At 34.6% G+C, this 60,948-nt stretch overlaps 1 long non-coding RNA gene across 1 annotated transcript; it reads left to right on the forward strand.

Moving 5' to 3' along the window:
• Nucleotides 1-25,128: 25,128 nt before the first annotated feature.
• LOC123528724 (uncharacterized) lies at nt 25,129-58,138 on the forward strand. Its single transcript, XR_006682020.2, has 3 exons — nt 25,129-25,445; nt 39,983-40,032; nt 57,898-58,138. It is a non-coding gene; the product is annotated as an uncharacterized LOC123528724 (long non-coding RNA).
• The last annotated feature ends 2,810 nt before the right edge of the window (nt 58,139-60,948 follow it).

Below are 60,948 nucleotides of genomic sequence, written 5' to 3' on the forward strand. Positions count from 1 at the left end.
CCTTTGTAATGGGTTGTAATCCTCAAACTGTTTTTTAAATGTATTCAGAGCAAAATGAATTTGTATGAACAGTGGAATGCATGGGTCATTTATGAAGTGTAAGAACTTCTTAGTGCAGTTTTCAGTTCTGATAAAGTACATTTCTGACCTGGCTTTTTGTGCCAGAATTAGCATGTTTAAAAGTAATGCTTGCACCTATTCATTGTACCATTCTGATTCATTGTGTTATTAACAAAAACTTTTTTTGTAATAATGGTTTATAGTTTGGCCTGTAAATTGTTTGTATTGTACACATAATTGTATATGGCTCAGTGTTTGTATAAATATATCATATCTTTGCACATTGTTAAAAACAACATTTGTCAGACTTTATTCTACAATCTGGCAGAAAAAGAGATTCTGTGATTGTAAAATGTCATTTTTATGCCCCCGAAGGGAGGCATATAGTTTTTGAACCGTCTGTCAGTCTGTCAGTCTGTCCGTCCGCAATTTTCGTGTCCAGTCCATATCTTTGTCATCCATAGATGGATTTTCAAATAACTTGGCATGAATGTGTACCACAGTAAGACGACGTGTCGCGTGCAAGACCCAGGTCCGTAGCTCAAAGGTCAAGGTCACACTTAGACGTTAAAGGTAATTTTTCATGATACTGCATTCGTGTCCAGTCCATATCTTTGTCATGGATGGATGGATTTTCAAATAACTTGGCATGAATGTGTACCACAGTAAGACGAAGTGTCGCGCACAAGACCCAGGTCCGTAGCTCAAAGGTCAAGGTCACACTTAGACGTTTAAGGTCATTTTTCATGATAGTTCATTCGTGTCCGGTCCATATCTTTGTCATCCATGGATGGATTTTCAAATAACTTGGCATGAATGTGTACCACAGTAAGACGATGTGTCGCGCACAAAACCCAGGTCCGTAGCTCAAAGGTCAAGGTCACACTTAGACGTTAAAGGTAATATTTCATGATAGTGCATTGATGGGCATGTCCGGTCCATATCTTTGTCATTCATGCATGGATTTTAAAACTATTGGGCATGAATGTGTACCACAGTAAGACGACGTGTCGCGTTCAAGACCCAGGTTCGTAGGTCAAAGGTCCTAAACTCTAACATCGGCCATAACTATTCATTCAGAGTGCCATCGGGGGCATGTGTCATCCTATGGAGACAGCTCTTGTTTTCTTTTAACACTGAGTCATCAACATATGAGAAATAAAATTGAAACAAAATAATTTCAGGTCTCTGAAAGATGCAGCATTCCTGTGACTTCAGTGAGATAATGTGACTACCTAGTACAGTTGAAGACAAAAGGGTTGAATTATTAAGAAAATACAAGTATTAAATCAGCAGGGATCTGGAATAAGGTCAGAAATTTAACCTTTACTTTTGCTTTTATTTTAATAAAATCAACCTTTAGAAAAAACTTAAGTTCATCATAACCAGCTGGGAGGCCGGTATAATGGTTAAAAAGTGGAATCATGTCAGTTTTTTTAAAAAGAAAAACAAACATAGAACAAAAAGATTATTTAACTTCAGCTTTCAAACCAGACATACTTGGACTGGTACACATCCTGTCAGCTCATCTATTTTTTAATGAATGGTTATTAACCCTTATCATACTGGACATGACTGTTCTGCCTTTGCTACCTCTCTAGATCATGATCAGCCTCCACATCCATGCAGTCTGATCATGATCTGCACTGTTCGCTATTCAGTCAGTACCTTTTTGGTAAATACCCCAATTAACAGTTAATGGTACTGTCCAAATTGAAAGATGGACAAGTTCATTATAGAAATTTAGCATGGTAAAGGTTAATCCAAATATATTGCTGTATTCTGTTTCAGCTTCAACTTCAAAGCTGGTACTTGTTATATCTGGCAATAGACCTCTTGTTGAGGTTAAGTGATGATAGCTGTACAAACTGTGCAAATACATTTCTTGGTGTGTTCAGATAGTAACAGAAATTAACATACATTTAGACTTAAATAGACTCCACAACTTAAAACACTTAAAACCAAATCTAAAGGAGATAAAGTTAAATTTCAACAACCTTCCTCAACTTTTATATTCATTTTTACTGAGCCTTTTATCGAATTTTATATTCATTTTTTCTGAGCATTAAAAGGAGTAAAGTTTATTAAAGAACGAAATATCATTGAAATTCAGCATTAGTTGATATTGCATCTCAGTGCTAATTGATTGTCGAAGGGAAAAAATATATCAAAGAAAAAATAGAGAAATTCAGCATCAGTTTTGTCTCAATGCTAATTGATTTTAATATTGAAGATCTAAAATTTATTTGATCTGTAATGTCTTACCTGTTAGTTATTTTAGTAGTTTAGTATCATTTCCATTTAACAGCATATGGAAAACTTGCTTTGTCATTCACTTTAAATGCATGAAATTGTGATAAATATTGTTACATTAAATAGTCTGCAGTAATTTTGTTTCAGTTTTCACAAATCACATGATAAATGTTCAGATATTGTCTTTGAGCTTACAGAAAACTTGCTTTGTCATGATTTAAAATGCACACATTTTATGGCCATTGTTCTAGTAACAATAAATCTGCAACAGTAATTTTGTTTCTTTTATTGCAAATTGCAATATCAAACTTTCTTAAACTTCCCATATGTTAACATTGACTTCATGAAAGCATAGACAATGACGAAATTGAAATCTTCTCAATTTATAATAGAAGAAAGGGGAAAAAACTGAGGTTTTCAGCAAAAGTATTTGAAACATGTATATACAGGAAGAAAACCAAGAAGCTATGCTCTGGATTTAATTATTAATGTCATGAACTGCTTTGAACAGTAGAAATCATTTGATTCTATATATATTTATAAATAGTTGGCATTATGTTAATTATTTCCAGAGTGTCTGCAGTTACAGCAGACCAAGAAAGGAAATAAAGATGTTTTGATATATCCCTGTTTGATAAATAATTATTGGGTTGCCTAGGAAACAGTTTTCTTAGGGAACCACAATATTATTAGACTTTTTATAAATAACCATAAAATGACCACTTCCAAGCTCATTTTGTCTAATAATGCCTTTTCAAATATAAGACTATTTCTACAGGAATGATGAGAACATGTTTGTTTCTGCCAAGACTGTCTGATAATTAAATCTGAATTCCCTTCATTGTACTTTCTACTGAAATTAATGCACAAAAAACCTGCCTGTGTTATATTATGCTGGAGATGCCACTTTCGGAGAGATGATTACATTCTTTATTTGAAATACATTGGGGGAAAATTGAGCCATTTATGTGTTTTGTTGGATTTTTTTGAAAATATTGCCACATTTAGAAAACACTGGATGAGAAAAAAATGTTTTTTGTTCAGTTGCAACTGATAAACATCAGAGTATGGTGTAAAGCCATGACAAACTCATAACCCAGAGGCAACTGACTCAGATCCTGTCAGTGACAAGAATTTCACAATATGCGGACTTCAAAATTGCATAAATTGTTATTGTAAGTTCAAGAGACAGTCAACTTTCTCTATGAACTATCAAAAATATGTAATTCAACCTAATGTCAGACAGGCAAGTTGAAAGTCAAAGATGGTAGATCAAACAAATTTTATTTCTGCAGATCATAGGTTTAAACCTTGGAAGTCTTAATTTATTATATTGATGACTGGCAGTTGCAAGCCAGTAAACAGTTATTAGGGTTTTTGTTAAAAATTAAAACATAAAAATAGGTAGGTATTAAGATTTTTGTTGTTTAAGAAGAAATTTTGAGAAAGTCCTTTTTTAGCATCTGCTTTATATAGTATCTCAAAAGGAGTAAAAGTTCCATTATATATATAGGATCTCACTCGTTTAGCTCAATAGGGAAAGTGCAGATCTACATATCATATGGTCACGAGTGTGATACCCAGGCAAGATGTAGGTTTTCTGTGATGATTTGATAAAAGACATTGTGTCCGAAATTGTCCTCCACCTCTGATTCATGTGCAGATTGCAGAGAACAGGTTTGTACTGAACACTGGTCAGCTAGGTTAGATGTCCACAGTTACAAAAAAGAAAACAAGTTGAAAAACTGCACTTAATTACCCAACATAGACCAACAAACCATTATTTGTATAAGGCAAAATATGTTACAGTTTGTATTTAATTGTATTTACAGACTACAAAATTTACTGAAAATGTAAACACAATTTAAAGTGTGTCAAAAAGAAATTTATTGCCGTTCTATTTTCTTTAATTTTATGCTATAGCTGCTTTCCTGCTTTTAAGTCTAAGCATACTGTGAAGTGTACCCTGTTAAAAATTACATTTGAGCCGTGTCATGAGAAAACCAACATAGTGGGTTTGCGACCAGCATGGATCCAGACCAGCCTGCGCATCCGCACAGTCTGGTCAGGATCCATGCTGTTCACTTTCAAAACCTATAGCAATTAGAGAAACCGTTAGCGAACAGCATGGATCCTGACCAGACTGCGCGGATGCGCAGGCTGGTCTGGATCCATGCTGGTCGCAAAGCCACTATGTTGGTTTTCCCATGGTGCGGCTCATTTAATTACCTTTAATCTGAAGCACTAGACCATTAAGTGGTTTTCACATTGGTAATTAATGAAATTTTATTGTCATCCAGCAGGGACATTCAGGAAAGTGTATGTTGTGACCATTGCTTTAGTGCAAATGAAAGTCTGTGCTAATGGTTGGTCAACGGTTTATGACTGTGGTCAACAACACGCTGTCATTGTCACTGGCTTTAGTGATACAAATCAGCCATAAAAATTAATGATCCATATCTCAAAGATCAGTCGACTGTAGCAATATTTTTCAAATGGTGTTTGTTCTCAGATCCAGTTTTGCATGAAATAGTAGCTAAATAAGGCAAATTTGGTTGTTTTATTTTAACTGATTGGATTTGTTTCCAGTCAATTGATTCTTTGTTCAGAACTGTTCAGTAATTGAATGTTAAACTTGATTTTCAGTGAGTCATACCAGAATATCGTTTTAAATCAGGTGATTTGAGGGGATGTATTGATTAGATTTTTTAGTAATGACCCTTTCGTCGGCGACCATGTCTGTGTCACTAAAGTTCAGGTTAAAGTTTTAAATGTAAGCGGGTTTTTCAGGAACTACTACACCAAAAGCTTTCAGACTTGGCATTTATCTTCAGCATCTTGAGATGACCTCCCAGGACACTTAAAAAAGCCAAATCAAGAAAAAACATGCCTGAGTCTGGAATAGAACCTGGGCCACCTTGGCAATAAAAACTTTCCCGCATTTTTGACTAATACATCACAAAGGAATACATACTCAACAATCGTTAAATATAAAGGTTAAATATAAAGATTTATAATTAAAGCAGTTTACCTCTGGTACCCAGTTACAAACGCTTTTCAATTTTGAATGGAAAAATAAGTAAAAACAACTAATTCTCACATGTTTCCATAAAATATAATCTGTCAGTAACTAAGTTTCAACACAGGAGCCTGAAAATCTATCAGTAAGACTCCGGAAGTCTGTCTTTAATTTTTTTTTAAAAAGACAGACTTCTGGAGTCTTATTGATAGAATTTCAGACTCCTCTGGTTTCAGTGCCTTCTTAAGAAATACTGCAACTAAATTTTTTTTTTATTGTCCCAGATTTGGAGATGAGTGTCTTTAAACTTGCTTGCAGATGATAGCATTTTTAACCAAATTTAAAGGTCATAAACTGACCAGGGTAATGTCTTGTATTAAATTGACCATTTCATTTCGCTAATGTGTCAAACTTTAATTGCCTGTGACTGTACCATCATTTGACCTGTGTTTGTCGCCTAAGATATTCAGGTGTTAGTGTCTTTGAATTTAAATTAACTCAGTGTGTGTTTCATTGCAGAAATATTATCTGACAGGGATTGTATTGTCTATAATCAAGGTAAAGTTTCAGTTTTTCCTATATTATTTTGTGGAGTGAAATATATATACATTTCTTTGGTTAAAGTGAATTATAGCTACTGCTCTCAGGTGCTTTTCAAATTTTGTTATGTATACATATTTTGTGATTGTTTCAATAAAATATCAGTGGTTACAATTTGAAAATCTAGGATGAAAATGAAAAATGTTTTACTTTCCATTAATTGTAACAAAATGCACCATAATGTAGAATCAGACATAAAAAAAAACCATGCAGTTTCCTTTTAAAGTTTCTCTATGCACACAGAAATAAGATTTAACTGCTTTGATCAATTTTTGTCATTAAAACTTTATCGTTTAATGGTTAACCGATGTTTTATTATCTTTCTTAAGGTTGATTTGAGTACATGATCAAGTTTGCATGCATAAAACAGTATAGTCTAGTCATATATCAGACGTTTTTGTGTGTTTTTCCATAATTATCTGCCAGTGTGCGTTTCCGGCAGCAGATCTGTGTTCAAAGCAGCAGCATTTTAATTTTCCAGAATGCCAATAAGTTGATTCGTTAATCACACTCGTAAAAATTTGTCAGTACTCTCCTTGCATTTCAGTATTAATGAAGTTTCATTAAAAATCTGACAGGTAAACAATTTTGACGTTTGTTTAATACTTTTGTGATTGTCTAAATATGGAAATATAATAATAATAACCCCTAAAGACTACAGACGTTACTGTTCTAACCAGGTATAGATCGATGTGTGTCTTTGTTAGAAAAATCCACTTTTAATGAGGGTCCGTATCCAGTTACAGACATGTTCAATACCGACTAATTGTCTGACTTGTATTTTTTCCGAATCGTCTGTCGGAAAACCATTATATGATGTCATCTTGTCAAGATATCTAAACACAGCTGATGATGATTTAACTTTGTTGTAACCATGGAAATAAAGACAACATTTTCAGTGTTACTGAAAATGGAAAAAATGGTTGTTGGCTTTTAGAGATGTTGTTTATTGAAATGGTGACGTTCAGCCATCTAACCATCGCAGGGTCGTCTAACAATTTAAATGACTCATTGTTGTACGATTACCTCCATTATTGATTATTATAAAGAGCTGGTATAAGTTTACCATGGATTCTGTAAGAAATAAAGCAATAGAAATAGGAAACACTTACACAGAAGTTTAAGAAACGTTATTAAAGTAATGGAACAGGGTAATAAAGCTGCAGGAAATGCCAACAGGATAATATCAGGTTAAGTTGGAAAAGTAATTTAGAAACTGAAAATCATTTAGAATGCATAAATATAATTATAGCAATCCTTGCTCTGCTCTTCTGGTTCTCATAGAAAACGAGCAAAAATCTAGAATTTGACTAGACTGTAGAATCAGTCAGAGTGACAGTCAGTCACTGTTTTCATTGGGTTAAAGTGTTTGTCTGTCTTGGTATTAGGATATTGCAGTTTAACTCAATTGGGTTAAGTCACCCGGCTGTTTAGAGTTAGGGTTGGATATTGTGTAATTAGGTTACGTTAAAGGTGGATGAATTTTAAAATCTCTAAAGTTACTCAGAACTTTTCAGGCTACTATGTATTCTTTCCATTTACTGTAAAACACATTTTATTGGCAAGGACTTTTATTTTTAGCTAATATATTTGCAAGTTTTCTTATTGCACAAATTCGCACTATCCATCAAAAGTTATAGAACAAACCGGCTATAGGTTATTGAGAAAAGTAAAAGAATAGGACAAATAAAAGGTTTTTTTTATGTTTTCTGATGGACAAAATCTTATTCTAATTATTTATTTAGAGAGAATTCTGCAACATAAACATTTTTCAGCACGGTATATTGCCATGGGTTTTGCTGGGACCAATTTTCTGTAATTTAGTTCAGTCGTAACTTTGCATTACTCATTATTTCACTGTATAAGGTTATTTGATTGCCATGATATATGTGCACTATGTCGTTGCTGTCATCTAGAACTCATAAATTGTCTACGATTGTTTCATTAATGAAATTTTACGGGAAAGATTGTGCATGCAAATTAAGAAAGCCTTTGTCTTCCATACCTTATAACGAGAGATGTTCATGGAGGCACACAAATCTAGTGGAATAATATCCAATAAAGCCAACATAACGATACTGACGGAGCTAGGGGTGCAGCAATAATTTTGAGAGATGAGGTATATACGCTGCCTCTAAAATCTAATACAGCTGCTTACAGCCATCTCACAATAATACAAATTTTGACAAAAAAACAATAACATTGGTTTGAAGACATTTGAAATAACTAACACAACCAAATATGGATGCATATATCCTTAATATACTTTGAAAGTTGGAACCTGATTCTGTTCATTTCATAAGGTACTGTTATATGTACCCAGAATCAGAGAAAATTCTTTTGCTGGGATCTTAGAAAAATTATAGATCATCAACAAAAGAATGTTCCAACAAACCAGATCATTCTGAGTTTATATATTTATATGTAAACAACACTTAATTTTAGGATTGTGATATGATAGTACTATAATAAACTAAATTTCATAGTCTTGACATGAAGCTATTGTAACTATAGTTATGCAAGGTATTGTCTGTTACTGTACATATACACACTTCATTTTATGTGTATGTATTGTATGGTAATAATTTCAGAATACATTTTACAGTTTCTTGGAGTACATTTTACAGGAATATTGAGTGAAACGCTGGACATATTACAGAATGGCATTATCTGTGTCTGGCTGTCCATCAGCATTTTCTGTTTTTGGACTCTTAAGTGAAAAAGTATAATAGTTATTATAAGCTTTCAAACTTTATGTGATGAAGGCCATGCCAAATTGAGAACTAGTTTGTCAGAATTTACTTAACCTTTAGGCTGCTCAGGAGGCAAGTGATTCTGCCTTTGCTGCCAGTGCAGATCAAGATGTGCAGGCTAATCATGGTCTGCACTGTTCGCTATTCAGTCAGTAAATTTTCAGTGAACACCCTATCGAATAATAAATGGTATTGCCCAAATTGAATGATGTACCAGTCCATTTTAGAAATTTAGTAGGCTAAAGGTTAAGTAGAGAGCATTTAATAGAAAGAGTTTTTATTTTAGAGAGTACAGATGAAAATTAAAGAGTCTGCATGGATTTCCTATCTTTTACTGTTTCTTTACATCTGTGTTTGTTGAGACTGACGGAAAGATATATTAAGGAATAAATATCAGATTTCATACTGAAGTCTTTTATAGACATTGATTTCATATAATTTGTCACAAAGGCTTATTTCCTTTGTCAATATTAGCACTGGTAGTTATATTAGTTTCCAGCTAAAATCAATTAAACGTCTGATGGCAAAATGTATGAGAATTGCAAGTAACATTTCAAGAAGTTGCAAGTAATATTTCAAGAAAGACAAGTACTTACTTTAAGAGATGGCAAGTAATATTCCAAGAAATAATAAGTACTTACTTCAAGAGATGGCAAGTAATATTCCAAGAAATGGCAAGAAAAGCAGGTTAATCTAGCTCAGTAGGATGACCACCAACCTACGGATCATGGGGTCTTTGTTAATTTCTTGGACAAGACCTATGTTGAAATTCCATATTGATTTGAAAAAAGACATTGTGTCTGAAGTTTTTTTGTGCTCCATCCCTAGTAGGCAGTTAATTGCAGTGAACAGTTAGTAATGATAGAGAATTAAGGAATAGTTAAATTAACTGCCCACTGTTACATAACTGAAACACTGTCAAAAAATGGCACTAAACCCAAAAGCAACAACCAAAGAAAAAAACGAAAAAAAAAAGAAGAAAAAAAAAACAAAGCAGGAGATGGCAAAATAATATTTTTAGGTTTGGCAGATAAAGTATCCAGGTATGTTAAACATTCTGTGAGAACAGAATTTTTTTTTAAATATAATTATAGTTTCAAACATTTCAAGAGTGAGTAATATTTCTACGATTGCAAGTAATATTTCAAAAATTTTAACGTAATGTGTCAACAACTTGCAAATAGTACAGACCAAGATAAGAGTGTCTTTTCTGGTTGCTATAAAATTATGATGACATCCAGGTAGGATTTTAACTCTCCATAATATTTCAGAAAATACAGGGGTCAGTAAGTCAATAAGTGTTGACCGTCATTCAGCTATTGAAGTCTATGCCATGTATGCCATTGCTGTAAAAGTTTGTTTCGGTGCATCAACTTTTTTCCTAGTGATTATACAACAATACTGCTCTGTATACTGCCTAATTACTTCCCTCCCCTTAATAAATCCCTCCATTTAAGTCGTATGTGAGAACAAGCACTATGGTAATGCTATGATTGTTAAGATACATTCATTAGAAGTTGGATTTGCAGTTTATAATTAATAAAAAATCTAAAATATGCACACCTGTTGGAAATTTAACACTTTAGGGTGCGTTGATAAGGGAATAAACAATATTTCAAATGTTTTCTTTTACCGCTAATGACAAAGAAATACAATACCAGACAGATGGAAGATGACTTTGCTCACCATGAGGTTTGAACTTGCAGTTCCTCTGATTTGGCCGTCCATTGACCTCTGGTGCTAGGTCAGTACTTACACTGGTTAGGTTACAGGTAATGCCGTTGGTTCAAACCTCATTTTGGGTGTAGAATTATTTCATATTAGGAAGCCATCAGGCTGGCTTATTGAAGTTTGGTGTTGCTACCCAGGTGCCTTCTGATGCCTGAAATAATCACCTTATGACCTATAATTGTGTCAGTGGGATGGTAAACCCAACAAACAAAGGTTACAGGTATAGATATTGTTGTAAAAGTCGCTGATTGACAAGACTCCTGCATAATGGCATATCTTCCTATAGGCACTTCAGGCAAATGCCTGCAAATTTTTAAGCAAAGGTATCAGAATGAGGTATAACTTTAGAGGATAGCCCATTGTGTAAACCAGAACTTCTCCAGGGGAGCCCTGTAGATTGATGTGCCAGTCTTTATTCCTGCATGGCAAAAGGTCAGGGACAAGTTTCATTTCACAACAATTATAGAAGTAGCTATCATTTAAGGCATTATTCTTGGTCATTAATTTAAGATAAGGTTAAAATCTGCAGTTACTCATTTAGACAATCTTGAACAATGTCTTTCATGGTGTTCCAAGCCCTTTGTTAACGAATATTGAAAGACGGACAGACAGGTACGAATTACTCCAATTGCTAATAATAACCTTAAATGATGGTGATCGTCCAATAAATCATTGACCGTTGACAGATTAAGAGGTTGCGGATACAATTATAGTGAGGTAGCCGTAATGGACACCATTCAAAAAGAGGCTACCCGACTCTCATGTTTTTTTAAGGCCCTGATTTAATGATTATAATTACGGTTTGAGTCGGTCTTGAAGCAGGAAGACATTGTCATTTGTTGTTGTTATGATTTATAGGCCTTAACCTGCATGGAGATAATTGCTCCAAAGTACCGACTAAATGTCCTCTGAACATGCAATGTTGCCATAGTATCAGTTAAAATTGTGCCTCATGTTTCTAATTGTATACTGTATTTTTACTCTCTGATTACTTTAATATGTGCTGAGAAATTTGCATTGTTTTGCATGTTTGGGTGCAATAAAGCAAAAGAGATAAGCATTTCACATCTGTTTTCTAGGATAAATGCAACACCAATTAAGAAAAAAGGAATCGTAAAAAAACCGAATGATGCTCCCCGATGCATGTGCTTGTCCCAATAATTAAAGCAAGGGATATATCATTAAGTGTAACTTTTGCCTCTATCATTTTGTGAAGTTTCAATGAAATGCCATTAATACTTTTCAAGCAATGCTCTGGACAAGCCTTATTTTGTACAATAAAGGGAGATGATTCAAAAACTAGGTAAGGTATATATATAAAAAGAGATAATTCAAAAACTAGGTAAGTTAGTTATTGTTCTTTGACACTGCACATCCCGTCAATGGCCTCTATCACTTTATATAGTTTCAATGAAATGCCATTAATACTTTTTTCCCCATCAATTGCCTCTATCATTTTGTGAAGTTTCAATGAAATGCCATTCATACTTTTCTAGCAATGCTCCGGACAAGCCTTATTTTGTATAATAAAGGGAGATAATTCAAAAACTCGGTAAAGTAGAGTTATAATTCTTTGACACTGCACTTTCCGTCAATGGCCTCTATCATTTTGTGAAGTTTCAATGAATTGTTTACTTTTCAAGTTATGCTCCGCACAAGCCTTATTTTGTATAATAAAGGGAAATAATTAAAAAACTAGGTAAGGTAGACTTATGGTTCTTTGACACTGCACTTCCTGTCAATGGCCTCTATCATTTTATATAGTTTAAATGAAGTGCCATTAATACTTTTCGAGTAATGCTCCAGACAAGCCTTATTTTGTATAATAAAGGGAGATAATTCAAAAATTAAGTAAAGTAGAGTTATCGTTCTTTGACAGTGCACTTCCCATCAATGGCCCCTATCATTTTGTGAAGTTTCAATGAAATGCCATTCATACTATTCAAGTAATGCTCTGGACAAGCCTTATTTTGTATAATAAAGGGAGATAATTAAAAAACTAGGTTAAGTAGAGTTATGGTTCTTTGACACTGCACTTCCTGTCAATGGCCATTATCAGTTTGTGAAGTTTCAATGAAATGCCATTAATTAATACTTTTCAAGTAATGCTCCGGACAAGCCTTATTTTGTATAATGAAGGGAGATAATTCAGAAACTAGGTAACATAGAGTTATTATTCTTTGACACTGCACTTTGTCTTAATGGCCTCTTTGATTATATAAAGTTTCAATGAAATGCTGGTAATACTTTTCAAGTTATACCCTAGACAAAAGTGTGACTGACAGATGGACAGACAGCCGGACAGAAGGACGGATATGTCTAATGATAATATGCTCGCCCTTCGGGGAGCATAAAAATAAGTGAACAGTGGTCTGCATGTGAAATAACGCCTCTGTATCTAAAATTTCTCTCTTAAAATTTGGATCTGTTCTTCTGGTCAGATTGCCCTTATCTGGACTGGTAGGGATCAGCTGTTTCTGAATGGTTGTGTTTTTATATAAATCACTTTTTAATGTGTTAAATGTATCATGAAATAGTTACTATACAAGTCTGGTGTAATCTAGTACATTTCAGAGTATATTGTATGAGTACATTGTTCAATTATGCAGTTATGCCTGGTTACACTGAAATATGACTTATCTCCTTTAAGCCCATACTTTCATTCTGTTCTGTTTTGTTCTAGCTCTGTTACATTATCAAGCTTTATTTTGATTTAATATACAAAATGTAATTTTTACATAAAGTATTTTACTGTAAATCATAATATTATGTATCTATCATCAAAAATTTTTGCTTAATGACACAGTGTACATTTTTTCCGAATACATCAGACAGACTGTATTTGCACTATAGACTGTTAGGTATTATAAATAATTTATGTCTACCAGTTTATATGCCCTTGTCACGTCGTCCATATATTTTAGGAACTTACTATAGACAGTTATATATTTTTCTGTGCCCCGCCACTTAATTTGCCCCATTTGTTTTTTGCCTTACGAAGCACTCTCCAACATTAATTCACGGCCTGTCCTACATTGATATGTAAATTAGGGTCTTCTTGAATCGAAGATAACGTCTCGTTTCCTCCACTATCTGATCAAGTCCGGGTCTAATTCTTTATCGGGAATTACTTGTTGTCACTCAAAAATGAATTATCATTTCAAAAGCAGTATCATTATTGAATTAGTTTCGTCAAAATCTGTACTTGATTATATCGTGGCCAACTTAGGCTTCATGACTTTTGCATTCTATGCATGTCATTTTGTTCAAGAGAAAATGTCCCGTTGCCATGGTAAGATATCAGAATCTTTTGTTATTTTCTTATTATATATTGGAATGTCTGGTCTTACGACCTCTTCCATTGTCTTGTTGGGATTCCCAAAATGTGACAAATATATGGAATGTATTTTGTCAGAAAAGTCTCTTTAGTTAGCTTTATATGTTAAAATACTCAAAATTTTCTTTGGGAATTCCCAGCAAGTTGGAGAATCAGGCATCATCAATGAAATCTGGAATACACAAAGCCACTGACACCTAGTTTATAACGTTAACCAAATGTCTTAAATATGCTCGTATACACAAAGGCACCAGAACATAGAACATTTTCAAAGCATTTTTTAATATGCTTATATAAGTTGAATATCGTTACCTCGATATCGGTTAGCTCGATACTCCGGTTAGCACGATGTGTTTTAGTTGGTCCCGATTTTCCCTATTTATTTTAATGTAATTATTTATCATTACCTCAATATGATTAGCTCGATATTTTGTTTAGCTCGATGAGATTTTTCAGTCCCGTCGACTTACCTGTACTGTTTTTACACCTGGTTTTCTTGATATCACAGCTTGTCAAAAAATATCCATGTTATTTGTAAGGTGTGAAAATAAACCTGTTGTGATGCATTAATCATATTCATGTTAGTTTGTTTGTTTGTTTTGTTTGTTATTTAATCTTTAATCCAATTTAAATGTCAGGAAGTTTGCATTTAATTCCCAATAATTAGTGTTATAAAAAACCGTGCAAGCAGGAAAGCTGTTTTCATATACAATAACTAATTTAGATGAAATATTTTCTATTTGACAGAGTAAAAATCTGCCATTTAGGATTGAGTAACAATATGCATAATTAACTGGCAAATTTTCGTTATTGAAGCACAGTCAAAATGACTTCTCAACTAGGAACGTTACCGCTGCATTCAGACTTGTTTAGAGAAGGAATAAAAATGCTAATGTTTAAATGTATATTCTAGCATAAAACTGCAGTTATTGTCACTTTTCGGGGGTGTTTGAACAGGAGAAAAAACGTGTGTTAACAAGGAGATTCTTGCGCTCGCGTGCTGTTATAACACCTTTTTATATATGTGCGTTCCGTGGCAAAGCGTAAACGCCATTCGGCCCCAAAACGGATATTTCAAAACGAAATGACGTCAGCGTAAAAAAACAACTAAGACATTCCTGCGCATTTGGTGGAAATTTAATGACGTTGAGTGACGTTGTATTAATTTATCAGTTTTTTTATGCGTTTTATGCTAGAATAGCGTTAGCACGTGTTCTTTTTGTGTTATAACATCTTCAGAATCCCTCGGGAATCTTTGGTACCCTCGCCCTAACGGGCTCGGGCACCAACCAATCCCTCGGGATTCTGCAGATGTTATAACACGAAAAAACATGCGTTATCCCTACATTCTGAAAAATTAAAAAGTTGTATGTATGTATTTAATTAAGATATTTTATTTGTAAATAAAATTAAAATCGTATTTACGTTTTATATTATCTTTCCCCTTTCAAACCCTTAAAAAAAAAAGCATTGGATATAATGACAATATAGACATCCAACACAAGTACAAAGAAGTCCTAGATAGTCGATATCGTTACGTCGAACTTCGGATACGTCGATGCAATTTTTACAGTCCATTGAATATCGAGGTAACGGTATTCGAATGTATATACATAAGCACTGTAATGTAGTTATTAGTGTCAATGCAATTTCATTATTAAGCTGTTAATAACAAAAGCACTGGAACATAGTTCAAAGGGTCAATGCAATTCTACATATACAAAGGCACATGAACATAGTTAATTAAGAGTATCAATGTGTGTTCATCAATATGCTTATACATACACAAAGGCACTTGAAGATAGTTCAGTGTCAGTACAATTTTATAAATACTATATGCTTAAAATACACAAAGCTGCTAGAAATTTTTTTAATAAAGTACAGTCCAGCTTCTTCCGTTCGAACTTGAAAATCCGCTCGAACTCGTTGTCAGGTCCTGGCAATATCCCTGTTTATTGTTTTTTGTTTGATGGCTCAAACTACCAATTACTCGAACAAATTTTGCTGTTCGAGCGAACGAAATTCGACTGTAAATCAAATGTTATTGATATGCTTATAATACACAAAAGCATTGGAACATAGTTCATAAAGTCAGTGGAATATAAGAACTATGTATGCTTAATATAGTAAGCAAAAAGGCACTTAGATAAAATCAGACGAAAAAGTCAGAAATATGTTTTGTACTTCCAAAACCACTGGAACACAGTTCATACTGCCAACAGAATTTCATAAATATGCTTGAAATTTAGTTCATACAGTAAACAGAATGTCATAAACACACTAAGTCTTGTAATACACAAAAACAATGAATTTAGTCCTTAAAGGCAAAGGAATGCATAGTCAGTGGAATTGCATAAATATGCTGTTTAATTGATGACACTTACAAAAACAAATTCACAGAAACTCACAGTTTAGAAAGACAATGGCAGATTTTGTGCTGACAAAATAGAATTACAGATCACAAATTCTATCGAAAATAAGCGCTTTTGAATGTTTATTTTATAGATGAAAAGAGCGCTATAAAAATCTGGTAAATAGTAATAATAATAATAAATCTTACTGTATATTATATACTATTATTACCATTGAACTGGCACGCTTGAACTGTTGGTAATCCTTGACAGGTACATAGAAATTCTGTGAAATTTTGAAATTGCACAAGTAATCTATTTTTAACAAGTTCACAGGGGATCTGGAAATGTTCCAGTTCCTTTGTGTACTATAAGCATATGTATGACTTTCCATTGCCATTATGTGTCATTATGTATCCCAACTGTATTATATGATATTCCATCAACTATTTGAAAAGAATGCTGGTACCTTTGTATATTACAAGGATATTTATGATATTCCATTAAATTAATGAAATTAGTACCAGTACAAAGAGTATTTATGATTTTGCAGTAACTTCCATGAAGTAAAATTATCTAGTAGAAATTCAGAAGTAATTTTAAAATGGAGATTCAGTTATTATGATCATTCATTGATGTTCTAAATTGAAAAATTGTTTTTTTTCTTCTTAAATATTTTTTATTTCAATTTGCTTCTATGTTTTCTGAAGCAATATAATTATCAAAGGTTCTTGATGAAACCTTTCAAGATATAAATTCCCATCCCTCTGAAGCTGTTAGTATCTTCTGTTTGGAATGCACTTCAGAAATGAGCAGTTCAAGAATGACAACACAAGTCACTCCAAAATGATTGGCAATTCATGTCTCATTTCTAGGTAATAACACAGATTAATGCTCTACCCTGTAGGTCCATGTACAGTGCATGAGGAAACTAGGAAAAATATTAGCATAACTGAAATAACATGGAGGTGTTTGTTTTATTAGAACACCATGAAACAATTAATGGAGATAATAGAGTAGATAATTGGCTCATACAAAGGCACTGGTCAGAAATGCAATCATAGACTTATCAATTAGCCTCCAATTGACCACTTGATTACAGTAAAATAAATCACTTCCCTGGCCATTAACTTTGCACCAGGGCTGCCATAGAAAGATTAGATATAGAGCTTTTTCTGCAGTATAATTGTTTTTGTCTGTCATTCTTTATAGACAAAACCAGGGTATCAGGCTATAAAGCAGGGAATAGTGTGGATGCCAGTCTCAAAAACATCAGCATCTATGATTGGTAGTTTCTGTGTAAGGGTCACAACACAACACAACAACAAACAAATTGAGACTTGAAACAGTACCTGCTCAATCAATTGAGAGGCTTGAGTCTACATTTGAATGATTTCATCTTGTGAGTAGATTTTGGAGTAGAAATCTGATCAGTTAGAATACTGTGTGTTATGCATATGTTTATAATAGACAGTAAACTGGAGAGGGTGACAGAGAGAAGACAGAAAACTAGGAAGTATCTTAATTGCCACCTTAGTTCTTTTAGTGCAGCATGTTTTCTTACCAACTTCCAGGTAACTTCCTTGGTAAATATTTACCTAAAAAGAACAGTTGTCAAAGTTATTAGAGGTCAGAATATTCATCTTGATGATATCTAGGTCAGCGTCGCATTACGGTTAGACGTATGAAAAAGAAAATGAATAGAGAGATCTAACAGTGTATACTATCGAGTTGAAAATTCGTGGTACTTTTTGGAATTGGTGTTGTTCGGATTTATTCCAGTACACTATGCACATAGTAATTAATCAGTAAAGACGTCAGTAGACACTTGTTGTTTACGGTTGACAAAAGCGTCTCGCTTACTGCTTTGAATATTGAATAAAAATGTAAATGAGCGTTTGATAATAAGAAATTAGTGTTAAATACATTTTCTACGAAGAAAAAAGAAATAAAATACAATATTTTCATTTTGAAACGACTTTCGTCACGCTGCCATTACTGAACTTTATTATATATACTTATGTTTGTCCAAATGACGTCATAACTCCACAGTGGTGTAGTGGTTAGCGAGTTCGCGTTGAAATCCGGAGGTCGTGAGTTCCAATCTCAACTGGACCAGATTTTTTTAATTCCTTTTTTATTTCAGTTTTTTTTGTTTGTTTTTTTTTTTGTATTATGAGTTTTGAAAATATTGTATAACTAGTCATTCTTGTGAAATTTAACAAGTGTTTTGATGTCAGGTTCCAGTGTAGTGCCTGTGCAATAGTCAGTAGACATAACTTTAAAAAAAAAGCTTTAGGATCAAATTATACAGACATTGAACTGTGAAAAGCAAAAAATGCTCTTCTCCCCGTTCACATATTTTTCAATTTGAGATTCTGCTTTTTCATCAATATATCTATTTTTTTTATAGATTATGATACATTTGGTGCAAGACAAAAATGTAGAACTATCATAACTAACAGAATTTACACTAACTTTTTGAACAAGGAAAACCTATTTGTTACTGGTGTAAAACCATAGGTTACAGAAAGGTTAAAATCTTGTAGAAAAGCACTTAACATGTAATCATTAGATATATCTATTTAGTTCAATGGTCTAATCAGTCAGCATTACTGTCACATACTGTGTGGTATTGGTCAATACTTGGAAGAGCAATCAGGAAAAAGTTATTTCTAAGTGACTAGCATAATCCTGTTTACCATGCTGTCAAATACTCCTGCAGCTTATGACCATCCGTTTTGAGATTTACTACAACAGTATAACGTTTGACTGATTTAAGTAAAACACTGAATGTGAGAGAAGTGCAAATTATTGTTCTAATGAAAATTACAGTTTATTAATTATACAGAAAGCACTCTGAGAAATAGATTTATATTCCAATGAAAATTACAACTCACTACTCTGGAAAACAAAGTATATGTGAAACAAGCACACCAAGTGTTGTTCTTATATATATTCTAATAAAGATTGCAATGGGAAAGAAAGTACACCTGAAACAAGCAAACCAAGTGTGTTCCAATGAAAATTACAATTCGTTATGTTAGAAAACAAATTGCTCAGGGAAACCCCAAATAAATGCTATTCATGTTCAGATGAAAGTTACAATTCATGTTAGAAAACAAGTTACTCAGGAAGACCCACAACAAGTGTTGTTCATTTTCAAATGAAAATTACAATTCATTATATTAGAAAACAAATTGCTCAGGGACACCCACAACAAGTGCTGTTCATTTTCAAATGAAAGTTACAGTTCATTATGTTAGAAAACAAGTTGCTCAGGGACACCCACAACAAGTGTTGTTCATTTTAAAATGAAAATTACAATTCATTATATTAGAAAACAAGTTGCTCAGGGACACCCACAACAAGTGTTGTTCATTTTAAAATGAAAATTACAATTCATTATATTAGAAAACAAATTGCTCAGGGACACCCACAACAAATGCTGTTCGTGTTGAGATGAAAGTTACTATTCATTATGTTAGAAAACAAGTTACTCAGGGACACCCACAACAAGTGCTGTTCATTTTCAAATGAAAGTTACAGTTCATTATGTTAGAAAACAAGTTGCACAGGGACACCCACAACAAGTGTTGTTCATTTTCAAATGAAAATTACAATTCATTGTGTTAGAAAACAAATTGCTCAGGGACACCCACAACAAATGATGTTCATGTTCAGATGAAAGTTACTATTCATTATGTTAGAAAACAAGTTTCTCAGGAAGACCCACAACAAGTGTTGTTCATTTTCAAATGAAAATTACAATTCATTATATTAGAAAACAAGTTGCTCAGGGACACCCACAACAAGTGCTGTTCATTTTCAAATGAAAGTTACAGTTCATTATGTTAGAAAACAAGTTGCTCAGGGACACCCACAACAAGTGTTGTTCATTTTCAAATGAAAATTACAATTCTTTATGTTAGAAAACAAATTGCCCAGAAACACCCACAACAAGTGCTGTTCATGTTCAGATGAAAGTTACTATTCATTATGTTAGAAAACAAGTTACTCAGGAAGACCCACAAAAGTGTTGTTCATTTTCAAATGAAAATTATAATTCATTATATTAGAAAACAAATTGCTCAGGGACACCCACAACAAGTGCTGTTCATTTTCAAATGAAAGTTACAATTCATTATGTTAGAAAACAAGTTGCTCAGGGACACCCACAACAAGTGCTGTTCATTTTCAAATGAAAATTACAATTCATTATGTTAGAAAACAAGTTGCTCAGGGACACCCACAACAAGTGCTGTTCATTTTCAAATGAAAATTACAATTCATTACGTTAGAAAACAAATTGCTCAGTGACACCCACAACAAGTGCTGTTCATGTTCAGATGAAAGTTACAATTCATTACGTTAGAAAACAAGTTGCTCAGGGACACCCACAACAAGTGCTGTTCATGTTCAAATGAAAATTACAATTCAGTACGTTAGAAAACAAATTGCTCAGTGACACCCACAACAAGTGCTGTTCATGTTCAAATGAAAGTTACAATTCATTACATTAGAAAACAAATTGCTCCGGGACACCCACAACAAGTGCTGTTCATGTTCAAATGAAAGTTACAATTCATTACGTTAGAAAACAAATTGCTCCGGGACACCCACAACAAGTGCTGTTCATGTTCAAATGAAAGTTACAATTCATTACGTTAGAAAACAAATTGCTCCGGGACACCCACAACAAGTGCTGTTCATGTTCAAATGAAAGTTACAATTCATTACGTTAGAAAACAAGTTGCTCAGGGACACCCACAACAAGTGCTGTTCATGTTCAAATGAAAGTTACAATTCATTACGTTAGAAAACAAGTTGCTCAGTGACACCCACAACAAGTGCTGTTCATTTTCAAATGAAAGTTACAATTCAGTACGTTAGAAAACAAATTGCTCAGTGACACCCACAACAAGTGTTGTTTATGTTCAAATGAAAGTTACAATTCATTACGTTAGAAAACAAGTTGCTCAGGGACACCCACAACAAGTGTTGTTCATGTTCAAATGAAAATTACAATTCATTATATTAGAAAACAAGTGGCTCAGGGACACCCACAACAAGTGCTGTTCATGTTCAATTGAAAATTACAATTCATTATGTAAGAAAACAAGTTGCTCAGGGACACCCACAACAAGTGCTGTTCATGTTGAAATGAAAGTTATAATTCATAATGGTAGAAAACAAATTGCTCAGGGACACCCGCACACAAGTGTTATTCATTATCCAAATGAAAATTACTATTCAATATATTAGAAAACAAATTGCTCAGGGACACCCACAACAAGTGCTGTTCATATTCAAATGAAAATTACAATTCATTATATTAGAAAACAAATCGCTCATGAACACCCACAACAAGTGTTGTTCATGTTCAAATGAAAGTTACAATTCATTATGTTAGAAAACAAGTTGCTCACCCTTACAGAAGCAAGCCTCTGTGGCGTACATGCTGCGTATTTGCTGTGTATATGCCGCGAACACAGTAGTACGCCAGAGGAGTACATTTTACATACACCGCATGCCGCGTACATGCCGCGTACTATTTCGACGAGTACACAGCATGTACGCAGGAGGTCACTAGTACACTTCAAGTAAGCAGCACAGACTCTGAAAATTTAAGGAGTACACTGCATGTACGCAGGAGGGACTTGTACAAGAAAATAGTACACTGCATGTACACCGCAGAAACTTTGAAATTTGTGCAGTACACTTCATATACGCGGGAAAGACTTGTACAATTTCTTTTGGCATTTATACTTAGTTTTTTTTTATAAGTTAAAGTCTGAAGTAAACTTCATATACGCGTGAGGGACTTGTTCATTTTCTTTTGGTGTTTATACTTCGAATTTTTTTAGGTAAAAGTCTGAAGTACACTTCATGCAGGAAGGATTTGTACATTTTTTTTTTTTTGGAAGTAAGAACTTGATTTCCGAGTAACTTTTATCTTAATAGCATAGAACAGTTCAGATTACCGGTATTCTGAACAATGAAAATTTGCCAAACTATTCGCAATGTTCATTTGTGAAGCTTACATCTTAGTGATTTCTGAGCTGCACCTTGCATGCAGTGTAAAAATATATTCTTTTCATTTTGAATTAGTCCTGGAGCTTTCTAACTTGGATAATTGAAAAGCCTTATTTGAACTTCGTTACATTACATTTTGTAATACATGAAATAATTACCAAGATAATGCCTCAACAGCGCCCGAATGAGAAGAATTAATAGCTCTCACTGTTATTTGAATACTCTTAAGCAAAACACCATTCTATCATGTTTTATAAAGGCTTTAATGCTCATTATGTTAACTCATTATGGCCTCACCAAATTAAAAAGTTGTTCATCAGATTTGCTGCTTGTATATTTTCAGAACGTTTTTGGCTAATTGCGCTCGCCCCATTGGAAAAAATCAATCCAAAATTTTTTGGTGCGCTACTTTTTACGGACGTAAAAGTGTGTAAATGCTTATATAATTCCAGTCCTAGATTGTTCTCAGATGGATTTTAATCAAAATAAATACATACTACGCACACATCGTCTATAATAAATCATAACACTTATATTTAGTTGCAATAAAGTTGTTTCCCCTTGATGCAGTTACGCCATTTTCTTCAAATGTTTACCAAATTACATGCTACAAAAATTGATTTATTTCATTGAAAAGTGGATGAAGAAAAGCATACTAATTTATTTGATAACATCAATCTACATTATTTTGGTAAGGGTAAACACTTATTGATGCATGTCACTTATCTTTTTTCTGTTTTTTTTTCTGTCCAAATGATCAGCATTTGCATACGAAAGTTGGTGGGATAAGGAATTTACATTATCACAGCAGTTTCGCCACAGGAGTACACAGCATGTATGCAGCAGGAGTACACAGCATGTACGCCGCAGGACTTTGGCCAGGAGTACACAGCATGTACGCCGCAGGAGTACACAGCATGTACGCCACAGGGGTAGTACACCGCAGGCTCATTTGCATGTGAAAAGTGTATGTGCCGCGTACATGCTGCGTACTATTTCCCGCATACTAATTTCCTCCAGCATACATCCTGTGTACTATGTAGTCCACAGCATGTACGCAGCAAGTAGTACGCGGCAGAGCTCATTTGCATGTCAAAAGTGTACTACAAACATACTATCGGTGTATGTGCGGTGTATATCCTGCGTACTATTTAAAGCCCTTGATTTCAGTACACATCATGTACGCATCATATACGCAGTATGTACGCAGCAAGAGTACGCAGCAGGCCTTTTTCTTCTGTAAGGGTGCAGGGACACCCACAGCAAGTGTTGTTCATGTTCAAATGGAAATTACAATTCATTATGTTAGAAAAGAAATTGCTCAGGGACACCCACAGCAAGTGCTGTTCATGTTCAAATGAAAAGCACAATTCAATACGTTAGAAAAAAATTACAATTAATCATGTTAGAAAACAAATTGCTCAGGGACAACCACAACAAGTGCTGTTCATGTTCAAATGAAAGTTACAATTCATTACGTAAGAAAATGAAAACAAGTTGGTCAGGGACACCTACAACAAGTGTTGTTCATTTTCAAATGAAAGTTACAATTCATTATGTTAGAAAACAAATTGCTCAGGGACACCCACAACAAGTGTTGTTCATTTTCAAATGAAAGTTACAGTTCATTATGTTAGAAAACAAGTTGCTCAGGGACACCCACAACAAGTGTTGTTCATTTTCAAATGAAAGTTACAATTCATTATGTTAGAAAACAAGTTGCTCAGGGACACCCACAACAAGTGTTGTTCATTTTCAGATGAAAGTTACAATTCATTATGTTAGAAAACAAGTTGCTCAGGGACACCCACAACAAGTGTTGTTCATTTTCAAATGAAAGTTACAATTCATTATGTTAGAAAACAAGTTGCTCAGGGACACCCACAACAGGTGTTGTTCAGTTTCAAATGAAAGTTACAATTCATTATGTTAGAAAACAAGTTGCCACGGGACACCCACAACAAGTGTTGTTCATTTTCAAATGAAAGTTACAATTCATTATGTAGGAAAACAAGTTGCTCAGGGACACCCACAACAAGTGGTGTTCATTTTCAAATGAAAGTTACAATTCATTATGTTAGAAAACAAGTTGCTCAGGGACACCCACAACAAGTGTTGTTCATTTTCAAATGAAAGTTACAGTTCATTATGTAAGAAAACAAGTTGCTCAGGGACACCCACAACAAGTGTTGTTCATATTCAAATGAAAATTACAATTCATTATGTTAGAAAACAAATTGCTCCGGGACACCCACAACAAGTGCTATTCATATTCAAATGAAAATTGCAATTCATTATGTTAGAAAACAAATTGCTCATGGACACCCACAACAAGTGTTGTTCATATTCAAATGAAAATTACAATTCATTATGTTAGAAAACATTTAAAGACACCTGAAAGCAAAAGCTAAAATAATTTCATGTTATTCATACTTCTAAGAAAGTACTATTGCACCAATTGTTGTGAAACAAGCTTATTCATATTCAAAGTAATCTTTCTGTTGAAGCAAGCACACCAAGTTTTGTTCATGTTCCAATGAAAAAGTGAAATTAATATTGCAATGCAGAAAACAATATACTTTTTAAGTGAAACAAGGCCAGCAAATGTTGTTCATGTTCCAATGAAAAGACTGCAAAGCGTATACAGGTATTGTACTAAATTGATAAATCTTCATGAATGAAATTAAATGACAGAAATTGTAAGATTATAACATTTCTTAATTAGAAAAATATCATGTTACAAGGTTGGCATTCCAGATACCATATTGATGATATTTATGGACACACTCTCCTTTGGCATTAAAGGTTTTGTTAGAACCTGCAAAAAGAAAGTAATTGCATGAGATTCAGTTTTATATATATGAGAAATCATACAATAAACCGTACTTTAGAAATCTCAAGATTACATTTTCTGTCATGTACATGTGAGTTATGAGTAATGGGAAACATTATAACCCAGAATTATGGGAAAATGCCTACCAGAAAGGAAAAACTCAGTTAAAACCATTGCTGTATTATGATCAAAAGATCTAAATAAATGAAATGTCTTGTAAAATACGTTTGATATTCTATATTATACTGATTCTGATATGACTACTGTGACAGAATTATGATTGTACTGTTTGATCTGACTGTCTGTACTTCTTTCTTCTTTACATGTAAGACAAAATGGTGCCCACTTACTTCAATAGGGAGAGCGCAGATCTATGGATGGGGGGTCATGAGTCCAATCCTCAGGCGAGCAGAATGTTCTCCTTGATGATTTGATAAAAGTCATAGTGTCTGAAATCATTTGATTCATGTGGGTAAGTTACCTTTGACAGGCCAACATGGTTTGTTTGTTTTGTTTGTTTTGGGTTTAACACCGTTTTTCAACAGTATGAGGTGCAGGGGTATATTATGTGTTTGACAAACTTGTTTAATTTTGATTTTCTGTAAGAACCAAACTTATGATAGTAACAAGTTGTTGTTTCTGGCTTTAGTAAAAATTAATGCAGAAGCATCCAGTCTTGCACTGTAACATTTCATCTTGCTAAAAGCAATTTGATACATTACAACCTATCTGCCTGATTATATCAAAAAATAAAAACAATGTAAAACTCAATATGTGTATTGCTAATTGCTCTGCATGTATATCAATGGAGAATGTAGATTGGATCGACAATGCAGATATATTCGGTAACAATTAGACAATGTTTCTGACATTATTAAATATCAGCCTCATGGTCCCATGGTGTTAAACATCTACATCATTGTACATTGAATTCTCAGAAAGTTGATCATGGTCGGGACATGACCTTTACTTATGCAAATACCATGTCTAGTTTCCATGTTTAGAAGTCTTTACTAATTAGCAACAGCTTATGTTATGAATAATTCTATGTTTACACTTCTCTTTGAAGGTATGTGTGATAGTGTAGCTTTTCTATAACATATTGTATAATACAATGATAAGAGCATTGACATTTTATAGAACAAACTTTATTTCCATGTTAGGTAAATACCATTGTTCATGTTGTTTATAACTTTTATTATTAAAACACTTTTTATTGTTGTGTAGGGTTTTGTTTTAAGGGGGCTTTTTCTGTGGTGCTTGCCAGCTAGTCCCAGTGCAAGATAGTCCTAAAAACTTCCCAACAAAGTATTTAAGATGACATAGTATGATAATTAAATAGTTCTTGTGTTTTTATATAGGAATGATGCATGTTGTTTTCATGATATAATATTGCAGAATCCTGAGGGATTTGATGGTGCCCGAGCCCATTAGGGCGGGATATCCCATGGGATTTTGCAGATATAATATGACATGAAATCTATTAACTGTATTCTAGCATATAACATGCAGAAACTAAAAAAGAATTAATGAAATGCATAGGAATGTCAGTGGTGTTTGATCATGTTGGTGCTATTTGCTTTTGAATTATCCATGATTGGGCCATAATGTGCATAAGCCTTTGCTATGGAAAGCAGGTATAAAGGCCAAGGTCACACTTAGATTTTTCTGAAATTGTCTTTAACTTTCTTCTGCAAGGATGGTTGTTCAAATTTGTCTACTTCACCATGTTAAGATGATGTGTCACATCCAAGACTCAGTGCCTGTGCTCAAAGGTCAAGGTTGTAGTTGGAGGTCAAATATTTTAAGTAACTTATTTTTTCTAGTCTAAATCCTCAAATGAACTGACTAAAGCATTCACCATAATAAGATAATGTGTCACGTGCAAGACTTGGACCCTTGCTCAAAAGTCATGGTGACTTTTTAAAGTAGTTTTTGTTATGTGTAAACTTTTGTTAAACATAAATAGATATTCTAATGAACGCAAATTCAACAGTCACTAAAAGAAGGCAACTCCAAGACCCCTAGCTCAAAGGTAAAGGTTAGTTTTGCATTTAAGGTAAAATGTTTTATTGTCGAGCCTTAGATAACAAAACCATTCATATTTCTAGTTCCAATACTCAAAAAAAAACTAATAATGAGTATGTTTTAAATAAAATATAGTTTATTCCAGCATACGTTGTGCTGTTAACAGCAACAATTCTGATAAAGCAATATTAATTATATCCATTTTGAGTTTAATTGCTCTTCAAAATACAAACGTGACTCATAAAAGAAACAAGAAACCCTATTATTGATGTAAATTGAACATTATTCATAAATTTTATGAACCATTAGTGGAAAAGATGAGGTTGTATTACATATAATATGAATTTTGCTGAGAAATTTCACTGAGTTGAATTCAAATTCATTTTGCAGTTTAAAATGATAGGCATATTTAAGGTTTCATTTTGCATTCTCTGTTACACATTCTGTTGTAAGGCATGCAGAAGTTATGGGTTTGATTACAGAAGATAATTGTAAACTCTTGTTTTCATTATTGTTTGTTCCCTTATACCGTAATATTGCTAATAAGTGTCAAGCCTTGAATAAATGTTTAATGCGGGTCAGTTGTAAAATTAACTTGTGGAGAAAAAATAAAAAATCTGAGTTCAGTAGAGATATATTCTGTTGTAAACAAAACAGCAATTTATTAAAGAGATATTCTCTATTACTTGTGAAAAACAAGATAGCTACATTTATATGTGAAAAACAAGATCGCTACATTCAAATTGTGGAAAAACAAGATAGCTTCATTTAAAAGATATATAATAGAAAACATTAGATAGCTACATTATTATTTCATGTAGAAATGTTGTCAGCTTATACTCTTGCCCACAATTCACGAAGAATTCAATAGTTACCCATCACAAATCCTATGAAAAGGAAATTTTAAAATAAATTAGGTAGAGATTTCTTATTTAATGATGATAGTCAAGGGAGGTTCCTGTCTAGAATTTTTATTTCCAGTAGAGCCCAGGGCAGGTGTCACATTAAAAAAACTGTATAAACACTCACTAGAAAAAGCCATACCCTATCTCAAAAGTCAAGGTCAGGTTGGTCAAGGTTACTGCAGTTAGTATATAATTGCTCCTTGTAAAGTCTCAAATTTCGGACTTTTAATACTGTCCCAGTTCCATATTCATCATGTATGCTAATAGGCACATGTACTTCTATAAATGGTATGGTATGTGATTATGGGTATGGACTTTTTTTCGTTTAGAACAGTACAGTATGTGTATTGGATGAAAAGTCATCTTAGAATAGTTTGGTATGTGATACTACTGTGTCATAATGCAAAATTTTCTCATTTGGAACAGTATGGTATATGTTTTAAATGAAAAAATCATTGAAAATAATCAGAAAATTGCTGATATACAAGATTGTTTATAATTTTTCCTGAAATGGATTGAAAGCACAGTCATAAATAAGGCAGATAGTATCAGCAATTTGTAGTCTGATGCCAAAGTTTGCTTAAATCTGCGGTAGTCTGATAGTCTGGCATAAATCTATAGATATTATGTTTAAATACTGGAACACAGAAATTTAGACGTCAGTTTGTTTTTAATTTAGATTATGATTACACTTTGTTCATTTGTGTGGTATTGTCAGTCACCTACAAGGTCAGCAACTTACAAGTGGTCTTGAGTTTTGTCACTCGCCTACATGATGTCCTGAGTGACTTCATTGACTGAAAAGTGGTACTGAGTGTTGTTAGTGACCTACAAGTGGGTCCAAGTGTCACCAGTCACCTACAAGTGGTCCAAAGAATTGTTACTCGCCTATAAGTGATTCTGAGCATTGTCAATGACTTACAAGATGTCCATAATGTAATTCTGACTGTCATCAGTCATCTACAAGTGGTCCTGAAAGTTTTCAGTCATCCAAAAGTGGTTCCGAGTGTTGTCAGTGATCTGCAAGTGGTTGTGAGTGTCGTTAGTGTTCCTGAGTATCGTAAGTCACCTACAAGTGGTCCTGAGTGTTGCCAGTAACTTAAGATTGTCTCAAATATCTTTGAAAGTAATTGACATCTTTTGCTAACAGAGGTTGAATGTTGTTCAATGTATGTGGTTGAACTATAGGCTTTCTGGTGCACTGTTAGCATCTTTATAGGATCACAGTCCAATTTACAACTAAGGTGTCCAGCTGCATGTGAAGGTGAAGCTCCTGTATGAATATAATGCCCCAGTATTTCCTAGTCATTCAGAAGATGTCCCAGTATTTCCTAGTCATTCAGAAGATGACACGGTATTTCCTAGTCATTCAGAAGATGTCACAGTATTTCCTAGTCATTCAGAAGATGTCACAGTATTTCCTAGTCATTCAGAAGATGTCACAGTATTTCCTAGTCATTCAGAAGATGTCACAATATTTCCTTGTCATTCAAAAGATTTTACATGTATTTCCTTTAGACAATGTCACAATATTTCCTAGGCATTCAAAGAATGTCACAATATATTCAAAAAATATCACAATATGTCTTAGTCCTTCAGACAATGTCAAAATATTGCCTTAAGACAATGACCCAATATTATTCCTTTAGTCTCTGAAACAATGTCGCAATATTTCCTCAAGTCACTCAAACAATGTTACAATATTTCCTAGAGCCATTTAAAGGAACTCACTTTATCATTCATTCCTAGCAGAGTCAGTTTCACATTCAAGGGAAGCAAAATGACAATTCATTTCCTAATTATTTATCAAACAAAGTATGATGGATATATTATAGCAGAAATTACACAAGCAGGGTACATGCATTAATATAATAGATTTTAAAGGAAGTAAACTTGAAAACAGTACATAGTTAGGCAAGCCCTATAGTTAGGCAAGCCCTAGTGTTATACTTCTCTGTCTAATATGTGTGTATGAGCAATTTTCATTATAGCTAGAACTTGAAAACATCATTTTTAAAAATATTGTTCAGGCTTTGGCCACCAGTGCATACATGAAGCTGTTGTCAGTGGAGGATATTAATTGAAATGTACAATATTGTCTCATATCTCTTCTTTTCAAGCTGTTACTATTGTTTCTGAAATTTATGGAATATTTAAAGGCAAACCACCTGCTTCATACAATCATAAATATTGCTGATGTAATCATCTCCATTTACAAGCAGCTGGAGCCAGAACAAAGCTTCTGAAACACAGAAATGGTCAAAAATATATTGCTAATATCTAAACCATGCAAGATAGCTATCTATGGTTCATATTGTGGCATATCCGAATTTCCCTCTCCTACCCTTCCCCCCCACACACACACACACACACACACAACTCTGCGCACCCAATACAGATTGAATTGTGTTTCATTTATTAATTCCCTTTATTATGTCATAAGAGGGTATTTAGTCTTATTACCAGATACTGAAATTTATGCATGAAATAATGTTTTATACTTCCAACAGAAAATGTGCTAAGTTTCTTTTAAAAGGAAGATGACTAAACTCTGTCAAAGTTTGTCCCCATCTTAATATGTCAAATTGTATTCTTAAGACATTGTACTTTGATGCAGTGGTAGAAACTGTCATTTCCTTGAATTTAGAAAATTGTTTTCCAAATGCAAGAGATATTGGGGGAGTGGGGGAAGGATGATTGTGGGCAGCTGGTTGCTAGGTGATTTTAACAGAATAAATTTAATGGTCTTTGCAGAAATACTGTTTTTAACCAAGTATTTAAGCCTTTTCTATTAAACTGTTGTCTTTGGCAATCCTAAAGTTTCAAATATCTGGTCCTAAAATCAGAAATTAGTTACCAACAAAGTGTCTAAGGATGTTTAAAATTGTGATTTAAAACTCTTCAAATTAAGTTTCTTAGGTTCATGATTCACACAATGGACTTTTAAGGGCTGATTGCTTTTCCAGTTCCAGATGTGCCATGCAAATTGTTTCAGGGAACGATCTGCATTTTAAGTGTACAACCTGAAACCTCAAGTTTTGCTGAGTCATTTTATTTTAATTAACTTGAATAATTATTGATCTCTGAGAAATAGGCTGAAGTTAAGAAAGAATTTATCAGCGGCTTTTATATATAATTACCCTTTTCTTTACACATAATAACTTGTTTCTTAATAAAAATGGATGGAAAATATATTGTTTTCCTTCATCAGTTAATGTTTTTGATAATTAATGAGTGAATATACTTAAAATGGATGAAAAGTAAACAAATTGAGAGATTTACTAAATTGTAATACTTAATTGACTGCCATTCAAAAATCATTCTTTACTTCAAAATTAAATTAGATGTTCAACACTAACAATATTGTCTGTCATTCAACTGTCTTTCATAGTTGAGACACAAATGATAACTTTTGCTTGTCCTAAATTGTCTAGTTTATGGGTCAAAGGTGCATTAATCCCCTTGGCTCTAGCAATATTAGCGAATTCTCGTGAGATGCAAGAATATTACTTAAAACGTCTCTTTTTGTCTGCGCTTGCATAATCACGTCATCAGAAATACTGATCATGCATTTATTATCTTGTTATAATGATTCATCTTTTGTAAATGAGTTCCCGATGAATTAATCTTCGCAACTTGATGCGAATTTTCCCTATTCCTATGATTTGAATTATTCAAATTTCATAAGAAATGCTTGTATGCAAAAAAATTTGTCAGACTGTCTTGCTTTTCTATTATACGGGTTTTGAAAGAGTAAGTAATTTCCATACATATTTTCCATATTTATATAGATATTTCTTCCTTGAAGGTTTTATGTGCACCGTCGTATGAATACATCTGGGGATGTCTCTAAATTACATTCTGGTACTTATAACATGTGTAAATATTGAGTTCTGCTCAACCCATGGCTAGAGGGCATGAATGGTAGCTTGCACTTCCACCACCGTTCATGAACAGGCTCAATCAAACCGAGCCTGCAACATTTTCATTTATGTCGTGTTGGGCGACCTGTGGTTTTCCAATTCTTATTTTATTTTAAGTTAAAAACATTGTGGTTTAGAATACTTTATGCTTCTGTGGAAAGGTTTTATGTCAAGAGGTAAGATATTTAATACTTACGGTAAAAGCAGAAGTTTTTCGTGAGGGATTTGTTTATTTACTATATTCACTAACTGTCTGTTTTTACAAATATCAAATTCTTGCAATATGATATTATTTATTTAAGTAAACAGATCTGTTTCACAAGATGGCTATACATCGTAGTCAAATACTCTTTTTTTTGCAAATCATTTCTAATTTTAGAAATAGCAAACTTTTAAGCTCATGGAAAAAATGATTTTACAGTATTCATAAAGCTTTAACCTGAGAAAAAATTCACATATATTCAGGTTCTCTATAACTTTTAATATTTTAGTATGTATTTCTAAAAAATTACAATGATGGTGGGGGTATCCCTATGACCTTGGTGAGCCACTGAACCCAAAGTCAATAATTATCTTCCTTGGGTTGTACATAGTCGTTGTGTAAAGTTTGAAAGCTGTAACTAGATCTATTGTACTTTCTAAATGAAATAATTACGAGAAGTTAGGTCCAGTCCCTAAGACCTTTGAGCCAATGACCTCAAAATCAGTAGGGATCTATCATTAGTAGAACTTAGTCATTTTTTAAAGTTTGAAAGCCATATGACTTACAATCCAATCACCATTTTCAGTCTCCCAGCTACTGTGACCTTTGACCTCAAAATCAAATTTTGTGATTTAGAATCTGGAAACCATTCTCAGATTCTGGATCTCTGGAACCTTGACCGTAGGCCTATTGGCCAAGAAAATAATTTAGATCCTCCTCAAGTGGTGCTTAGTCATCCTGCAAAGTTTGAAATCTTTATTATACTTTGTGACCAAGAGTAAGGAAATGACAATGTTGCCAGATTTACAGACAATGCCATTCCATGATATGTCACAAGTATAAAATATTTATTGATGCGCAATCTATGTCGGAAATGGCAAAACATCCTTGTTGTCATAGTTACATCAAAATCCAGATAAATCTGAAACTGGCTTATTTTGTCTAGTGCATGGAGTCAGAGTTAAGTTTAGATATATCTAAGTCAGCCATGTTTAAGACTATAAGAATTTATTTAAGGCTGGTCTAAGACTGTCTAATACTATTTTCTGGGTGCTATCTCTGTCTTGTGATCAGAAGGGTTATATCTATGTGTGATGATGAGACAATTGGACTCTTGATTTAAGCGACATCTTGGAATAGATCTTCCTCAGTTTCCTAGCATATCTCTGTATGATTTGAGATATTTCTGAACTTTCTGATAACTTTTGTTCTGATTAAATGAGCCCAGATAAAATGCCACTCTAAATCTTGTTTGAACCTGGCTGTAAAATATAAGAATTATTTTTGGTATATCATAAAGCTTGGAGGAAAAAATATACACCGAATGTTTTATTTAGTTTCTGAATTTATTGATCTGAATCTATTCTACTTTATTTGAAAATGATTCTAGCATAATCTACTCATAGTTGATTGAAATCAGCTTGTTTTTTCAGATGCTAAATGTAGTTTTTCCTAACTCTCCATATAGTTTGTCTAAAGTTCCTGGTAGTTTTCCAAAGTGTGGTTATAGTTTGTCTAAAGTTCCTGGTAGTTTTCCAAAGTGTGGTTATAGTTTGTCTAAAGTTCCAGGTAGTTTTCAAAAGTCTGCTCATAGTTTATCTAAAGGTCTGGGTAGTTTTCCAAAGTCTGCTTATAGTTTGTCTTAAGTTCCAGGTAGTTTTCCAAAGTCTCCTTATAGTTTGTCTAAGGTTCCAGGTAGTTTTCCAAAGTCTGCTCATAGTTTGTCTGAAGGTCTGGGTAGTTTTCCAAAGTCTGCTTATAGTTTGTCTAAAGGTCTGGATAGTTTTCTAAAGTCTGCTTATAGTTTGTCTAAAGTTTCAGGTAGTTTTCCAAAGTCTGCTCATAGTTTGTCTAAAGGTCTGGGTAGTTTTCCAAAGTCTGCTTATAGTTTGTCTAAAGTTTCAGGTAGTTTTCCAAAGTCTGCTCATAGTTTGTCTGAAGGTCTGGGTAGTTTTCCAAAGTCTGCTCATAGTTTGTCTAAAGGTCTGGATAGTTTTCTAAAGTCTGCTTATAGTTTGTCTAAAGTTTCAGGTAGTTTTCCAAAGTCTGCTTATAGTTTGTCTAAGGTTCCAGGTAGTTTTCCAAAGTCTGCTCATAGTTTGTCTGAAGGTCTGGGTAGTTTTCCAAAGTCTGCTTATAGTTTGTCTAAAGTTTCAGGTAGTTTTCCAAAGTCTGCTTATAGTTTGTCTAAAATTCCAGGCTGTTCATAGTTTGTCTAAAGTTCCAGACTGCTTATTGTTTGTCTAAAGTTCCAGGTAGTTTTCCAAAGTCTCCTTATAGTTTGTCTAAAGTTCAAGGTAGTTTTCCAAAGTCTGCTCATAGTTTGTCTGAAGGTCTGGGTAGTTTTCCAAAGTCTGCTTATACTTTGTCTAAAGTTTCAGGTAGTTTTCCAAAGTCCACTCATAGTTTATCTAAAGGTCTGGGTAGTTTTCCAAAGTCTGCTTTTACTTTGTCTAAAGTTTCAGGTAGTTTTCCAGAGTCTGCTTATAGTTTGTCTAAAGTTCCAGGTAGTTTACCAAAGTCTGCTTATAGTTTGTCTAAAGTTTCAGGTAGTTTTCCAGAGTCTGCTTATAGTTTGTCTAAAATTCCAGGCTGCTCATAGTTTGTCTAAAGTTCCAGGCTGCTTATAGTTTGTCTAAAGTTTCAGGTAGTTTTCCAAAGTCTGCTTACAGTTTGTCTAAAGTTTCAGGCTGCTCATAAGTGTGTCTAAAGTTCCAGGCTGGTTATAGTTTGTCTAAAGTTCCAGGTAGTTTTCCAAAGTCTGCTTATAGTTTGTCTAAAGGTCTGGGTTGTTTTCCAAAGTCTGCTTATAGTTTGTCTAAAGGTCTGTGTTGTTTTCCAAAGTCTGCTTATAGTTTGTCTGAAGTTCCAGGTAGTTTTCCAAAGTCTGCTTATAGTTTGTCTAAAGTTCCAGGTAGTTTTCCAAAGTCTGCTTATAGTTTGTCTAAAGGTCTGGGTTGTTTTCCAAAGTCTGCTTATAGTTTGTCTGAAGTTCCAGGTAGTTTTCCAAAGTCTGCTTATAGTTTGTCTAAAGGTCTGGGTAGTTTTCCAAAGTCTGCTCATAGTTTGTTTGAAGGTCTGGGTAGTTTTCCAAAGTCTGCTTATAGTTGTCTAAAGTTTCAGGTAGTTTTCCAAAGTCTGCTCATAGTTTATCTAAAGGTCTGGGTAGTTTTCCAAAGTCTGCTCATAGTTTATCTAAAGGTCTGGGTAGTTTTCCAAAGTCTGCTTATAGTTTGTCTAAAGTTTCAGGTAGTTTTCCAAAGTCTGCTCATAGTTTATCTAAAGGTCTGGGTAGTTTTACAAAGTCTGCTTATAGTTTGTCTAAAGTTTCAGGTAGTTTTCCAAAGTCCGCTCATAGTTTATCTAAAGGTCTGGGTAGTTTTCCAAAGTCTGCTTTTAGTTTGTCTGAAGTTTCAGGTAGTTTTCCGGAGTCTGCTTATAGTTTGTCTAAAGTTCCAGGTAGTTTACCAAAGTCTGCTTATAGTTTGTCTAAAGTTTCAGGTAGTTTTCCAGAGTCTGCTTATAGTTTGTCTAAAGTTCCAGGTAGTTTACCAAAGTCTGCTCATAGTTTGTCTAAAGGTCTGGGTAGTTTTCCAAAGTCTGCTTATAGTTTGTCTAAAGTTTCAGGTAGTTTTCCAAAGTCTGCTCATAGTTTGTCTAAAGGTCTGGGTAGTTTTCCAAAGTCTGCTTATAGTTTGTCTAAAGGTCTGGGTTGTTTTCCAAAGTCTGCTCATAGTTTGTCTAAAGGTCTGGGTAGTTTTCCAAAGTCTGCTTATAGTTTGTCTAAAGGTCTGGGTAGTTTTCCAAAGTCTGCTCATAGTTTGTCTAAAGGTCTGGGTAGTTTTCCAAAGTCTGCTTATACTTTGTCTAAAGTTTCAGGTAGTTTTCCAAAGTCTGCTTATATAGCTTGTTTAAAGTTCCAGGTTGCTCATAGTTTGTCTGAAGTTCCGGGTAGTTTTCCAAAGTCTGCTTATAGTTTGTCTAATGTTCCTGATACTGTGAAATCATTTTTGTTCATGGGGTGGGCTAATATTTGTAGATTTCATGGTTGCCTTGACACATGAATTAAAATCCCAATGAACAGTTAACCCTTCATTCAATTTTGCATACCCCACACAGGTAGAAATTGTGTTGTTTTCTGCTACGCAGTTGGTATCTAAATTTCATTAAAGAAACTGTATTGCTTTTATCCAAAATGTTGGTTAAAATCAGATATTTAAGGCACTGTCCTCAAGATCATACAACAACAAAAAATGGAAATTTGTTAGATATATGAGAAAAATTATTGCCGTGAAACTTAGTTAATGACATATTATAATTTATGGAAACACATAAGAGTGTGAGATGCTTTTACTATTTTTCTCCATTCAAAATTGAAATACATTTGTAACGGGGTACTGGAGGTAAACTGCCTAATTTTAAGGCTTCAGATTTAACGTTACCATTAGTACATATTCCTCCATGAAGTACGTATTCCACCATGGTGTATTGGTCAAAACTGCAGGAAAATGTTTATTGCCGCAGCCACTTAATTAAGATTCCCCACTCCAGCATGTTTTTTTCCCCATTTATTTTGCATTTTTAAGGTAGTTTAGATACAAAAATTCATGTTCTAATGTTCACAGTATGACCAAACTTCAATTTTATAGAAAGATCATTTTTAGCCAAAATCTGGAGGTCTATGACACATTTATTATGCCCCCCTTCAAAGAAGGAGGGGTATATTGTTTTGCAGATGTCAGTCGGTCGGTCGGAATGTAGACCAATCCGTTTCCGGATGATAACTCAAGAACGCTTGGGCCTAGGATCACGAAAGTTGATAGGGAGGTTGGTCATCACCTGTAGATGACCCTTGAGGTCAGTATGTTAAAGGTCAAGGTCACAGTGACCCTGAATAGTAAAACGGTTTCCAGATGATAACTCAAGAACACTTGGGCCTAGGATCATGAAAGTTGATAGGAAGTTGGTAATGACCAGCAGATGACCCCTATTGATTTTGAGGTCAGTATGTTAAAGGTCAAGATCACAGTGACCCTGAATAGTAAAATGGTTTCCGGATGATAACTCAAGAACGCTTAGGCCTAGGGTCACGAAAGTTGATAAGGAGGTTGGTCATGACCAGCAGATGACCCCTATTGATTTTGAGGTCAGTAGGTCAAAGGTCAAGGTCACAGTGACCAGGAACAGTAAAATGGTTTCCAGGCAATAACTCAAGAACGCTTGGGTCTAGTGTCAGGAAAATTGATTATTAGGTTGGCCATGGCCAGCAGATGTTCCCTATTGATTTTGAGGTCATTAGGTCAGAGGTCAAGGTCACATTGGCCAGGAAGAGTGAAACGGTTTCTGATCTTCTTGTCCAAAACCATAGGGCCTAGGGCTTTGATATTTGGTATGTAGCAAAATCTAGTGGTCCTTGACTAAGATTGTTCAGATAATTTCTCTGGGGTCAAATATGCCCCCACCCGGGTGGTCACATGGTTTATATAGACTTATATAGGGAAAAATATATACATATATATGACCTACTAGTGACCTACTTTCACATTTTTGAAGGTACAGGCTTCAAGTTTGGACCACATGCATAGTTTTTTGTTCAAAAATAAAATTTGACCCTGATTTTGACCTAGTGACCTACTTTCACATTTCTCAAGCTACAGCCTTCAAATTTAAACCACAAGCATAGTTTTGTGTACTGAAATGAACTTTGATCTTGAGATTGACCTAGTGACCTACTTTCGCATTTCTCAAGGTACAGGCTTCAAATTTGGACCACTTGCATAGTTTTGTGTTCTGAAATAAAATTTGACTTTGATTTTGACCTATTGACCTACTTTCACATTTCTCAAGCTACAGCCTTCAAATTTGAACCACATGCATAGTTTTATGTACCGAAATGAACTTTGATCTTGAGATTGACCTAGTGACCTACTTTCACATTTCTGAAGCTACAGGCTTCAAATTTGGACCGCATGCATATTTTTGTGTTCTGAATTGAAATTTGACATTGATTTTTAGCTCGACTATTCGAAGAATAAGTAGAGCTATCCTACTCACCACGGCGTCGGCGTCGGCGTCGGTGTCGGCGTCGGCGACGGCGTCGGCGTCACACCTTGGTTAAGTTTTTCGTACCAGTCCACATTTTGACAAAGTCTTTTGAGATAAAGCTTTGAAACTTTCAACACTTGTTTACCATCATCATGGCCAGTTATAGGCAAGAGCACATAACTCCATCAAGGATTTTGGCTGAATTATGGCCCCTTTTGACTTAGAAATCATGGTTAAGTTTTTCGTACCAGTTCATATTTTGACAAAGTCTTTAAAGATAAAGCTTTGAAACTTTCAACACTTGTTTACCATCACCATGGCCAGTTATAGGCAAGAGTACATAACTCCATCAGGGATTTTGGCTGAATTATGGCCCCTTTCGACTTAGAAATCTTGGTTAAGTTTTTCGTACCAGTTCATATTTAGTCAAAGTCTTTTGAGATTAAGCGTTGAAACTTTCAACACTTGTTTACCATCACCATGTCCAGTTATAGGCAAGAGCACATAACTCCATTAAGGATTTTGGCTGAATTATGGCCCTTTTTGACTTAGAAATCTGGGTTAATATTTCGTACCAGTTCATATTTTGACAAAGTCTTTTGAGATAAAGCTTTGAAACTTTCAACACCTGTTTACCATCACCATGTCCAGTTATAGGCAAGAGTACATAACTCCATCAAGGATTTTGGCTGAATTATGGCCCCTTTTGACTTAGAAATCTTGGTTAAGTTTTTCGTACCAGTTCATATTTTTTGTAAAGTGTTTGACATATGGCTTTGAAACTTTTATCACTTGTTTAGTATAATAGTCTCTATCTGTAGGAAAGAGAACGTAACTCTGTCATCTATTTTGGCTGAATTATGGTCCTTTTTGGACTTTGAAATTGGTTCTGTTTTCATACAAGTCCATGTTTTGTCAAAACTATTTGACATATGGCTTTTAAACTTCGAACACTTGTTTATCATTATGATTTCCATCTGTAGGCAAGAGTACATAACTATTTTGACTGAATTATGGCCCTTTTTGGACTTTAAAATTGGATCATATAGCCATTTAGTGCAAGACTTATCGAAATCAAAGTAATACAGGAACATTGTTTGTCTCATCTATTTATTTCTTTTGTCTGAATATCCGTGGAAATATTTTGACCCCATTCTTCAATCAATTCTTCGAATAGTCGAGCCCGCTGTCATCAGACAGCTCTTGTTACCTATTACCTACTTCCACATTTCTCAAGCTACAACCTCCAAATCTGAAGCACATGCATAGTTCTGTCTACCAAAATGAACTTTGACCTTGAAATTGATCTAGTGACCTGCCTTCACATTTCTCAAGCCGCAGCTTTCAAATTTGGACCACATACACATTGTTTTGTACCAAAATTAAATTTGACCTTGATTTTGACCTTGAGCTAGTCTTGAAATTTGGAACATTCAAAAATGGCTCAGTGGATGGCGCCAAGATCACTCTGTAATCTCTTGTTAGGTACATAGGTTAAAGGTCTAGGTCAGATTAAACCAGAATGGTAGAACTTTTGTTTACAGTGAGCATATAATTTCTGTTCCTTGTGTAATTACTGAATGCATCAAGGGGGGCATTTCGTGTTCGACGAGCTCTTCTTTTCCTTTGCTTTTTTAACATTTGAAAGGGCAGTTTAATTAATAAAACTGTTTTATATTAAATATGAAAATCTTCTTTTACTGTGTATTTTTGGAATTTTTGAACTTCTAAATTAATTTATTTAGCCAGAATATCCTTTTCGTAAGGTCATAAATTATTCAATTGATTTTAAAAGTGATAGTAATAGGAATTTCATTTCTTTGTTTGTGTTTAATTGATGTGATTTATATTATTTAATTGGTCATCATACAAGTCTCAGATTTTTCCCATTTTCCTTTTCTTTCAGGAATTATGCCAATGTAAGAAGATTAAGAAGTAATTAGACTCAATAAAAATGTAAGTATTTTGTCAGTGTTAATCATGGAATACCTCACTAGTTGTCTGCTGAGATGATAATGATGCACACATTACGTATGACCTCTGCAAAGGCAAATCACTCTGTGCATACAAGCATTTTCATGTGGCAAATTCAGCCATTTCTTAACATCTAATATGCTAAATTTTTCTGTGAACAAATAGGTTGATCAAAATTCATTAGAAGAAAACATTTTGAGCCTTTACTAACAAAATCTTGTTGTCTTAGAATTCTATAAGCAACCAGGAATTCAAGATTTTCTAATTTCTTATGAGCTCACATTTTTAGTTCACCTTAGCTCACCAGAGCACAAAGTGCTCAAGGTGAGCTTTTGTGACTGCCCTGTGTCCGTCGTCAGTCATCTGTCATCAGTCGTCCATCGCCAGTCGTCCATCGTCGTTAACAATTTGACTGTTAACACTCTAGAGGTCACAATTTTGGCCCAATCTTAATGAAACTTGGTCAGAATGTTACCCTCAATAAAATCTAGGACAAGTTCGATATTAGGTCATCTGGGGTCAAAAACTAGGTCACCAGGTCAAATCAAAGGAAAAGCTTATTAACACTCTAGAGGCCACACTTATGACCCTATCTTCATGAAACTTGGTCAGAATGTTTGTCTTGATGACCTCTAGGCCAGGTTTGAACCTGGGTCATGTTGGTTCAAAAACTAGGTCACTCGGTCAAATCAAAGAAAAAGCTTGTTAACACTCTAGAGGCAACATTTATGACCTTATCTTCATGAAACTTGGTCAGAATTTTTATCTTGATGATTCCTAGGCCAAGGATGAATCTGGGTCATTTCGGGTCAAAAACTAGGTCATTAAGCCAGATCAAAGGAAAATCTTGTTAACACTCTAGAGACCACATTTAAAGTTTGAAACCCATGAGAATTAGTCAAAATGTTTGTCTTGATGACCTCTAGGTCATATTTGAATCTAGGTCATGTGGGGTCAAAAACTAGGTCACCAGGTCAATTTAAAGGAAAAGCTTGTTAACACTCTAGAGGCCACATTTATGACCCTATCATCATGAAACTTGGTCAGAATGTTTATCTTCATGATCTTTAGGCCAAGTTTGAATCTGGGTCATGTCAGGTCAAAAACTAGGCCACTAGGCCAGATCAAAGGAAAATCTTGTTAACACTCTAGAGACCGCATTTTAAGTTTGAAACCCATGAGAATTAGTCAGAATGTTTGTCTTGATGACCTCTAGGTCAAGTTCGAATCTGGGTCATGTAGGGTCAAAAACTAGGTCACTCAGTTTAAAGAAAAAGCTTGTTAACACTCTAGAGGGCACATTTATGACCCTATCGTCATGAAACTTGGTCAGAATGTTTATCTTCATGATCTTTCGACCAGGTTTGAGTCTGGGTCATTTGGGGTCAAAAACTAGGTCACGCAGTCAAATTAAAGGAAAAGCTTGTTAACACTCTAGAAGCCACATTTATGATGCAATCTTCATGAAACAGAATGTTTATCTTGATGTCCTCTAGGCCAAGTTCGAAACTTGGTCCTATGGGGTCAAAAACTAGGTCACCTGGACAAATCAAAGGAAAAGCCTGTTAACACTCTAGGGGCCACATTCAGTCTTCATAAAACTTGGTCAGAATGTTTGGTATCATGAAGTCTTGTATAATTTCGACTCTGGGTCATGTAGGGTCAAAAACTAGGTCACTTTGTAAAATCAAAGGAAAAGCTTGTTTATACTCTAGAGGCCACCTTTTTGCTCCAATCTTTACAAAACTTTGTCAGAATGTTTGTTTTCATCAAATGATGGACAAGTTTTAAACTGGGTCATGTGGGGTCAAAAACTAGGTCACTAGGTCAAAAACTAGGTTACTAGGCCAAATCGAAGAAAATAACACTAGAGGTCACATTTTTGCTCCAATCTTCATGAAACTTGGTCAGAATGTTTATCTCCTTGAAAACTCAGACAAGTTTGAAACTGGGTCATGTGGTTTCAAAAACTGGGTCAATAGGTCAAACATGTTTGTTATGGTGTGTTACTCTGGTGAGCGACCTAGGGCCATCATGGCCCTCTTGTTTGTTTTTAGCTCACCTGAACACAAAGTGCTCTGGGTGAGCTATTGTGATCACTCACTGTCTGGCGTCTGTCTGGCAACACTTTCCTTTAAACAACATCTCCTCTGAAACCATTTGTTGGATTTGATGGAAGTTGATGAAACTTGGCCTGGATGTTCCTTGGGTGGTCTTCTTCCAAAGATGTTCAAATGGTTCCACTTGGTTGTACATAGGGGCCAACAGGGCTAAACATAGAAAAATCTTTAAACAACATCTCCTAAACGGCTGCTCTGATTTTGAAATAATTTCATACATTGTCAAATGGGCCTTATGTAACCCTCTACCAAGATTGTTCAAATTATCCAGATTCATTAAAAAACATGGCAACCAGGGGACATGGTCACTTTTTCCTGTAGAAAAGTTGCCATTTAACCTAGATTGTGCTGGTGTGACTCCAAACTTGACTATATTGATCTCACTCTAATTTAAAACCAGCACGGCAGCAATTTCAAAATGGCAGTAATTTTTATAAATAGCATTAAATGACCAAATGAACTAAAAATTGCTTTTGTAAAAAAGCGCATGTCTCCCCCAATGCAAAATCCTATAGGCAAGAAGTCAATAGGGGTAAGGAGCGAAAGTCAAAGAAACACTGATGGTTTGCTGCAATAGGGATCATCTACTTGGCATGTCCAGTCATCCTGCTAAATTTCAACACTCTTAGCCTAGTGGTTCTCAAGTCACTGTTTAGGCTCCTGTAACCTTGACCTTTGATCGAGTGACCTCAAAATAAATAGGGGTCATCTACTCTGTATGTCCAATCATCCTATTAAGTTTCAACATTCTAGGTCAAGTGGTTCTCAAGTTATTTTCCAGAAATGATTTTACAAGACCAGGCCCCTGTGACATTGACCTTTAATAGACTGACCCCAAAACCAATAGGGTTCATCTACTCTGCATGTTCAATCATCCTACGAAGTTTCAACATTCTGGGTCAAGTGGTTCTCAAGTTATTGATCAGAGATTGTTTTCCATGTTCAGGCTCCTGTGACCTTGACCTTTAACAGAGTGACCCCAAAATCAAAAGGGGTCATCTACTCTGCATGTTCAGTCATCCTATGAAGTTTCAAAATTCTGGATCAAGAGGTTCTCAAGTTATTGATCGGAAACGGTTATCAATGTTCAGGCCCCTGTGACCTTGACCTTTAACAGAGTGACCCCAAAATGGATAGGGGTCATCTACCCTAGATGACCAATCATCCTATTAAGTTTCAACATTCTGGGTCAAGTGGTTCTCAAGTTACTGACTGGAAAGTGTTTTCAATGTTCAGGCCCCTGTGACCTTGACCTTTAACGGAGTGATCCCAAAATCAATAAGGGCCATCTGCTCTACATGTACAATCATCCTACGAAGTTTCAACATTCTGGGTCAAGTGGTACTCAAGTTATTGATCGGAAATGGTTTTCAATGTTCAGGCCCCTGTGACCTTGACCTTTGACGGAGTGACCCCAAAATCAATAGGGGTCATCTACTCTACATGTACAATCATCCTACGAAGTTTCAACATTCTGGGTCAAGTGGTACTCAAGTTATTGATCGGAAATGGTTTTCAATGTTCAGGCCCCTGTGTCCTTGACCTTTGACAGAGTGACCCCTAAAACAATAGGGGTCATCTACTCTACATTATTAATCATGCTATGAAGTTTCAACGTTCTGGGTCAAGTGGTTCTCCAGTTATTGATCGGAAATAGTTTTTAGCTTGACTATTCGAAGAATAAGTAGAGCTATCCTACTCACCACGGCGTCGGCGTCACACCTTGGTTAAGTTTTTCGTACCTGTCCACATTTTGACAAAGTCTTTTGAGATAAAGCTTTGAAACTTTCAACACTTGTTTACTATCATCATGGCCAGTTATAGGCAAGAGCACATAACTCCATCAAGGATTTTGGCTGAATTATGGCCCCTTTTAACTTAGAAATCATGGTTAAGTTTTTCGTACCAGTTCATATTTTGACAAAGTCTTTTAAGATAAAGCTTTGAAACTTTCAACACTTGTTTACCATCACCATGGCCAGTTATAGGCAAGAGTACATAACTCCATCAGCGATTTTGGCTGAATAATGGCCACTTTCGACTTAGAAATCTTGGTTAATATTTTGTACCAGTTCATATTTTGACAAAGTCTTTTGAGATAAAGCTTTGAAACTTTCAACACCTGTTTACCATCACCATGTCCAGTTATAGGCAAGAGTACATAACTCCATCAAGGATTTTGGCTGAATTATGGCCCCTTTTGACTTAGAAATCTTGGTTAAGTTTTTCGTACCAGTTCATATTTTTTGTAAAGTGTTTGACATATGGCTTTGAAACTTTTATCACTTGTTTAGTATCATAGTCTCTATCTGTAGGAAAGAGAAAATAGTGCTGTCATCTATTTTGGCTGAATTATGGCCCTTTTTGGACTTTGAAATTTGTTCTGTTTTCATACAAGTCCATGTTTTGTCAAAACTATTTGACATATGGCTTTTAAACTTTGAACACTTGTTTATCATTATGATTTCCATCTGTAGGCAGGAGTACATAACTATTTTGACTGAATTATGGCCCTTTTTGGACTTTGAAATTGCCTCATATATTGCCATTTAGTGCAAGACTTATCGAAATCAAAGTAATACAGGAACATTGTTTGTCTAATCTATTTATTTCTTTTGTCTCAATATCTGCGGAAATATTTTAACCCCATTCTTCAATCAATTCTTTGAATAGTCAAGCGCGCTGTCATCAGACAGCTCTTGTTAATGTTCAGGCCCCTGTGACCTTGACCTTTGACGGAGTGACCCCAAAATCAATAGGGGTCATTTACTCTACATGACCAATCATCCTATGAAGTTTCAACATTCGTGGTCAAGTGGTTCTCTAGTTATTGATCGGAAATGGTTTTCAATGTTCAGGCCCCTGTGACCTTGACCTTTGATGGAGTGACCCAAAAAACAATAGGGGCTGTCTACTCCAGCAGCCCTACAACCCTATGAAGTTTGAAGGTTCCAGGTCAAATGGTTCTCCAGTTATTGCTCGGAAATGAAGTGTGACGTACGGACGGACGGAAGGATGGATGGACGGACAGGGCAAAAACAATATGTCTCCCCCAGAGGGGGGGAGACATAATTATCTCCTTAAAAATATGCCTGTTTTTATGTTGTTTGCAAGAACCATTTACCATTCATGTACAGAATGAAACAGCATGAAAAAAAGAGTGTTTTGGTGTAATTACTAAAGACTAAATGTCTCTGAGTTCTGCTCAATTATTGATGAAGTTACAGACTTTTCTAACTTACCAATCAAGTACACTTCTGGCACAGATTCTCTTTAATCACTTCTCAGGAAATCTGTAAAACTTCAGTTTTTGAAAGCCTCCCTGCTGGATTTAAGTTTCTTCTGCTGTGGAAAAGTGTTTTATAGTTTTAATTTAAGAAAATGAACATTGTCTTCTAATTATTTTTGTCAAGTGACATCTTAAATGTCTTCTGAAACACAGTATGCAGGCAGTTGTGAAGGAAATTGGCAATAAAGTTTCCTACTCTTGGCCTGCTGTTTATTTTAAAATGCAGCCACCCGCTGAATATGTTCTCATCAATTGTGAACATTATGTTACCAGAAATACTGGGAGATGAATTTTATTTTAGATGATATAGACAGAATACATTAGTTTGAAGACTGTTTGTAAGTGATATGCATGTTCTAAATTCTGTTTTCACTTATATTTAGACTGTCCTCACCATTTTCCAATATTTTCTTTAGGTCCTAAGACTATGAGTCTGTATTTAGAAACCAGTCCCATATCTCAGACTAGCTGCTAGCATTTGATTAGTTGATAATGTCTCTCAGCTCAAACTTGAAATTGACCAATGGCAGGACAACTTTCTGAGATAGGTCTCAAATCTCAGTTTAGATCTTGAGTTCCCTCAGGTAAGTATGGATAGAAGCCAATGAGCAAGACAGTTTTCCTTTCAGAGGTGTCCATGCTTTTGGCCATGCAGTTAGAATAACAATTTCTTTGGGTAAAGAATAAGAGGTTGCTTCAACTCAAGTGGCAGAAGGTTTTTGGGAAATCTGTAAAACTTTTTTTTTAAGTTTCACATAAAAAGGTACAATAATTGCTGCAAAGTTTTAGTTTATTGCCCACAAAATGTGAGTCATCAGCTTGGGAAAAAACTTTTTTTGTGTGACTTCCTGGCACACACAGATGTTGCAAATTTTCCAAAACATTGCTAATAAGAAGTGGTCATTTTTATTTTTAACACAAATTAGAGACAATTAGCACAGACTTAAGAATGTTTAATTACTAATAGAGGGAACATATTTTACTAGGATATCAGTCAGGATTGAAAGAGAATTCTTCAGTTTGAAAAAAAGTCTAGTTCTATATTTCAATCAAAATAATTTAAATACTAAAAATCTGAACCATATAATTATGTAGAATGATGATCTTTTTGGACATGAACTTGCTAATGCATATTTTGTGAAATAAATCTCTGTGGAGGACTATATTTTGTGGATTTCATGGTTGAGTGAATCCATGAAATTAAATCCTTAGAACAAACAAAATTCCCGTAAAAGTTGAATTTCACAAATTCAGATCTTCACAAAATAACCTCAAAAATGTAATGCCCACAAAATTAAATGATTCTACAGTACTTCAGTAATGGGAAATACACCTAGTTAGGATTTCCTGTTTTAGTACTTTTTCCTTTAAGTAATTGGCAATTAGGGGAAGTACTTGTAGCCTGAAAGACTTCACTGGTGTGATTGAAATATGCAGCTTTTAGTTGTGAATGTTTGTTGAGAACATTTGGATATGAATATGTTACTGCATCTCATTATATTAAACATTATGGTACTTTAGACTTTCCCTAAGAAGGCTGCCAAATAAAATGCCTGACTTTTTGTCATAGATAGTCTAAGGACTTACAATGCCTTTTCTGTACCTAATATTTCTGTAATTGACTACTGTTTCTAATATACCTTGTTCTCAAGAAATATCAGGAAATATTTCAAATTTGCTTTCAAATTATTTCTAGCAGAGTTGCCATTTTCAGAGTCATGATTTACTACTAGTGGTCTACAGAGCAGACTAACTGCTGTATAAATCAAATGTTTATTGTTCCATAAATATGTTCGTTTTCTAGGATTTTTTTAGTTAAAAGTTTAGCTATACAGGTCTTGATTTCTGTTCTATGTTACTTATCTCACTTGTGAACTTCTGACTTCTCTGTCATACTTCAAAGAAGAGGTGGGTATATTGTTTTGCTCATTGTTTAGCTGTCTGTTGGTCTCTCGGTTGGTTGGTACACCATTTGGTTTCCAATCAATAACTAGAGGAGAATGCTTGGTCCTCGGATTGTCAAATATAGGATGATTCATAGAAGAACCCAATTGTTTTAAGAGTCAGTAGGTCAAACTTCACTGTCACAGTGACCTTGAGACTGAAACTGGTTTCCACTCAAAAACTTAGGAAAATAGGATCTATAGGCCAAAGGTCAAGATCACATTAAACTTCAGCTGGAAAATTTCTTCCCCTCAGTAACTAAATAATGCTTCATAGGATGATTGTCTTTAGATGACCCCTATTATTTTATGGTGAGTAGGTCAAAGGCCAAGGTCATGTGAATGAAAATGATTTCCACTTAATAACTATAGAACATTTGTGCCTGCTGCTGTTTTACTTCATTGGTAACAGTTGGCTCCTGATGACCTCTAATAAATTTGGGGTCAATAGGTTTAAGGTCACAGTGACCCTTAACCTGATTTTTTTACTGGAGTGGCAGGATTGGGGGACAGGGGCAATATATACTATAAATAACGGAGGATTATTTCCTGTGGTCAGGAAGTTGTTTTGGGGGTCAGTACCATGAGAGGGTAACTGTCCTTTGGATTGAAAACATTTCTAATTACCCTTGGGTCTGTGGCCATCAAACTTCATAGGCTGATTGCTTGTAGTCTATACTTTGAGGTAATTTGGTTAAAGGTCAATGTTGATGCATACAGAATTAGATACCCGCTGATATGTCTTTATGATCTCCAAACTCAGTTTTATAGAATTTTAATGACAGATTAGAAAACAAATATTTTCAATTTCCAATCCATCCTCATTTAAAACACTTCCACATCTGCAGACTTCAGGTTCATTTGTCATTTTGAACATAATTTTGCTTTCAGACAAGAGTTGGTCATAAATAATATGTCTAACATACAAGGCGGCCTTCCTGAGGCTTGTTCTGCATCTATCACTGATGTAAAGGGGTTCTTTCTGTTTAATGGGTTCCATAAAGACCCATAAAACATGTCCGCTAGACATGTAAGCTATAAAACTGTATGCTTAACTGGGATATCCATGGATAAACTTTCGATGATTAATTAGATTAGAACTGAAAATCAGGATAAATGAGTTTTATCAGTCTTTTGATAATTCTTTGATTTCTTAGTTTGTGAAAGCATCCAGAGATTTGTGGAGCCAAAATTGCAGACAAAAGTGACTTTTTTTTATTTAATTAGTAGTGCATTAAAATCTCATAAAATGCAAGGAATCATCACCAGTGGTGTAAGTCAGTAAAGAGATCTGACAGCCAAGTGGGTAAAATCTAGAGGTTCTACTCTAGCCAGCTGAGATTATATTCCTTTACCTTTAGAGATTGAAAGTTACAATATGACATTAGTTGTGATTATTACAGAGCTTGAAAGTGACAATATGACATTGCAGCAGAGATTGAATGTTACAATATATGATATTGCAGTGATTGAAAGTTACAATATGACACTGCAGAGATTGAATGTTACAATATGACATTGCAGCGATTGAAGGTTACAATATGACATTGCAGAGATTGAATGTTACAATATGACATTGCAGAGATTGAAGGTTACAATATGACATTGCAGAGATTGAATGTTACAATATGACATTGCAGAGATTGGAGGGTACAATATGACATTGCAGAGATTGAAGGTTACAATATGACACTGCAGAGATTGAAGGTTACAATATGACACTGCAGAGATTGAAGGTTACAATATGACATTGCAGAGATTGAATGTTACAATATGACACTGCAGAGATTGAATGTTACAATATGACACTGCAGAGATTGAATGTTACAGTATGACATTGCAAAGATCGAAGGTTACAGTATGACACTGCAGAGATCGAAGGTTACAATATGACACTGCAGAGAATGAAGGTTACAGTATGACATTGCAGAGATCGAAGGTTACAATATGACACTGCAGAGATTGAATGTTACAATATGACATTGCAGAGATTGAAGGTTACAATATGACATTGCAGAGATTGAATGTTACAATTTGACACTGCAGAGATTGAATGTTACAATATGACACTGCAGAGATTGAAGGTTACAATATGACACTGCAGAGATTGAAGGTTACAATATGACACTGCAGAGATTGAAGGTTACAATATGACACTGCAGAGATTGAAGGTTACAATATGACATTGCAGAGATTGAAGGTTACAATATGACACTGCAGAGATTGAAGGTTACAATATGACATTGCAAAGACTGGAGATTACAATATGACATTGCAGAGATCGAAGGTTACAATATGACAGTTGCAGAGATTGAATGTTACAATATGACATTGCAGAAATTGAAGGTTACAATATGACATTGCAGAGATTGAAGGTTACAATATGACATTGCAAAGACTGGAGGTTACAATATGACAATTGCATAGAGTGAAGGTTACAATATGACATTGTTACAATATGACATTGCAGACATTAAAGGTTAAAATATGACATTGCAGAGATTGAATGTTACAATTTGACATGGCAAAGATTGAAGGTTACAATATGACATTGCAGAGATTGAAGGTTACAATATGACATTGCAAAGATTGAAGGTTACAATATGACATTGCAGAGATTGAAGGTTACAATATAGTCAGAGTTACATGATGACAATTATTTTACATTATGACATTAGTTGTGATTATTACAGGGCTCAAAGATTTCAGGGCATGAGGTTGCAGTATGAAATTTGTTGCAAATACCACATGACTTGAAAGTAGCATTATGACATTAATTGTAATTATGACTGCTTTTTTAAGTCACTGATCCATAGTTAAAAATGTTGTGTGCTTGGTATACATTTAAACACTGGTTTGCTGGGCACAAGTCAAAACTTGAAGGAATGAAATCTGAAAATATATTCATGGTTTTATGTAATAAAGAAGTTATTGATTGGCTTACTGGGCAATAGGGCCTCATTTTGAATTATTGAATGACATATTTCAAGTTTTGTAGGATTATTGCCTGTGATTAGGTTATTAGGAGATGACTCCTTTTGTGATTGGGGTCAGTTACTTCAGACCCTTGGCAATTTCATAGTTTTGACTACAGACCTGCAAGTGATTCTGTAAGTGAATTCTGAATATTAGCCCTAAAGTGAAAAAAAAAAAAACACTTAGAATTCTTATTGGTATTTGTAAGCTCAGATTCCAGAAAATATATATTTATTATCACAACTCTGTAACTTTTAAATTACCAATTAAGAATGAAACCTTTTGATAAATTTGTCTATAGGAAAAAGAAATATTTCAAGATATTGGTTTTGCTTTTATCTTGTGGTTAAGAGTGCCCAGGACTATTTAGCCTGGCTTTGACAGATGTATATTTCAGGGAGATATCTGCCATGCTTGTCACATAGTAGATTGTCTCCACATAAATGGCTCGAAAAACTCATTAGACCTAGCAGCTAAAAACTCATTTAATACTGGAAATTATCTTCATTCCTTAGAATCTGTGATTTATCTCCGATAATGATTTATTCTGGGCATGATTTATCTGAATAAAGAGAAACACAGTTTTTGTAATGACCCTACCCACTGAGAGCATTTGCCACTATTTATTTAAGGCTGAACATTTGGCAGCTTCTGACCAAGCATGAAGTGGCCAATGATACAACCTTTGACTTCTTGAAAGATTTCCAGAAAATGAATTCCTTACTTTATGTGATCTGTGAAATTCTGTGTTTGTTTAGGGTCTAGCTAATGAATTGTCTGCAGATCTTTGTCTTCTGCTTGGAGAAGCAGTGTGTCAGATTGACAGAGAAACTCTGGGAATAGTGTAAGGATTGGCAGTGATTGTTCAGTTTGTCAGCTTTGTTACTTTGTAAGGGTTGATATTTAAAGATTAAAAGCATCACATGTACAGTAGAAACTTGGTTGTAATCTGGAACTTGCTTATCTTGAAATTCTGGCTATTGCTGTGAAAAGTCCTTTTTAATGGATGTAATTTCACTCAAATAGAAGTCAAGTTCAGCATTCCATGACTTCATTTGAACATGATAAAGCATAACTTAATAAATCTTCATACTTTGAAAATTCCTCCTTGGTGTTGTGGGCTTAGGTTTTGGTCTATGTACCTTTTTGAATGCAGAAATTTTGTTTGGAGTGGTTCTAATACCAGTCCAGGTGTTGAGGTAGTGAACCTATGACAACTGGTAATTTCCCCTTAATTGCATTTTCTCTGTATTTGATTTCAGTATTCTCAGGTTGCTCATCTGATCTTCATTTATGACCCAAGAATGCAGAAATAAGACAAGAATGTGAAATGGCAGACATTGCAGATTGTCATTATGAGGTCACAACCTGAACTTTTTCTTTTTGGTAATGATGTACTTGAGAGTTATGGTCACAGTTATCAATAAGGGATTTTCATCCAAAAGGTGGTTTCCAGTTTATAGGATTCACATACTGTCACTAGGCTTGGTGTATAGCAAACTTAAAAGCATTGAACAGTGTTTGGGGTAACTGTTACTGAAAATTGAAAATTGATTTCAACTCAATAACCCTAAATAGGATTGAGATATTGCAATGGAACTTTGTATGTAGGTAGCTTAATAGCTCTGAAAGGATGGAGATATTTTTGTGGCCGCTTCAGTTAATGTCATTGTTACCAAAAATACAAAATGTTTGAAGAAAAAAAAAGTTTTCAGGCAGTTTTCACATCTCTTGTTACTGAATATCATGGCGAATTATCAGCAACCTTTTGTCTTCTGCTTTTACAAGTTGAAAAGAAACTTTCTAAAAATAGAGGCATGACTGACTGTCTGCTCAAGTACATTTGCACTCCTGTAAAAAACTGAATCTGTCACTAGAGACTTGTGCATAATATCTCAAATTTTAATTATTCATAGGGGTCAGCAGACAATGGCTTCTCATTTGTTTTGGCAGTCTGTTGTCCTTAAAACAGACAGAGTTTCAAAGGAAAAAAGAGCGTCCAGGCTACCAAGTCTTATTGACGACCTTTGATTACTTACTGAGAGACTTTTACAAGAGTTATGACCCTTGACGACCTTGAAGACATATTAAGTAGATTTTTTTAAAAAGAATTTTTAAAATGAATTTGAATGTTGGCATGATAGCAACTTGTGAACATACACAAAAAAGTCATATTATTTGGACTTTCATATCTGATTAATTTTAGCTCATCTATTTGAATTTTTTCAAACATCTAGCAGAGTTGTTCACCCTTTCTTTGTCATCGGCATCCATATTACAAAAGTTTTGCATGTAAGCAGGTTTTTCTGAAAGTACAGGGACAAATGTTTTCAACCTTCATACAGAGCAGAGATGCACTTATTTTATGCACTTTGTCTCTTTAATATTAGTTTTTCTGGAGTTATGCCCCTGTTGTGGACTTTATTTATTTTTCTTTCAAGCATTTTCAGGAGGCATGTGTCATACAATTGTGACATCTTTCTTCTTCTGATTCTGTTAAAGCTTCCATGCTGTAAAGATTTTGATGTTTTGATGGATTCACTGTTTTACTTAATTGCATCTGCACACATGTTTGCAATAGAATTTTTTCAGAATGTTTACTGGTGAATTGAATATCAGATGATGGAATTAATGTACAGTAAAATGTATCTGTACTTGATATAAACTGTACCATTATTTGATTTCTTGGGACTGAAATTTCATGCTTTTGGCCCAAGCACTCAAAAAATTACTTGAGGTTATGTGGATTTGTGGATTTCATAGTATGGGAATGGTATTTATTTGTTTGGATTTTAATGTGTGGATTGCCACAGCCACAGAATCCATGAAAATAAGTCCCAAACAAGGAATGTATTGATAGAAAATCTTAAAATTCTTTGTTCATTGTCCAGGAACTGTGAGTTGTATTTGATATAACTAAGACTTTTTACATGCGACAGAAGCACACAAACTGCCATTTTTATTTTTATTTTTTTTCGGAAGGTCAAAATTTCATGCAAAGAAGAGTAAAAATGATTTTTAAATGTTACTATGGTAACCATTCAGTTTATTTACGTTTATAAGCTGCTGAAGAAACAAAAGTCATGCAAATAACACGTTGATGCCGTGTGAAAACTTCGAGACAGATTGTTACATCGTATTTATGCCTGATTATGAGTGCGTTTTTGCGAACAAGTCAACACTTTCTGTACAAGTTTTTATTTTTCATTACTGTTCGAGAATTCTTCTCATAAAATTGTGAAACAAATCTGACAAATTTTCACACAAACATGCGCCATTGTTTGCACATCTTGATTGCCTCATAACTAAACCATTGCAAAATTAGTTTTGGGGTCGCAGGGGCCTCCGGCAATAGAAGAATTCAAATATTTGTCAACTAAACAATACAACATTACTGGAAAGCACTCTTGATTGGGAAGGGAGGCTGATTTATTGGGGATCAAATGGATTTGTAGAGATTTTTGTTAGAGATTTTAGCTTCCTTAAATTTGGATTAAATCATGGCTAAACCTCTGTAAATCAATCCTGATTTTGTTTTCCTTTTGTTCAGTTCAAGGAATTAGGAACATCCTGTTATTAGAAATAGATTTACATGTCAGTTAATGCTGTGAAATACTGCATTTTACTTTTGATATGAATGTCATTTAAATGTACTTATGTGACTATTTTTTCTCAAATGTCGGACTACTTTTTTCCTCTAAATGTCAGTTACTAAGAAGAGTTACACTTTTATGCAGATGACTCCCAACTCTATCTATCGTTTAAACCAGTTGACCAAGCATCAAATGCAGCCACAATCACACGAGTTGAACAATGCCTAAAAGAAATCATCTGGTGGATGAATTCAAACATGTTAAAATTGAATGCAGACAAAACTGAAGTAATTCTTTTTTCGAGTCAAAAACACTCCAAACATGTTGAAAATCTAGAACTGAAAGTTGGCAAATCGAGCATAAGACCATCAAAAACTGTTCAAAACCTTGGTGCTACGCTTGATTCGAACATGCACATGGACCATCATGTTAATTCTGTGACTTGAACATGCTACGGCCAAATACGACACGTTGGTCATATTCGACCATATTTGACAACTGAAGCCACAAAAAGCCTGATATACTCGCTTGTGACCTCACGATTAGATTACTGCAATGCTCTTTTGTACGGCATGCCAAAAGCAACAACGAGCAAACTGCAAAATGTCCAAAACACAGCTGCATGTCTTATTACGAAAACAACCCATTTTGAACATATAACACCAATCCTTAAAGATCTTCATTGGCTTCAAATACAAGATAGAATCAAATACAAAATTCTCATTCAAACATTCAAGGCCTTGCATGGACAGTCGCCGGTGTATATGAGAGACTTACTGGAGGTGTACGTGCCAACTAGAAATCTGAGGTCAGCAAATGCAGCAACAACCCTTGTGCCACAAAAAAGTCGACTGGTTACCTACGGGGATAGAAGTTTCAGGGTTGCCGCTGCAAACTATGGAACTCTCTCCCTGACAATCTCAGAAAAGATTCATCACTTAATTCATTCAAAAGAGCTCTCAAAACCTTGCAATTTTTATAAGCTTATACCATGTGACTGTTTTCTTTCAAAACTTGCATGTTATTTTTGTAATACAGAACTACAGCAAGTCACTTGTTGCTGACGAAGATCTCTTGACTGTACAATTCATCATGTAATTAACTAAATTGACAATCCATCTTTTATTTCATCATGGCATATTTTAAGGGTTATGACGTGTATGTGTGTGTTTTTCGCAAGACTTGAGTTTCACTTGAAATGTGTGGTATTTCTATCTAAAACAGTACATGATGGCATCATTTACGGAGGTTGAACACTATATGCAGCCCGTCTGGGCGTACAGATGTTTAAAGCACTGGTATTGGCAATAGGGTAAACGACCTCGGGGGTGGGGGGTGCGGTCATGGCTGTTTGTTACATAAGCTGTAATATTATCATTGTTCATTTATGATATTGTTGTAAACTATTATTTTTATGCCCCGAAGGGAGGCATATGTTTTTGAACCGTCTGTCAGTTTGTCGGTCTGTCAGTCTGTCCGCAATTTTCGAGTCCGGTCCATATCTTTGTCATCGATGGATGGATTTTCAAATAACTTGGCATGAATGTGTACCACAGTAAGACGACGTGTCGCGCGAAAGACCAGGTCCGTAGTCAAGGTCAAGGTCACACTTAGACGTTAAGTCATTTTTCATGATAGTTGGCGTGTCGGTCCATTCTTTGTCATCCATGGATGGATTTCAAATAACTTGGCATGAATGTGTACCACAGTAAGACGAGTGTCGCGTGCAAGACCCAGGTCCGTAGCTCAAAGGTCAAGGTCACACTTAGACGTTAAGGTCATTTTTCATGATAGTGCATTCGTGTCCGGTCCATATCTTGTAATCATGGATGGATTTTCAATACTTGGCATAAATGTGTACCACAGTAAGACGACGTGTCGTGCGCAAGACCCAGGTCGTAGCTCAAGGTCAAGGTCAAACTTAGACATTAAAGGTCATATTTCAACATAGTGCATTGATGGGTGTGTCCGGTCCATACTTTGGTCATTCATGCTTGGATTTTAAAAATATTGGGCATGGATGGTACCACAGTAAGAGACGTGTCGTGCGCAAGATCCAGGTCCGTAGGTCAAAGGTCCTAAACTCTAACATTGGCCATAACTATTCATTCAAAGTGCCATCGGGGGCATGTGTCATTCTATGGAGACAGCTCTTGTTTATTATTATGTACAACGCCATTGAAAATATCATTTATAAAAAAGGTGTTTAATCAAATTGTTCAGTTTCAGTTTTGTGGTTGCATATGTCATGTTTTGTTATTTTCCTACATATCTGCGATGTGTCACATGTTTAATTGTAAAGCGCCTTTGAATGTATATTACATATGAAAAGGGCGCTCAACAAATCTGGTATAATAAAAAGAGTAGTGTCAGTTTGAAGTTGATATTCCTTTCTTTGCATCAAGCATCTAGAATATAACAAATATGAAATTGTGAAAGTGTCTGCCAATAGTTCATACTACTTTTCTCAAACACTACACCTAACTGCTTAGACTAGCTCCTAGACTATGATATATCTTTTTACTTTTTTATGATTGAATGTAGTGAACTGAGTCAGTCTATATCCTATGTCCAATATCATAATAATAATTTCAACATCATCTCTAAAATAGATTGGCTTTTGTCTCTATGAAATTGAATTTGTCAAAAAAGGGAAAAATATAGAAATATAGTTATTATCAATTATTATCAGTCTAGTGGCTAGTCTACTAACTGCTCTTTTGTGGAAAAACTGTGCAGATAACATACAGACTTCCAATCAATTTTACAGTGTTACTATGTGACATTTTATTATGAATTTTAAGCTCTACACGCATACAATTAATTTATATATTTAGTAGAGTTAAATCTATTTGGTGAGGATTTTCTATATTTGAAGATTTAATGAAAGATAGCCATTGGATATCTTTAAAGAAAAATGCATACTCACCCTCCCCCCCAATCATAAATTTGCAAGTATCAGCTAGGATCTCTGTACCGTTCTGGTCAGCTGACTGTTCAGCCTGCAAAAATGTTTGGTATGTACCAGACACTTCTTCAAAAATAATTCCAGAAAAATGTTCATCCAATTAGAAAGATTCAGTATCATTTTTTAGATGAACCATATGATTTTTGCCATCTGAGAAACAGATGTTTGAAAGATTTAGAATCCTGGGAAGGGATTAGATGGAGTTATTATAATGTTAATTTTGGGAAAATCAGCTTGGAAAAACATTAATTTTATGTGCTACTGTATAATATTGCAAATAAAGTGAAGAAAATAGTTAATGTTTTATAAATAGGTTGCTGCTAATTGAATATAAAGCTGACCTTAATTAATGAAATTCATGTTATTAAAGAGTCAGTTCAAAATAATTAGTTCATTACACGTTTCTTTTATTATTATACTTTAAAGAGGTGTGTCTGTCAGTGTACATCAAATTGTAAAAGGAAATTAACAGTTAGCCTTACATTTTGAGAAAAAAATTCTAAGAACATCAAATCATAGAAAGAAAGGGTTGTTTCATATGAAAATTGAACAGCATTTGAAACATGTATATTACGTCAGTTTACTGGTGTTTACATTTAATTCTGGAAAAGGACTGCATAAATTGGCCTCACTTTTGGACAGTTCAGCACCTTTAAAAACTCACAATTTTCGAAAAACTGTTACATAATTATATTGGTTTTGATGCATTTGCAATAATGTCCCAAAGCTGAAATTTCACATAACTAGGTTGAATGTAGTGATCAGCAATTGTTTATTTTTATTTCTTTACAAATGGCATTTATTGTTAAAGGGGGACAACTTTTTGAGAATATTTTAAGTATTCACCATAAGGGACAGTACTGTAGAACATGTAATGGTCAGATAGATTATTGGTAAAGATGTTGTTTGTTTAAATCAAATATTTATTAAAAGAGAGCATTATTTGTAATATTTACAGTTGAGGTCCAGTGGTAACACTGTCCGTGTATGAGTACACATCCAGGAATTGTGATTCTGATCCGCCTGCTCATCCATCAGACATTGGAATAAAAGTCCTGTGTATGGGTGCTGCCTGGCATACTAAAGACTCAGGGAAACTTCTAGAATTGGAGCATCTTCTGTATCTTGCGCTGTCCTCCCACTAGAATTACTAACAGTCGCCCATACCTATGGCAACCATGATCAATTTATATCCAGCGGATTGTAAATCAGCATTCTTAATTTTTGTAGTAAATTACTTTTTATACGCTTGAAGGGATGTATTATGTTATGACGCTGGTGTCCATCTGTCTGTCTGTCCGTTAGCAATTTCCTGTCCACTGTGTAACTCTTGAACCCCTTGAAGGATTTCGAAGAAACTTGGCACAAATGTTAACCACATAGAGACGACATGCAGAGTGCATGTTCTTGATGGCTTACTTCAAGGTCAAGGTCACAATTATGGGTCAACGGTCATATGACTTTGTTTCGTATCTGCTCTGTAACTCTTGAACTACTAGAAGGATTTTAAAGATATTTGGCAGGTCCGTCTGTCCGTCCATTCATTAGTCTGTTAGCAATTTTGTGTCCGCTCTGTAACTCTTGAACTCCTTGAAGGATTTTGAAGAAACTTGACACAAATTTTCATCACATCAAGACGACATGCAGAGCGCATGTTCTTGATGGCTCACTTCAAGGCTAAGGTCACACTTAAGGGTCAAAGGTCATATGACCTTGTTTCGTGTCCGCTCTGTGCTTGAAGGATTTTAAAGAAACTTACAGAATGCACGCATGCAATGTTTCCAAAGTAAAAGAAAAACTCATATGCTTGGCAAAATATCCACGCTAGGGTGATTATTTGTCAACAAAATCCACCATATTTACCCGATAGACGCAACCACGGAAAGACACTATTTACGTCCTACCCACTGTGATAATTAGAAAAAAAAAATTGTCTAAAATTATTTTTTCTTGAAATATTGTGGAAAGCAACTCACTTAAGTATTTTCCCCCAAAGTGTCTTGGAATGTGTTTTAGACATTCTTATGCAAATAAAAATGATGGAATTTTTTTTTCTAAGTGCCGTCAATTTTTCATTACTAAATAATTACTTTAGGCTACTATGTTGGTAAATTGAAATCAACGTCGTTACGAAAAAATGCCTTTGTTCACAAGTTCAATAATTTGTAATTTATGGTGTGCGGGAATAGCCATTGGCAGGAGTTGACTTCTCGATATTGGGGTGACAGTGTATGATAAATCAGGGGATGATTATTATAAACATCATACAAATTACGGGTTTTTCTCTCTCCCCGACATGATAGATTAAGATGGCGGACTGTTTTCTATGATTGTATCCTGTTTTCCATATTCGGTAGAAATTGGAGACTCCTAAATTTACTTCAAAATGAAAAAAATGGGATTATTTGACTTGCATCATAATAATTTCTAATTGCCAATTACAAGAATTTCTTTCAGTTTGACAAAATGTATTATTCTGTCAAAGTTTTAATCTTAGTAAATTTTTGCATCAGGAGACTCAGTTATAGACTAGCCACTAGACTGATAATTAAGATATTTCTATGATATTTTTTCGTTTTTCTTGTGTTCATAAAGACAAAAGCCAGTCATTCTAGATTTTCTAGGATGATGTTAAAATAATTGGATATGTCAGTTACCAAATAAAAAAAAGAAAAATCTATCAGCTGCGAGCAATCCTAACTCAGTTACAATTCAACTAAACTTAAAGCATATCCTATTGATGTCTAGTTAATCCTCAGGTCCAATCTTGTTCATCGATGGATGGATCATTCAAATCAACTTGTCATATGATGTACCATTTACAGTAAATGATCAATAGCAGTGCGCACAAGATCAGGTCCGTAGTTCAAATGTCAAGTCATTTCTACTAGACTGTTAAAGATAGTGCATATTCTGTTTCCGATCATATCTTTATCGATGGATATTTTAATAACTTGCTTTTGAATGTGTACAAGATAAGACGTGTCACACACACATACCAGGTCAAGTTAGCTAAAGGCATTAGTCAACTTAGACGTTAAAATCAATTCATGTATGCATAAGGCATTCTATACTTTTTCAGATATTTTAAATAACTATCATGAATGTGTACGACAGTAAGAAGTGTCCGCGAAACCCGTTAGGCCAAAGTCTAATAACATCTGGATACTATCTACAAAGTGCTTGTGCGATGTGTATTAGGAGCTTTTATTTGCTTATGACAAGGTTGTTCGACGATGTCAAAAGTGTTTCAGTCTTAAGTCTACTAAGTAGGATATGTAAATTTAGTCAGGATTGTTTGTTGTAAGGTGATACTCTTTTCAAAATATTTCTTGTTGGACCTAATTTCTATCATATTTTACTTTTATACAGACCATTTCTCTTGTAACTTAGGGCATGAAAATTGTATAATAAAGAATAAAATCATATCCTCTCTACCATTTTAAGAAAAATTTGAATGATAATCTAGCACTTGATTAAATTAATTGTAAAAAATTTTACTGAACAAAATTAAACAAATTATCTGGTTATGAGTGACTATCATTTTCAGAGACAGCCCCTGAAATGTTGTTACCAGACAAATTTTCAGCCTAGAATATTTCAGAAATTTTATACATGAGATATTAATTACTAAGATAGGACATCCTTCTGATGTTATTATCACCTAGAGGAGAGATTAGCTGGACTCCCCACTGGGCATGCATGACTATCAATAACAAGGACCTCTAGGGTCAGATAGGGGTGTCCGGGTCAAATAACAACACTGGTAATTAGCGGCTAATGGCCGAAAATTGTGGACATTCCTCATAAAGATCCCTGTATGAGGGTAGGTGTTATAAGATCATACAACATAACTTTTAGCCTCAGTTTTGGATTTCCTGCAGCTCCTAACTGTTCAGTTCCTCTTTTATGTGTTGTCTAGGGGTCTGTTTCTTCCAACATACAGAAATGTGAGTAAATCTGTTTTCTTTGTTTAATTTTCTCAAGTATTAATGAAGATAAATGATTT

This window comes from Mercenaria mercenaria, chromosome 13 (genome assembly GCF_021730395.1).
Source record: "Mercenaria mercenaria strain notata chromosome 13, MADL_Memer_1, whole genome shotgun sequence".
Lineage (NCBI taxonomy): Eukaryota > Metazoa > Mollusca > Bivalvia > Venerida > Veneridae > Mercenaria > Mercenaria mercenaria.